The sequence below is a fragment of the Hermetia illucens genome, chromosome 4, assembly GCF_905115235.1.
Source record: "Hermetia illucens chromosome 4, iHerIll2.2.curated.20191125, whole genome shotgun sequence".
Lineage (NCBI taxonomy): Eukaryota > Metazoa > Arthropoda > Insecta > Diptera > Stratiomyidae > Hermetia > Hermetia illucens.
This window is the reverse complement of record NC_051852.1, coordinates 70795510-70867598: the sequence shown is the minus strand read 5'-3', so window position 1 is coordinate 70867598 and position 72089 is coordinate 70795510. Positions and strand designations below refer to the sequence as shown.

Here is a 72089-nt window from a genome sequence, read left to right as displayed (position 1 = left end):
CTCGTCTTTGGCATACAATTTAATGTCGTCAATGTACATCAAATCACTTAATGTACATTTCGGCAATATGCCATGCTTGACTTGGAACCCATATTTGCTTTCATGCATGGATTGAAAATCAAACAAAACCACAGTGGGCTTAGAGAGTCGCCTTGGAAAATGCCACGCCTGATTGGTATCTCTCCTGATGTTTGTGAGGATACCGATAGCTTCGTGCTCCAATTCTTCATTACTGTTCTCAGAAGCAGAACGACATTCGGGTTGATTTTATACAAGCGTGACACTTGTAGTAACCACGAATATGATATGGAGTCAAAGACTGATTTATAATCGATGTAGGCTGTCGAGATGTTTTATTTTTGGTGGACAGCCTGCCTTACAGCTACCGTATCGATTATAAGCTGTTCTTTGCAGCCTCGGGAGCCTTTTGCGCATCCTTTTTGCTCCTATCAATTTATGAACATCAAGATGTTTTGAGATGTGCGCGCACAGAATTGAAGTGAAGACCTTGTAGATGGTAGAAAGACAAGTAATTGGTCGACATTTTGAAGGGCAAGAGGCGCTTGTTCCTTGGGGATGAGGAAAGTTATCCCCTTGGTGAAAAATTGTGGAACTAAATCAGGATCGGCAATCATCTGATTAAATTGATTTGCCAATATCCTGTGAGTGCTCTTAAATCGCTTCAGCCAGAAGTTGTGAATCTTGTCCACTCCTGGCGCCTTCCAGTTACCTGGCTTGTCAAGGACTGCTTCAACGTCGACTTCAGTTACGTCAGGCATGGTCATTTCGGGGAGGACCTCGCATGAACGCATAAAGTGTGGGAGCCACGCTGCTTCTAAGTTGCAACGGCTGGATTCGCTCCAAAAACTTCTCCAGAAGTTTTCTGCCTGATCCAGATCGAGGTTGCTTTCCCTATCTGAGTTGGTGAAATTTTTATAGAATCCCCGTTGGTTCTGGAAGAACAAGGTGTTGTCTGTCCTTTGCTGAAAGCTTTTCTGATACCAAGGGATGCGATTGGAGCATATCGCAAGTTTCTGCTTCAGCACCTCAAGGATTTCTTCGATTAGCATATCATTGGACAGATGGTAGTTTCCAATGATGTTCGCACTCTTGGTGATGGATTTCCAAGGAGTGCTTGCGTGGCACGACCAACCTCCTTTCTCAACTTTTCGACTCTTTTGTTGAGTCGAAACACCCAGAACGGTAAAATCCTTCTGTTATTCGCTCTAAGATGTTGATTATGGAGACGAATAACCGTGGCAGCTGCAACGTTGATCAGACTGTGAACCTCTGTAGCAGTAATCTCGCTAGCCAAACGATCAGCCAAAATCCTGTCAACGGCAGTATTGATGTTAGTAGTTGCCAAAACATCCAAGGACGAAGAGCCGCTCTGATGTTGTTGAACGACCCTTAACCGTGTTGGGTACTGTCTTCGTGTTCCTGGGGTCCCATTAAAAGAATTTGAATTGTTTTCACCAATTTTGTTCCCACGAGTATTGGGGAGGCAGTCAACCCTGCAACAGAGCCCCAATGTTGCAATGTCCCATGGTTACCTCTAAAGGTAGGGAAGGTATTTGGAGGGGAACCGCTGAAATACAGTGTAACGTCACTGCAATTCATCCGATAGGCGCGTCGATTCCTTCACCCCGGATTACGGATTTGTTAAGGAGGTTTACTCCCCCTGAACGGGAAGAATCTGTAAGGAAGGACGAACACAAAGGGAAACGTTCTGCTTATCCGCGGCTACTTATTTACAAGATTGCGATATTCGTAGCTGACCCGGTGGGTCATGTCATTATCCGCAACCCATGACACGCGCCTGGTCGCATGCAGCTCTGCGTTTCCAACTCAGGTGAGGATAAACCTGGTACGCCAGGTATATATATATATATGGGGGTATATATATATATATATGGGTTGCGGATAATTACATGACCCACCGGGTCAGCTACGAATATCGCAAGTTAATCTTGTAAATAAGTAGCCGCGGACAAGCAGAACGTTTCCCTTTGTGTTCGTCTTCCCTTACCGATTCTTCCCGTTCAGGGGGAGTAAACCTCCTTAACAAATCCGTAATCCGGGGTGAAGGGATCGACGCGCCTATCGGATGAATTGCAGTGACGTTACACTGTATTTCAACGGCTCCCCTCCAAATACCTTCCCTACCTTTGGAGGTAACCATGGGGCATTGCAACATTGGGGCTCTGTTGCAGGGTTGACTGCTTCCCCAATACTCGTGGGAACAAAATTGGGGAAAATAATTTAAATTCTCTTAACGGGACCCCAGGGACACGAAGACAGTACCCAACACGGTTAAGGGTCGTTCAACAACATCAGAGCGGCTCTTCGCCCTTGGATGTTTTGGCGGTTATGCCGTCAACCACCAGGGACGGGAGACCTAGGCGTCGTATGGTTTGGACGAACCAACTCAACGAATTTATCGTCCGCGCCTATTACCGTGTCACGGATTTGGAACGGAATCCATCAGGGTACAGACATCGACTACATGACGCGTTCATAACCCGATTTCCGGAGCTAAGTCATGTTCCGGAACAGAACGTCGTCAACCAGTACCGAGTGATCGTGAATAACAACCGAGTTGCCTTACCAACTAGGCAACAAATCTTCCAAGAGGTTTCACTTGAGCTCGGGCTGGAGTCATCAAATTACCGGACTAGTCAAAGGAGTAACACAAGTACTCCACCTGTAAGGCACTCCATGAATCCAGTAGTCAGGAGAAGCTTAGTAACTGGGGATGTCGACCCAATTTATAATGAGGCTTTGACCGCATTCCAGGTCGCATTCACAGAGTATGCTGAGATTCTCCCAGACGCTAGGCCAAGGATCCCAAAACTGAAGTTTACTTCGGCAACTACTAACATCATTGCTGCCGTTGACAGAATTTTGGCTGATCGTTTGGCTAGCGAGATTACTGCTACAGAGGTTCACAGCCTGATCTACGTTGCAGCTGCCACGGTTATTCGTCTCCATAACCAACATCTTAGAGCGAATAACAGAGGTATGCGCAGAAGGACTTTACCGTTCTGGGTGTTTCGACTCAACAAAAGAGTCGAAAAGTTGAGAAAGGAGATTGGTCGTGTGACGCAAGCACTCCTTGGAAATCCATCACCAAGAGTGCACAGATGCGTTGCGAACATCATTGGAAACTACCATCTGTCCAATGATATGCCAATCGAAGAAATCCTCGAGGTGCTGAAGCAGAAACTTGCGGTATGCTCCAATCGCATCCGTAGGTATCAGAAAAGCTTTCAGCGAAGGACAGACAACACCTTGTTCTTCCAGAACCAACGAGGATTCTACAAAAATCTCATCAACTCAGGTAGGGAAAGTAACCTCAATCTGGATCAGGCAGAAGACTTCTGGAGAAGTGTTTGGAGCGAATCCAGTCGTTGCAATTTAGAAGCAGCGTGGCTCCCACACCTTATGCGTTCATGCGAGGCCCTCCCCGAAATGACCATGCCTGACGTAACTGAAGTCGACGTTAAAGCAGTCCTTGACAAGGCAGGTAACTGGAAGGCGCCAGGAGTTGACCAAATTCACAACTTCTGGCTGAAGCGGTTCAAGAGCACTCACAGGATATTGGCAAATCAATTTAATCAGATGATTGCCGATCCTGATTTAGTTCCACCATTTTTCACCAAGGGGATAACTTTCCTCATCCCCAAGGAACAAGGTGTCTCTTGCCCTTCAAAATGTCGACCAATTACTTGTCTTCCTACCATCTACAAGGTCTTCACATCAGTTCTGTGCGCGAACATCTCAAAACATCTTGATGTTCATAAATTGATAGCTGAGGAGCAAAAAGGATGCGCAAAAGGCTCCCGAGGCTGCAAAGAACAGCTTATAATCGATACGGTAGCTGTCAAGCAGACTGTCCACCAAAAACGAAACATCTCGACAGCCTACATCGATTATAAATCAGCCTTTGACTCCATATCACATTCGTGGTTACTACAAGTGTTACGCTTGTATAAAATCAACCCGAATGTTGTTCTTCTTCTGAGAACAGTAATGAAGAATTGGAGCACGAAGCTATCGGTATCTTCGCAAACATCAGGAGAGATACCAATCAGGTGTTGCATTTTCCAAGGCGACTCTCTAAGCCCACTGTGGTTTTGTTTGGCTTTGAATCCGCTATCCCATCTTTTGCATGAAAGCAAATACGGATTCCAAGTCAAGCATGGCATATTGTCGAAATGTACATTAAGCCATTTGATGTACATTGACGACATCAAATTGTATGCGAAAGACGAGAACCAACTTCGCTCCTTGCTGGACATCACCATCCAGTTCAGCAGGGATATCGGCATGCAGTTGGGTTTGGAGAAATGTCGCATAAAAACAATTGTTCGGGGAAAACACACCGACAACGAAGGATACAGCCAAAATAACATCCGAATTGAGGGCATGGATTCGGACGACGTCTACAAATACCTCGGCATATTGCAAGCAACAACACCTGCTGTGGCAATAATTAAATCTAAGTTGCTGGGGGAATTTGAGCGGCGTCTGGATCTTGTCCTTAAAACTGAGCTGTACGGGAAAAATAAAATCATGGCAATCAACACCTTTGCCATTCCCGTCCTTCTATACACTTTCGGTGTGATACAGTGGAATAATACTGATTTAGAATCTGTCAATAGACGGGTAAGGGTAGTTCTTGCAAACAACAACATGCACAATAGAGCTGCCGAAAAATTGAGGATCACTATCCCACGTCATCAGGGAGGAAGGGGGGTACTTGATTTAAAAACGATGCACTACAATCAAGTGCATTCTCTTCGTGAGTTTTTCTATAAGAAACAATCCTCTAGCCAAATACATCAGGCTACCGTCATGGCAGAGAATGGGATCCCATGTCGAATGTTACTTCAGTCCAACAGAAGATCGACATGTGGAAAGAAAAACCCATTCACGGAGGTCATATAAAAAATTTGTTGTTGTCAGGCATTGACATCGAAGCCTCCAACAAATGGTTGACAAATGGTGTACTTTTCTATGAGACCGAAGCATTCCTAACTTCAATTCAGGATGCTTCGCTCCCAACAAAAAATTATAAACGGTACATTCTTCACGACTCCTCAATCACCAACTCCAGTTGTAGGTTATGCAACTGTGAAGAGGAGACCATCCAGCACATAACATCTGCGTGCAGGATGTTGAGCGGTACCGAGTACACCAATCGTCATAACTCCGTCTGCAAGATTCTCCATCAAAACCTTGCGTTGAAGTATAACTTGGTGGCAACCTACCATCCTTACTATAAGTATACTCCGCAGAGAATCTTGGAAAATGATCGGGTCAAATTACTGTGGGACCACACTATTGCCACCGACCACAGTGTTAATCATAACAGACCCGATCTAGTTCTGCTTCTGAAGGAAGAACGAGCGTGCTTTATAATCGATGTAGCCGTACCGTTGGACCGGAACACTGTTGAAAAACAGCACGAAAAAATCCGGAACTACGGCCCCTTGGCAGATGATATGAAGCAGACTTGGAGACTACAAAAGATCCAAGTAGTCCCAGTAATAATTTCAGCGACGGGATTAGTCCCGCAGAACTTACATAAAGCGCTGAAAACGCTCGATCTTAGGGCTGGACTATACATGGAGATGCAAAAAGCAGTTATCCTTGCAACCTGTGCTATAGTCCGAAGAGTCCTGTCCGGTAACAATCTGACCTAATGGGTTTCAGTCTTGATCCGCACTGTCTTCAATATAAGATCCATGTCTCTGTAGTGTAGGACCTCCGCGTCATTGGCTGAAGTGTTTGCGACAATCGAGATGTAGTAATACATTTTCGCATGGTCGCACACACTTTGCGTTAAAACGCATCATCGCTGTGATGCGGGCCTTTGGATGTTGCCTTCAGCCCATCCTTAGGTTGGTCGCCTCTCGGTCCGGTTGGGCGGGAAGAGGGTCCGTGGGCTTTTTGAACTATATATATATATATATATACCTGCTGGGTATTACCTGGGTATTTCGACTCAACTAAAGAGTTGATATCCTACGACCGCAGCGCCGCAGTAGTGGGAACCTTGGCTACTCTGTCATCAAATGTTACAAGCGCGATGGATCGAGTTGAAGTTGCTATATTTACGGACCCGTTCAGAAGAAGTTTGCCCCCGCGAATGAAAATGGTACTCCCAAAGGGGAAAGTGTAGCGGGGTACGGAAAGGAGGAAACAATGCCGGATAACTACTTGAGCGCCAGAAGGTGCAGCGACAAATGAGGGTCACAGCCGAGGTACTACAGGGATCGGTACTTGGTCCCTTGTTGTGGAATATCATGTATAATGGGGTACTTCCTCTTTCCATCCTAAAGGGAACTACGATAATCGGCTTTGTTGAAAGTTACAGCAAAACATCCAGAAGAAGGTCTATGCAACGGAAACAGTGAGAGTGGTAACGTCCTGGCTAGAAAGAGTCGGGCTGACCTTAGCGGAAACGAAATCGGAGGTGGTCTTAACAACGAACCGGAGAATAAATAACGCTGTGAAAGTGGAGGTTGGTGGATATACGGTCGTATCAAAGTCGTCTATCAAATACCTTGGGGTGATAATTGACACCAAATTGAGTTTTAGGGAAAACCTAGAATATGCATGCCAAAAGGCCAAAAGTCTACGAAAGGTCGGTGGATGCACAGGCTCATTCCCAACATTAGGGTGTGGCTTGAGCGGAAACATGGGGAGATCAACTACACATTACCCAGTTCCTCAAACGATACCCCATGGAAAATTTATCTGTAACATTGATTCCCTTTAAACTGCACGTTCATTTATGTCACTTACCATAGGTGTGGGATTTCATAGTTCTCATATGTCCGCCAAATTTCGTTTGGATCGCTTTAACCGTTTTGAAGAAAAGTGCTTGTGGCAGACAGACAGACAGTGAAAAGTTTTGTTTTACACAAAACCTTAAAACTGAAACCCCATTTCCTTTGGTCACGTCATAACTTGAGACTTTGACTTTACCGACGTCATTCTTCTTTTTTTTTTGAAAGTTTCCTATTACTTTGTAGAAGGTTCTCATGGCAGAAAAATTAAGAAAATTGCGCGGAAAATTCCAGAAAACTTCCGCGTTTGACGTTTGACGCACATATAATTTTGGTTTGGCGTTGGAGGGCACAAGCACTCTATTCAAAACGAAAACGTATATGTGGCTTAGTTAGAGTATCCAACCTGCAAACCTGGCGGTTTCGTTGAATATGTGGCATGCCAATGGTTTCCATAAAATTTAGTTTTTGATTATCGGTGAATAAATATCATCAAGCATAAATACTGACTAATTTGGTTTCTTCTATAAACTAAATTAAAAACATAATTCATAACCTTGCCGGGTTTTGAATTTAATATGAATGGAGAAAACAAGATCCGTAGCCGGTTTCGGTCACGCCGCTTTGTATGGCAGAGGCGTGAGGCAGTGTTTAATAAGATCGATCTACGATCGAAATACGGATAGCCGAGTGGTTAGAGCACAAGACTATCATGCGGAAGGTCGCGGTTGAAATCTCACTGGTGGCAGTGGAATTTGAATCGTGATTTAAAGTCGGATACCAGTCGACGACTCAGCTGTGAATGAGTACCTTAGTCAAATCAGTGTACTGTGGTGTACCGTTACGGTCTTGAATGAAGTGCTCTAAAACATTTCAAGGCCCTGATCCAATTGGATTGTTGCGCCAACGATTATTATTATTATTATTACGATCGAAATCGATGAACCAATAACATTTGTGGTTGTCAAAGGGTAGTATAGGTCCCAGGGCGAAACGTGGATTGTTACCCACGATGGAGCATAAAACCTGGGAAATGCCTGCTGAACCGACACCAACAGCTCTACTACCAAACCCTATCTCCACCTCCACGTGGTGACCGCTGGGAGCTCTTTCTTAACGAAAAGCTGCAGACGGAGAAGGATGAAGGCGAGTCTCTCGCACCTAAAAACGGGACAAATTGTACCAACTGGTCCTCCAGGTTGGAGGTTGGCTAGCGCTGACAACCCTACACAGAAAACAACTTGTTACGAAACCACAACAGGAGCCTCGGACTGGACGGATTACATAACGACGAACCCGGCAACGACAACGGAATAACGATTTGCGCATTTTCTCATGGAACGTGCGCTCCCTGTATAGAGATGAAGCTGATGAACAGATAGCCGATACCCTGTCCCAATATAGGGCTAATGTAACAGCGTTACAGGAGATGCGTTGGACAGGGACCGGTTTCCTGGAGAAGAGCCACTACATCATATATTATAGTGGCCATCCAGTAAACCATGTGCTCGGAGTAGGTTTCTTAGTCAGCCAAAAAATGAAACCTGCAGTTATCGGCTTTGAAAACATAAGCGAACGGCTATGCACTCTGCGCTTGCGAGGCAAGTTTAGAAATATAAGTCTCATTAACGTTCACGCCCCTACAGAGCAGACTGCAGAGTCGGAGAAGGATAGCTTCTACGAGGCAGTAGAACGAACCCTCGAAGCCTGTCCCAGATATGATATTAAAATCATACTTGGGGATTTTAACAGCCAAGTAGGGAAGGATTATTCAGGCGATACGTTGACTCCCATAGCTTACACCAAAATACAAATGATAGCGGACTGCGGATTATTCAATTCGCAGCGTCAGACGAAATGGTACCTGGTTTGCGCGGAAAGCGGTCCACAAACATACGTGGGCCTCTCCAGACGGGACCACTTTCAACCAAATTGACCACGTGTCGATTGAACGCCACCACCTCTCAGCCTTCATGAGTGTCAGAACTTATAGGGGGGCCAATATAGACTCGGATCACTATCTTGTTGGCATGGTGTTCCGAGCTCGAATAACAACACTGAAGCCATTCACAACACAACCCTCCGCGACACCTATAAGAGGGAAATGGATGCCGCAATAACCACAGGCACACAAATGATCTTCACAACCACCTGAAGAACGTTATCATTGATACGGCCACAAACATACTTGGCCCCAGCCACAAAAGGAGTCGGAACGGCTGGTGTGACGGTGAATGTAAGCTAGCAGCGGAACAGAAGAATGCTGCATAGCGAGTAATGTTGCATTCTCAAAGAACGCGGGCACGCGCAGAGACTTATCCCGAACTCCGTCGAGCGGAGGAGCGACTTCACAGACGGAAAAAGGAAGCCTGGAAGAACCAACAAGTGTGTGAACTAGAAAAGTACCGGGAGCATCCGCACCAGACGCGGAAGTTTTACCAACAAGTCAGCAGGATGAAGCCTTATACATCTCGATGCTCATCCTGCCGATACAAAGAGGGAAATCTGATTTCCGATAGCGGAGCGATGGGTTGAGTACTTTGATGAGCTCCTGAACAACCAGAACATCGGCGAGTTGAAGGTCCCGCCAACTGAAGACGACGGACTCGGATTGCAGCCGAATTGGTTAAATATGGAGGCGACCAATTACACCAAGTGGTTCATCAACTCGTGCTCAAGGTATGGGACAGCGAATCAATGCCTGACGATTGGCAACGAAGCATTATCTGCCTCATACATAAAAAGGGAGATATCACACAGTGCAACAATTATAGATGTATCATGTTGCTGAGTACCGTCTATAAGATATTTTCCGCTATCTTGCTAGGCCGGATCAGAACATCATTGGCCCATACCAAAGAAGCTTCACTCCAGCAAATCAGTAACAGATCAGATTTTCTCTGTGCGGCAAGCGATCGAAAAACTGTTGGAACATGGACAACAGTTGCACCATCTATTCATCGACTTTAAAGCCGCCTATGATATCATAGCCAGGGTAAAACTGTACACGGCCATGAGAGAATTCGGTATCCCCACGAAATTAATAAGACTGATTAGGCTGACCCTGACCAATACTACCACTACTGGCCTATGCTGACGATATCGACGTCATGGGAAGAACCACCCAAGACGTACAAACTGCCTTCATCCAGATCGAGCAGGCGGCCATTGAGGCGAGATCTTGGGCTGCACATCAATGAAGGCAAGACAAAATATATGGTGGCAACGTCATCCCGAAGACGAACCAACCAACAAGATCAAACCGCGCTGGTCAAACAGGAAGAATAAGGATACGAGAATACAACTTTGAGACCGTTGATAATTTCTTCTATCTAGGGTGGAAAATCACAACCGATAACATCTACGATGATGAAATCCGCGCACGGTTGTTGTCAGCCAACAGAGCCTATTTCAGCTTACAAAAACTGTTCCGCTCGAAACGTCTCACCATAGCTCTTACTGTACAAGACTATGATTTTGCCAGTCCTCATGTGTTCCTCGGAGATTTGGGTTCTTAACAAAAAGAATTGCGAACTCTTGGGCACGTTCGAGAGAAGAATCCTCCGAAGAATTTTTGGCCGCCTACATGAGGATGGACGATTCCGTAGCCTACACAATGACGAAATCTATGAGCGATACCCCGTCCGGTTGTGGATAAAATCCGGCTCAATAGGTTACGGTGGGCGGGTCACTTAATCCGTATGGATGAGGATGATCCCAGCCGGAAAGTCGATAAAGGCAATATCTACGGTAGAAAAAGAAGACGAGGCAGACCCTGCCTAAGATTGAGCGATGGCGTAGGTCACGACGCCAGACAGCTTTTAGGGATATCGAATTGGACCTCGGCGCAAAACCGGGATGTGTGGAGTTCCTTATTAAGGCAGGCCTAGACCGGATACCGGTTGTTGCGCCGTTGATGATGATGAAAAACATTTTTAAAAGTATAGGGCGCATGGCTAAGAAAAAGGGTGATTCGTGCACTATGCCCAAGGAATAAGTTGCTCCTTAAACCAGAAAATACATGGTGAGCTCAGGACCAATCTGTCGTAAACAAAAGTATGTTAAGACATTAAGCTAAGGCTGAAACGAGTGCGGCCACCATTAAATAGATGGTGGGGCCAGTCAGTCCGAAAAAAGGTGTGTGTGGCTTAGCTGAAATCAGGCAAGGATCCTGGTTACCAACCACGTTGGAAGTTGCAGCGAATTTGAATGGCTGTTGGCAAATTGCCGCTTTCACTTGCTTTGTAGCAACGATTGGAAGATTATTAAAAACTTTTGATGTGTGGGTGGAGCTTCAGGTTGCACTGTCCGTACGCAATGGGCATTCTCATCTGCATCTGTTGCTTATGTAGCGGTTTTTTTCCACTCAGAAAAAGCAATTCTTTTTTCAGGAGTGAGTTATGTTAATTCGCGCTACTGCTGATAATTCGTTGGCGCTGCATTCGCTCTGTGGTTACCCGATTCGTAGCGGAGTACTAAATATCCACTAGAGCCATCTATTGCCAGCTCTCTGTACACGGATTATTCCGCTGCCTCCAATATGGTGGACTGAAGCATCAAAGGCAATTAGCCCTACGCCACTGTTTATAACTTTCCAATTTGATTCTTCTCTCCGTCACATTCTACCTGGTAACTATAGCCGAATTGTGATGATTCATTTCCAGAGTCGCATTACAATGTTCACTAGCAACAGGAAAAGCAAAAAGAATTTAAATAAATCCAATTCAACTATAAATTATATATTGAGCCAGAGGCAAAAGTTGCCATTTTAAAAGGGAACGTGTGGTTTGTGGAATGCAGTGGCATTGTGGTTTGTGGACACCAGTTTAAATTATATTTCATGATTTTATTAAAGTAAAACCGTTTCTATCGTTTTGAATCCAATTTCGCTTTGAAAAGTTTTCAAAACAACGAGCGGGTAGATCTGTGAAAAATTGAAAATTATCAATTTATTGGAAAATATGTTTCCACTTGTTGGAGGAAATACCCAAAGCAGGTTGCTTGGATTGTTTTTTCGGATTGATAATGGTTATCATGTTTTATAAGATTCTCCAGTGCCATCTGTTGTCGTCTGGGTTTGCGAGGTGGGCACTGGGGTTTGTGTCTTGGACTGGAAACGTGTTCCACAGAAATTGTCATTCCATTACGGAGGAAGGAAGGACACTTTTGGAGAATTCCGTGCCAAGGAAGAAACCGTAAAGTTGGTTCGCGGGGAGAGTGATGTCAGTTCACATGCAAATGATAAGGAAGTTTTCGGTCGAAATTTATGTGAAAAGTTCGACTAGCGAATGCTTTAAAGTGTCATTGGCAGGGCGGGCATGCAATGAAAACCGTAAAAATTATTGGGTTGGTTGTGTGAGGAATTCAATTTAATTTTTTTGGCCAGTGGTTGCAACTGGTTGACCTTTAGTCTTTAAGTAATTCGATTTTTATGGAAAATAACATAATCAATAGAAATTGCGGTTGAGATCTTTAGAGCTTTTAACTTTCAGTTATATAGAATTCAACATATGTCTATAGTAAAAAATGTTCCCGCCAACCGGATCAAGTCCAAATCGTCCGAATGCTTCCATCCAGTGGCCCGCAACATTGGGGTTAAACGTCTTATAACTGAATACGACCATGCGAAAATATGTACATATATATCAATTGACATATATCAAATCAGTACTTCTCACGAACACTCATTACCAATTTTTATTTATATATTTTTTTTGAGAGAGGAAACATGTGGTATTATGGTACCATCAAACTCGATATGAATTCTACTCTTATTAGCAAAGTCAAATTGGTCTTCTTCGTGTGAATTTACTGCATTCTTAATATTTCCATCAGCACCATATTGAATCCAATAGTCTGAGATATACTACACCACAGAGTCCTATACATATATATACTCGTAAGACGAAAGTGTTTATATAAGACGAAATTTTCCAAAAGTTTACAGGTACCAAACTTTTGGAAAATTTCTTTAAAGTCCTTTCATCTTAAAACCGTTTTCTAAATGTGTTATTTACTAATTACGAGCTAACCTTGTTTCTGAACCAGACAAGGGTAAAAGGAGAAGAAAAAGATAATTACCAATTTCATACACACACCGGATAAGATTATCAAATGCTCAAACCATTAGCTTGTTGGATAAAGTGGGCTTCGGGAGATCAAAGGACAATATTTTTGCGAATAGACTTAGATCGGGGAAGTTGTGATTTTAAAGATAAAGGACATTTGTCCCTTTTTTGCTTTTTAAGGTTTTGGATGAAACAAAACCCAAGCCAACAATTGAATATGTATATATTAAGAAAATTCGTAGATAGTGTCCCATCCAGAGGGAAATATGTATGTATGATATATGTACGTTAGTACCAGGGGTATTCAATTTACGTATATATATATACATATGTTTCTTTCGGCGCATGGACTAAAGTGTAAATATTCAGATGCATGCGATCAATTTAGTAGGTATGTGCGTATATAGATATGTAAGCATCAGTCAGCGATAGTAGGCAATGCTTGTTTAGGATGAGCATAATACTTATGTCTTCAATATGAGCGTTTCGATCCCTCACGTGTCATTATATAAAAAACACGTGTCTATACCGTTGCGTGGGTGCGCACCGCATCCTGAAAATGAGCACACAAATATGGGGATTAGTGTGAGCCTTACGTAGTAAACAACACGCGAGCTAAAACCTGAAAATAAAAATAAAACAAGTCGGGAAACCGGAAGCTGGGCGCTTCAGGTATGAAAGGTTTTGCTTGCTTCTTCTGTGAGTATATGTAAGATTAGAACTATTCCATTTGTACGTAGCCCGTTATGTATTTGCATATAGCATGTCTGACTACCCACTTCAATGTGATATTGATATTCAGTTACAGGCGACAGTCAATTTTGAGCTGCTGTAACTTTATTAGTAATAGTATGATTTTGATCAAACTTGGGGATAATATGCTTCATATTATATTTTATGCCACTACCAACTTTTATAACTCTGGGATAAACTTAAGGGGGGTTTTACTCAATTTCCCCAAAAAAATCGTAATATACTTTTATTAACTTTATTTGAATAGATATCGATATGGAGAGTATTTTGAGGCCTGGGCACCATATAGAGGCAGCTTCGTGAATTTTTTCAGATTTTTCGGTTGGGTAGTTTCTGAGAATGGGTCCATTAAAGAAATCATCACTTTCCACCCCTCCTACTCCCCGCCTTTTCAACAAATCTCAAAACTAAGACCGGCTTCAAAAAGTACTAATCGTATGGGGACACCCCCCTAAACTCAACCTAGAAGGATATTACTCATTGCATGTCTGGGGGTCCGCAGTTCCCCCCCTCGCACCAAAATTTCGTGTCAATCGGTATAGCCGTTTCTGAGGAAAGTGCTTGTGACAGATAGACAGACAGGCGGACAAACGGACAGACGGACGGAATTCCTACAGTTGAATTGAAAGCATTGTCAGGCAGCTCAGGAGCTTCTTTCTCAAAGCGTGCTGGAACATGAAATTGATGTTGCCATTATATGCGAATATTACAAAGACTTCCACAGTGGTGTCTTTGTATCAGACAGAAGCGGCAAAGCGGCAATCTGGACGTGCGGAAACCGAGCGATCGAAAATACGAGCAATAGGATAGAAGACGGATTCAAACGAGCTAAGGTAAGCGGCACTCACGTATTCAGTTGCTACGCTGCATCGAGCCTGACGTTAGATGAATTTGCATTGATGTTGGAAAAATTAGCTTCCGAAGCAAGCTGCCACAACCCAATAATAATAGCTGGCGATTTTAACGCTTGGGCCGAAGATTGGGGAAGTCGCGAAACAAATGCTAGAGGCCGCATATTGCTCGAAGTATTTTCACGTTTGAACGTTGTTCTGGCAAATGCTGGCGGCGTCAATACTTTTCGGAGACGAGATATGGGATTGGTAATAGACCTCACCTTTGTTAGCGATTCATTATCTAAGGATCTCCAATGGCATGTGAGCGAGGAATATACGCACAGTGACCATCAGGCTATCATCTTCCAGATGGAGCGTACGACAGGAGCAAAACTTGATGACGAAATGTTATTCTCGATGTGAAGAATGCCTTTAATACGGCAAAATGGAACAAAATAATTGCGGCTTTAACCAAATTGGGCGCTCCTAAATATCTGGTGCACATAGTCATGGAATTTTTTCGGGAGAGGATATTGTGTTACGATTGGGACGATGGACCTAAAACGTATACAACAACCTGCGGGGTTCCACAAGGATCAGTCCGCGGTCCTCTCCTGTGGATAATAATGTATGACGGAATTTTAAAGTTGTAACTACCCAAAGGAGTGACAATCATTGGCTTCGCAGACGATATCGGAGTAACTATCGTCGCACAAGACATTGTTGACATTGAGGTACTGACAAACGAGGCAATTTTTGAAATCAGGTCGTGGCTAGAGGAAGCTGGTCTGACACTCGCGGAGCATAAAACCGAGGTAGTTTTGATTACAAAGCGAAGGAAGCAGACGTTGGTAAAGGTCAGGATTAGAGAACACATAATACAGTCGCAGCCAACGCTTAAATACCTAGGAGTTATGGTTGACCAAGTCTCATTTTGAAAATTTAGCAACCAAGGCTTCCGGAGTGGCTACATTCTTGGCAAGAATGTTGCCAAATATAGGCAAAGCCGTCGGCTCCTGACCTCGAGAGTTGTTAGCTCCATCTTGCTTTATGCAGCTCCAGTCTGAGCATCGTCTTTGAAGGTGGAAGCAAACATAAGAAAAATCGCAGCCCCATACCGATTGAGCGCATTACGTACGTCATGCGCTTACCGTACAACTTCAGATGAAGCAGCTTGTGTGATAGCCGGCATGATCCCCATCGACATCTTGGCGAATGAGGGTCGATGCCTCTATGACCCATTATATGCAATCGGTGAGCCTTATACCAATCGTTGGCAATTGGCACGAAGTGATTCTATTTTGGAATGGCAGAAAAGGTGGGATGATTCACCTAAAGGACGCTGGACACACAGGATTATTCCAGATGTCTCTAAATGGATTAAGCGAAGACACGGTGAGGTTAGTTACCACCTAACTCAATTCCTAAGCGGACACGGAGGGTACCGTGCATACCTTTATCGCTTCGGGCGTGACGACTCCCCGTATTGCCCAACATGCGTGATGATTCCGGAAGATGCGGAGCGTGTTGTTTTTAACTGCCCGAGGTTCGCTGCACACAGAGCGGAGGCGGAAATTAACCCCGAGGCACGGTTGACACCCGAGAATATCGTGGACCACATGTTAGCCTCTGAAACATTTTGGAGGGCGGTTGAAAAATTAATGAAGGCGATCCACAATCTGCTGAGGAGGGAGGAGCTTCGGAGGAAAGTGACAAATAACGACAGAAGCCGCAGTTGACAATTGATCCTGCCCCGCGGTGTAATACCGAAATGGCAGTCCCGCGGGGTAAGCGAAGGAGAAGGAGGTGGTTTTAATGAGTAAAAGTCTCACATAACCGTATGGCAGGAGCCAGCGGTAGGTTTTGAACCTTTCCACCTTCCAATGTATAAAAAAAAAAAAGACGGACAGACAGACAGACGGACAGACGGACAGACAGAGAGACAGGGGGTGATGATAGACGGAAAACTCAATTTTAAGCAGCACATAGAGCATACTTGTAAAAAAGCATCCATCACGAGTATGGCTCTCGGATGATACCGAACGTAGGAGGACCGCGGCATACTTGCAGGCTGTTCATAACCAGGGTGGTGAGTTCTATCATGCTGTATGCAGTCCCAGTTTGGGGAAAAGCGCTGCAGGTTTTAGGCAATGCATATTAACTGAGTACGGTTTACAGAAGAACAGCCTTAAGGGTGTGTTCTGCCTTCAGGACCGACTCAGACGATGCAGCGTTCGTCATCTCGGGAATGATGCCAATTGACATCCTAGCAACCGAAATGATGAACATTTATAACACCAGGTCCATCTCTCCTTTATCGCAGGTGAAAAAAGCCGAAAGAGAGAGATCCATAAGCAGATGGCAACAGCGATGGGACCAGTCACAAAAGGGTCGTCGGACTTACAGGTTGATCCCTTCCATCAGGGAGTGGTTGGAGAGAAAGCATGGGGAGATCAATTATAATCTCACCCAGTTTCTCACCGGCCATGGAGGCTACCGTCAATACCTGTACAGGTTTAAATTGGACACCTCACCTAATTGTCCAAACTGCGACGGGGTCCCAAAGGACCCAGCGCACGTATTCTTCCAATGTCCTAGGTTCGTGGAAGAAAGAGGGAACCTAGAGGAAATTCTAGGTGAGGTGCTATCACCGGAAAATTTGGACCGGAGAATGGTAGCTTGCCAGGGAGACTGGGATGCGATCAATTCCATGATCGCTGTAATCCAGGAGAAACTGCGAAAAGCAGAAAAAGTGAGGAAGGAGCGGATGCGACCCGCGGGAAGACGGAAGGAGATCTAGCTAAAGTAAGCTAACTCTGCCCCGTGACTCTTTTCTTCTCTCCTCCTCCTTCGCCTCGCAATTAGTGCCATCCTCCAGAATAATGGCCTGAGGATGTCAAGGAAGGGAGGGAACCTCAGAGGCCGCGCCTCAATAAACATCTGAGGACAAACAAGGATCGAGATTGTGATCCGTCGTGGAGCCTCCCTCTCGATTGCGGCACCCGGGTCCGGAGATTTATGGCTGCACGGGCGCGGTCGAGTCATCGTTTTTTTTAATTTCATTTTCAGCATTTAGCTCACATATCGGCTCACTTCGTTAGGTTTGCGCGAATTTCCTTTATATGATTACTTTTAATATCCGGTTCGGATCCACCTTCTATCCAGAAGCGCTCAAAGAACCCTCCACATTCTCGAGCCTGGCTAGCACAGAGGCGTACAAGCACGTGTCGCCCGAGCGCTTTGATGGGGTTTCAATATTTGCGGGTAGACTTTCACGGTCAACTTAGCTAATTTCCTTTAGGTTTTCGGAAAGCTCTTCCCTCTAGGTCGTCTCAGGTCACTCAGAATGGTCGTTTGACCATTCCTTTTAGCCCAAATTTTTCCTGTTAAAACCGAACAAACAAAGTTTCTCCTGTCGGAAAGAGGAAGACTTGCAGAAGAATTGTGGGCATTTTGACAGACGATAATTCGCTAGCCTGGCATATATTCAGAATAAGAAACCGGGATCTACGGAGCATTTTCTATGTGAGTGCCCCGACTTTATACGCATCAGACGGTAGATTTTTGGTGCTGATGTGCTCCAACTGCAACGGGTAACATCACATCCACTAGCGGAAATCTTGCGGCACATAAACGAATCCGGGATATTCCGTTAGATGGGGGAATCGAGTACGATCGACAATTAGGGTCTGAGTGCTCAGAGGCTTTGCCTCTTCTACACACACACCTATTTACATAGAAGTTACAATACAGCACTTTCTTTTTGTGATAAAAGACGAACACAGAGGCGGTCAAAATCATTTTTTTTTTTTTTTAAATCATTTATTTAAAAACCAGTGACTAACATTAAATACATAGCGTTTGTTTCTTATTACTAGCCTAAATGTAGCTTATGTGTCATAATTAAATATTTAAAAAAAAAACGGGTGGCTATTACATTGTTTGGCCTGCCCGACCTTCTCTGACATTACTTTTTACTGTGTATTTACTTTACACATAGATCTTGACAATTCATGATTAAAAAAAAACTGGACATATATTTGAAAAAAAAAACTGCGCCTGCACCTAGAGCGCGAGAAGGCTTATTTACTTGCTTATTCTAACTTAATCTAATCTAATAAATAATACTTAAATCTAATTCTTATAACTAATGTTTTTATAGCGCTCACAATTTCGCGCTTAACCTCTGTGCACCCCTACCAGGCAAGGAGTGTCGAAGAGAGAGACAATGGCGGGTTTTAATGCAGAGCTCACAATTTGGCAAGGCCTTAAGAATGTGGCCAATGGGGTGGAGTTACCCTCCAGATAAAGTTGCCTCATGAGTGGATTCGGGTGATTCTCCGTTCTTTCGAAGAATCTTTCTAACAGGTTGAGAGCGAACTCTCGAAGAGGTTTAACTTTTGCTCGCCTGTACACTTCGGCATTGCGGCCGCACTTCTTGGTTTTCCAATTGTACGACAAGCCGACGCAGTGTCTCAAAATTTTGCGCTCGAAGGACTCGCACTTCTTCATAGCTTTGGTCGAGCAAGAGATCCATGTAGGGGCTCCGTAGCAAAGAATCGGTCTAATGAGGACTTTGTATAGGGTCAGTTTAGATTTAGTGCAAAGTCCTACTCTTTTACGAAGAATAGAGTAGATTTTACTTAGTGCACCGCGTGCTTTGCTGAGAACAAGATTAAGGTGGGGGTCGAATCGTAGATGTTCATGAAATAGCATTTCATTTCATTTGTTGTGAACTGTTTACTACGGTATTCCCGATGCGTAGCTTTAAGCGTTTAGCTTTTCTGTGGATAGATATAGATCCCAACTATCTGGATTTTCTCCGAAGAGTAATAACCTGTGTTTTAGCCTCGTTGATTTTTATCCCCCAGGTCTGGTAGTACTTGCAGAGATCTGTTAAGTATTTCTCAATAGCATTAGCTGCCTTACCGGGTCGGAGGCTCGACGAGAAGATAAGCGTGTCGTCAGCGAACTGTAATAGTTCTGTGCCGCTCTCTGGGATTGGAGCGTCGGCCGTGAAAATGTTGTAGAGTGTAGGTCCTGAAATGGATCCCTGCGGTACTCCAGAAGTGACCGGTAGGAGATCGGAATAATCATTTCTCACGCTGACGTAAAAATGCCTATCTTCGAAGAAACTTATTATAAGTCTGATCACCGGGATAGGGAAATCAAGGCTGATTAATTTGAAGATAAGTCCGTTGACCCACACGGAATCAAATGCCTTTTCGAGGTCTAATGCACACACTACTGTGGGCTTGTTATTGACGATAAGTCTGCTACTCACTGAATCGTGAAGGTAGCTTAGTGCGTGTTGGGTCCCGTGCTTAGTCCGGAACCCGAATTGATGGTTCGGAATAATGTTTTTCCGATCGCAATGTTGGACTAATCCCACTGTCCATACTTTTTCGAAGAGCTTGCCCAAGTTGGAGAGGAGAGAGACGGGCCTGAAGTTTTGTGGTTCGTGGGAGCCGCCTTTTTTTTTAATGGCGATTATCTTTGTTACTTTCCAAGTAGTGGGAAAGTAACCATTATTGATGCAGTTGTTGAAGACTGCAAGAAGGAACTTCATTGATGCCCTAGGGAGGTTTTTGATGACAATATTTGCTATGTCATCTGGTCCAGTTGATTTTTTGCCGTTAAGGCTTTTAGTGATGGCTGCGAGCTGTGATAAGCTCAAAAAGGTTTTTGGGTCATTTGGTTTAAAGGATGGGTTAAAGGTGGAGAAGGTAGTTAATTTGAGTGAATGCTCATGAAGAAAGTCTTTGATTGTCGTGTCTACAATCGAACTGACGGCTCGGTTGTTACTAGGTGAAGGAGAGTTTAGTTGATTTAGGAAAGACTCCGCGAGTATTTGAGCTTTCCTAGTGTCACTGCCGATGTTTTCATTGTTCTTGGTAAGAACGAAGTTTTTGGATCTGTTGCGGCCTGTCAGCCTATTTATATGTACAAACATATTAGATCCGGGTTTCACATCTGCTAGCTTGCGAGTGAGTTTCTTGCTACGGAATTGTTCCACCATTTGACGGATTAATGTACTAAGGCAGTTAATCCGCGAAATTAACACTTTATATTCCGTGTTAGCTCTGTTGCCATTTTTGTGGAAGATTCGCTTGAGATTTCTGCGCCAGATTTTTCTGACTTTCAGGTGTTTCATTATCTCGTGCGGCAGTTTATTGAACTGAATCTCATCGATTTTGAGGAGCTTTGTGTTTCTGCGTGTAGCAGAGTTGATGGCATCAGTAGCCAAGATGATGGCCTCATCGATTTCTTTGTCCGTTAGATTTTGCGAGACAGTGATCTTTTTCAGGTTTAGCTGTGGTGCCAATTCTGCCCTGAATTTATCCCAGTTAGTATGGGCGAATGATCTTATTGCGCTGGGTACTCGCTTTTGCAGTTGAGAGTTTAGGGAAAGTATAAGTTCAACTGCGAAGTGATCAGACATCCCTGGTAAAGTTTTGTACGTTAACACCTGCAGTGTGAGAGTGGCGTCTGCGGACATTAGAAAATAGTCAAGTATTGACTGACTTGCAGGCCTTGTGGGTGTGTCTGGCAAGATCATCTCAAGCTGGTTTAATGGACTTTGATTATGGATCCATTTTTCGAGGCATTCGAGGCAACCCCATTTCGGTTTTTTGCCAAATCGCCCCAGGAAGTGTGCCGTGAGTTAAAGTCCCCACCAAAAATTAGGTATTTAGATTTAGACTGGAGATCGCTCAAGATTTGTAAGTCTTGGCCCAGTTGTTCAGAGGGAGAGTTACATTTTATGTAGACTGCAGCTATTAAGATGCGTCTATTGTCGTTAGTTTTAACTAAGGCCGCTGCCGCGGAACAGGTCTGCAGGTTTTTGATGGAGACTTCCTCAAATGCATAGTCTTTTCTGACTAAAAGGGCGGAACCGCTGTTGGTGTCGTCCCGGATAATGTTATATCCGGTAAAATTAACGTTGTGCCTGCTTTTTAAATGTGTCTCTGAAACACAGAAGAAGTCTGCTTTCAGGGAATCGACCAACTCTTGTGCGGTGGCACGTTGGGCGTGTGAGACCAAGGACGCGGAGTTAAATGTGACGACTTTTAACTCCATAAACTCATCAAAAGTTGGATAGCGGCTAATTGTCACTGTTCATTTGTTTGGGCCGACGCGATAGTTTCGACCAAGTTTTGGAAGGCCAATTTATTGCCTTGAGGGACTTGAGGGGCTGTAGTTCTAGGAATAGTGTTCCTAGTTGTTTGGGTAAGAGGAGTTTGGGGGGCTGCAGCTCTAGGGAGAGTATTCCTAGCTGCTTGAGCGCAAGAAACGCCCGGTTTGGCCAAGCTTTGTGACATCTGAGTCACCGCCTGTTTGGCATTTATGGTCTCGGCATTTTTTTTCGCCCTGCCAGCTTCCCTTCTGGCAACCATGTCCTTGTATGCCGGGCATCCGCGATAGTTGGCGGGGTGTCCGGCCTGGCCGCAATTGCAGCAAGTTGGTTTGTCTGCGGTGGGATTTGAGCATTCCCCTCGCACATGGGTTTTCGTGCACCTCACGCACCGGTGTACGATGGAGCAATTGATGGCGATATGCCCGAAGTTTTGGCAGTTGTAACTGCACTTCTTGAAACGGCTTGACTTTCTCAAGCGAAATTTTCTGGTGAAGGATATATTTCACCTTAAATGCTTCGTTTAGATCTTGTTCTGGCTCGAAAGTAGCCATGAACAGCCCCGATTGCGACTTCAATGGAAGTGCCGGGTTCAGGCTGTGGGCCAGTTTGTCGGCTCGTGTGACTAGATTTGAGACACTTTCCAATTTTAGGTGCGGATACTCTTCGTTGAGTTCGCGCATTATGTCAGCCGGCTCAGTCTCTCTATGAAGACCACGGATGACCAAGGACTGAGTCCTTAAAGCCGGAGGGGTACTGGTCGTGGCATGCAGTCCCTTTTCCTTAATAAGGTTGAAGATCGCTGCATGATCCTCAAGACTTTGAGCAAAAATGAGGGTCCTATCGGCCCTCGTATTTTTTAGGATTGCTTTTAACCCTTTCTCTTTTAATATCCTCAAGAATTGAGGAACATTAATTTTATACCCAGTGATGGGCGGTATTTTTGCCTTTTTTGGGCGGGTAACCTGGGGGGAGGGTGCCTGAGGGTTTGCCGGAGGGGCATTAACTCTACTTACACTCACCTTTTCTCTGTTTCTCTTTTTCCTCCGCTGGACGAAGTTGAACTCGTCGCCTTCCTCTTCTTGGATGACGACGCACATCTCTCCATCTTGATGATGTTGTTGATCCTTCTGTTGTTGCTCCTTCAGTTGTTGCTCGTGTTGTTGTTGTTCATGTTGATGTTGTTCACGATGATGTTGTCGTTGCTGCTGCTCCGACGTTGCGATTGGCATCCTCCCTTCGAGGGATGCCAAGCGATCCTCTAGCCGCTTTATAATTTTTAGCTGACAGTCCAGCTGCTGGACCATCGCAGCCTTTTCTTGCTTTAGCCCCTCGATTTTTTCGAGGAGGGTCGCGTTTATTGCTTGCAGCTCTGGGGAGCTGCCTTCGTCTTCCGATGACATCTCCTCGGGGTGTATCATCTTACACCTCTTGGCAGACATCCTGTCCCCAAGCCCGTATTTGCTGTTGTGCGCAGCAGCTCTGGAATGTAACAGTATTTTTTTAATTTAATGTTCTTATAATAGTTACCCTTTCTCGGACGTGAATGACACCACTGTCCAGAACGTATACTTCCTTCTGGATTCTTGTTCAGCTCTGCTTTTAATGACCGTTCGCTTCGAGAGCTCGGAGCGAACTGAGTGTGTCAAAATCATGCAACATTCTAGCCACTTCAGAAATATTATGCATTGATGCTGAGAACAGTGGTTGATGTAAAATACATAAAATACATAACACAAATATAATATTTATGGTAATATATTTCAGAGGCTACAGAGCTGCCGATCAAGCCGAAAGCACTTTTGAAGAAGACATATATATGTAGTACAAGCGTACGTAATTTGTTGTCTGGACTTAGTAACCTTTGAACTGATTTAATTGTTTGGTGATTCTAATCATGGGAGGGGAACCATACTACGGAAGTATATTCAAGGACATTGCATAAGATGAACACAAAACCTTTATACCCGAAGCGCAAGCTTCCGATATTCCGACTTGTTTTATTATTAGATCGTTAACTTAGCTACCACACATTCCTTTAGACTTTGTGAGTGTGGAACCGAGCGCTTATCGGGTACAGTTTCAGGCTCGAGCGTCCAACATGTACTAGCTTGATATCCTTACGTAATCTTGTGGGCAATGTAAATTGGCATCAGTCCTTTCTACGAATGTATTTGGATTGTTGTGACTGTATTTTGTTAGTAATTAAGGTTGATAAATTTCTTGATATCCTAAGGGCAACTTTTCAAACAATTTGTTTGTCATATTTACTGGGATTCTACCTCGAAAAGTAATAAACCGATCATTATGAAATTTGAGGGTATGATTCTTTATAAAAATGCCAAAATTGTCTTTATAAAATTGCCAAGAATATACAAACATTATTTCCTTAAGAGTTTTTTTGTGTTATTTGTAAAAAACAAATTGAAAATTGAAATTTTTTTTTTCGTCTACTGCAAAATTTTCGATTTGGCTTATTTGAGATTCATATTCTTGGAAAATAATTTCATAACGTAAAATTTCAGAATATTAGGCGAAGACGGCTTTACGGTTTCTTACCAGGGTAGAGGCAAAGCGTCAGACGCCCTGGGAGCAGCATGACCGAAGCGGCTCGCAGATGTTAAATGCTCTTTTATATATGATAATTCATACAACAGGACATGACTGCGAATTATATTAAGCGGAAATCCGCCCATAGGTTGAGCCAAAGCTTTGTCAGAGCTGAACATATTTTTTTAAGAATTGCGGGGTCCTAATTCCGCATCCACTTGATGTCGGACCGGACCACATGGTGGGGGGGAGCTATGAAATCCCACGCATACAGCGAGTGGCATAGATTTAGGTGGAGTTTAGAGGGGGGCTCCCCATACATGCAAAGGGGGGATTCAAAAATTTTTTTGACCTGATATAGTTGTGTAGGGTATCAAATGAAAGGTCTCGATTTGTACTTTCCGAAACTGACCTTAGTTTTGGCATAAATTGCAAAGTGCGTGAGTAAGGAGTCAAAATGTGCGCACTTGAAATGAGGCAGGACTCATTTTCAGAAACTACCCAACCTAAAAATCCGAAAAAAATCAGAGTGGTGCGCTTAGATGAAATCTAGGCCTCAAAATATGTCCCATTCCGATATCTGCTCAAATAAACTTACTAATAGTATATTACCACTTTTTAGAAATTTACTGAAAGGGGGGTTTTCAAACTTAGCAATTTCGCGCGAATTTACCGATTCCAAAGCCATGCAAATCAGATCCTGACGTCATAATTACCCGGAATAATTGACATTCGCGTGGAATATTAAAGTCGCATTTATGAAGAATCTATTTATCTGCAGTCCTTTTTAAGGTTTTGTGTAAAACACTTATGTGAAATCTAATTTTCGAGAGATGTCCCATTCCGGTATCTGATCAACTAAATTTACTAATAGTACATTATCAACTTTTAGAAATTGACCAAAAAACTCCCCTTAAGTTCATCCTAGGTGTACCAAATTTTGCACCGACATAGAGGACAGTCTCGTGTATACACATGCCATGAAAATCCAACTATTAGTGTCGAAGTTATAGAAGTTAAAATTCATCAATTTCGTGCTAATTAACAGCCATACAAATAAGATGTTGACGTCATAATTAACGAGAATAATTGAAATTCGAGTGAAATATTGAAATTCCATTCAAGAAGAATCTAATTCTCCCTAGCCCTTTTTATGGTTTTGTTTGTAAAACAAACCCTTATTAAAATCGGTTCAATGTCTGTCTGTCTGTCCGTCTGTCTTTTTTTTTTTTGAGGAGGTGGAAATCTTCAAAAGACGCTGGTCTGGATACGCCAGCGTATGGGATTCTTACCCACTGAAACCACCCCCGACTCCCCCAAGCCCCGTGGAACCACCGTACGGTATTACATCACGGGGTGGAGTCAGCTGTTTTTAGCTTGTTCCCCTTTCGTCTTTACGCGGCGTACGTAACCGCGCTTTTCTGGTCTCCTCTGCCTTTCGCAGTTCGCTATGGATAAATACGAACATGGAGTTGATCGCATCCCAGTCTTCCTGACATGCTAGCATTCTTTGCACCAGATTCTCTGGTACGAGCACCTCTCCTAGAGTCTCCTCTAGGTTCTTCCTTTGCTCCAAAAACCTTGGGCAGTGGAAGAATACATGCTCTGGGTCCTCTGGGACTCCATCGCAGTTTGGACAATCGGGTGAGGTATCTAGTTTAAACCTGAACAGGTACTGGCGATATCCTACATGCCCCGTGAGAAACTGAGTAAGGTTTTAGTTAATCTCACCGTGCCGTCTCTTCAACCACTCCTTGATGGCAGGGATGAGCCTGTGTGTCCACCGACCCTTTCCCGAGCGTTCCCAACGCTCTTGCCATCTGTTTAGAGATCTCTCCCTTTCGGCGTTCTTCGTCTGCGATGAAGGAGAGATAGACTTCGCACTATATATATTCGTCATCCCATCTGCCAGAATGAGACGACGAATGCTGCATCATCTGAGACAGTCCTGAATGCCGAGCATACCCTTAGGGCTGTTCTTCTGTAGACTGAACTCAGTTTGTTAGCGTTAGATGTAACCTGGAATGCATTTCCCCAAACTGGAGCTGCATAAAGCAGGATCGAACTCACTACCCTAGCTATAAGCAACCTGGAAGCATGCTGTGGCCCTCCCACGTTCGGCATCATTCTGGCCAGGGGCACACTTGCAGTGGATGCTTTGTCTGTCCATCTGTCTGTCTGTCTTTTTTTTTTTTTTGAGGAGGTGGAAATCTTCAGAAGACACTGGTGTGGACACACCAGCGTGTGGGATTTTCACCCACTAAAACCACCCCCGACTCCCTCCCTGCCCCGCGGAACCACCATAAGGTATTACATCACGGGGCGGAGTCAGCTCACTCTATCTCACTCTATCCCAGAGTGTCTGTCACAGGCACTTTTTTCAGAAACTGCTATACCGATTGACACGAAATTTGGTGACAAGGTGGGACCTTTGTACCCCCAGACATGCAGTGAGTGATATCCTCTTAAGTTGAGATTTAGGGGGGGTCCCCATACATGTAAAAGGGTGGTGCAAACATTTTTTTCACCAAATATAGGCACCCCACATGCCGTGATTTTTTTCAGAATTTTTCATTGGACAGGCTCTAAGAACCAGACCTGTTTCACTTTTTGGGGCACCCATTGTGTGCCCTGCCTCCCCTATGTTTCACCCAATATCAGAAAAAGGTTCAGTTTCGAAAAGTACTAATTACTTGCATGGCTTTAGAAGAAGTAAATTCGCGCCAAATTGCTGAGTTTGAACTGCTATAACTTTTGTGAATGGCCAGCTTTCCATTAAATTTGGCACGTGTATACGAAATATTGTCCTCTATAATTTCTAAAAGTTGGTAATATACCATTAGTAAGTTTATTTGCGCAGTTAACAAAATGGGACACATTTTGAGGCCTAGATTTCATCTAAGCGCACTTTTCTATTTTTTTTGGAATTTTGGGTTGGGTAGTTTTTGAAAATGAGCCCTCTCTCACTTTAAGTGTGTAGATTTGGACTCCTTACTGGCGCACTTTGCAATTCAAAATAATATCACATTCGGAAAGTACTAATTAAGACCTTTCATTTGGTACCCCACATGACTATATTCGATGAAAAAAAAAATTTACGTCCCCCCTTTAATTGATTGGGAGCCCCCTTTGAACTGCACGCGAATTTATGTTATCTTCACCAAATTTCGTTCGGATCGGTTTAGCCGTTTTCGAGAAAAGTGTGTGTGACAGACAATGAATCGATTTTAATAAGGTTTTAAAAACATTTCAAGTATCGAGAACAATCTTATTTATTTCGATGTTAATTACAACTGAACCTCTACCCTGCATGGACGCAACTTCAGCAATTTAGAGTTAACCTGGCTACCGAATTTAATATGCATAATATTGGTGAGTGCACGAGAAAACCTTTAGGATAATTTGCAGGAATGTGTGGAGGTCAAGTAGCTATTGTTTATATCGGAAAGTGTAGGATCTAAAGGATGCCCCACAGGTTAAAAAGGCAAAGTTACAGGATTAGGGTAAGTATAGGAGATATTGACGTGTGGTGTAGGCGCGACATTTTTGTGTCGAGCTATGAGGGTGGAGATGGTTACAGCAATTGCCCTCAGGATAATGATTGTTATATCACGGATGGGCGTGATATTGTCGAGGGAGTTTTTTTACGTTACTTAAGTGGAGCTCATGTAAGTATTTTAAATCTAATTCTATAGTGTTCTTTCCTGTTACATTGCCTTGAAGGATGGCAAGTAGTGGATGGATTGTTTCAATTTCTCCACTGGTATGTGTCATTTTGAAAGTTAATCAGGCAGTTTCCAATAAAAATCCCAGTCATGTTTCCATGATCAAGTTTCCCGTTAAAACTTGCAAGGTATAATGCATTTTCGCCATCAAGTTCCACTATTGGTCACAAAATTGATAATCGCTAATTCCATCCCGCAAGTTTTCATAATTGGTCCTTTCGACGAATGACTATACTTTGGATATTGAGACATTGGTTGGCTACGCCATAACGTTCTGTCTGTGTTAGGAATAGACTCGGTTGGTTGAAATGAATCATTTTGCCATGGTTTAGGGTGGGTCGGATAAGTATGTGGTTAAAATTTGAATCCTCGGTTTTTGGTAGGCAGATTACATTCAAGAGGGTAGTACCGTTTGTCAGCATCATTGGCTCTACGTATTCGATAGCCTGTATCTCGTTTTCATATGGGAGTGTTGCGACCTGGTAAATAATTTGGCTGATCGTAGTTTTGCCTAAAATGCTCGTATTTACTATTCCTTTTTGGTCAGTTGAAAAGCTAGAATAATTTCCTGAATTTCCTCTTTAATGATTCCTATTTGATTAAATAGCATTTGCTCGTATTTGACGTTATTACGCATTCCAAGATCTAGAGTAGTTTTATTATAGTTGTCAATGAGCTCGGTGGATACTTTGGTCAGGTACTGGTTAATTTTAAACTCTTCGTTGTTTTTGCTGATGATGTGGTTTTGGCTCTTCATGATGTTGTTCGATCCACTTCCAAGCAGATCCTATCAAGTTAATTGATCGTTTATGTTACCGGACTTGTAACTCGGAGCTGATCCAGTAGTTCTTCGATTTGTGCAAGCTGATGTTGTAGTTGTGGTTTTGGGATGCTGGATCTATTCACATACTGCTTGATTTTGGACCCCATGACCGTGACAATATCATCGAAGTCTTGTATGTTGATTGTACTAATGATTTTTAAGTTCCCGTCCAATATTTTTCTGATTCCATGATGCATGGTCACGAAAGAACTCGTGTGTTGACACACGTCCACGTGGATTATTTCTGAAGGGTAGTTAGGAAACGGTGTTTCCTGTAACTCGGGCTTATGCGGGTGTTGACCGTATTTGCTAGTGTTGCAAATATCGCAAGTCGCTATATTTTTTTTTTACCAGTTTGGTCAGTGGGAAGTAGCACTTTTCTAAAATTTGATTTTTATTCTCCCGGTGTGCTCTCTTATGTTCCTCTTGAATTATTCTGAATTTTGAATATCCTCAACAATTCTCTGCGTAATTCGGATTTTAAATTTAGAAAAAATTTCTTTATAGGCTTGCTGCAATAGGGTTAGTCAGTTAGGGCGGAAGTCAGTTAGGTTGGGGTTCGGGGTTCGGGTTAGTATATTAATATTTATGTCGGGAAATTTTACGTAATTTCTATAATATTCTTTATGAGTTCTTCGTACACTGCCAATTCTTTGCTTTCCAAGATTACCAGCTAATTTTTAGAAATATAATATTTAATGGTGCTTCAGAGTGTGGTATCGGATATGAAGAGTCTGAGAGACAATCTGGATTGCGTATCTGCAACTAAATGTGTTTGGCTTGGTTCGTAGATTAGTTCGTAGTTGTATTCTTCGATTCTGGCTTTCCATCTTATACAAGTAGGTTTTAAGTTTGTCCCTCTTTTTTTGCACATGTGGCATAATGTTCCTCTGTTTGGTTAAGGGATCTCGAAATATAGGTGTTTGGTCGATCTTTTGCGAATTTCAGCTTGAAACAAAACCGCTCCGATCGCGTGGTTAGATGCGTCCGTTGTCAAATTGAAGGGTTTTCGAAGTCTAGTTAGTTATTATATCAAGGTATTAAACGTCTTGAGTTCAATCCCTCCTAGTTCTACCAATCTCTTTTTGGACTGGCTTGCCTTAATTTATGCGATTCACACCTTGTGATTACCGTAAGAGGTTTTACGACCTTCGCAATATCTTTCACAAATTTACGATAGTACGATGCTAACCCAAGGAGTGATCTGAGATCTTTCAAATTTTCTGGTGACCTTATTTTGTTTACGGCCGCGATTTTTTTGTAGATCTGTCGTTATTCCACTTTTGCTAGCTATGTATCCAAGGAATTCTACTTCTGTTCTAAAAAATTTGGATTTTCTCAAATTTACTTTGAGGTTTGCATTCTGCAGGCGCTTGAAGATGGTGTGAAGATTTCACAAGTGATCGTTTTCCGAACCGTCGAGAATAATAGTATCGTCTATGTAGATTTGCCAGATTTCACCAATGTATGACTTAAGAACATCATCAATCATTCACTGAAATATGGCTGGTGCCTTGTTCAGACCACATGGGAATCTCGTGAACTCATATTTACCGTTGGCACTACAGAATGCAGTTTTTGGAATGCCACTTTCCTTCATTTTTTTTTTGGTGAAAACTTCGAGTCGTGAAGAGTTTCGATTTTCCAAAGCTCGCTAATGTATTTGTTATATTAGAAATTGGGTACACGTCTGCGATTGTGACAGCGTTTAGCCGCCTGTAGTCGACAACCAGCTGGTATTGCTCCTCACTTGTGCAGTTGGGTTTCTTAGCCACAATCCAGATAGGCGAATTCTAACTTTTGGATGCGTGTATTATGTCAGCATTGAGCGTTTTTCCTGTTTGCCTTTCCACCTCTGCATGCATATTAATTGGTTAAGGATATGTTTTTGTGCAAATGGTGTCTACCGTTGAGGTTCTGATCTCTGCTCTGTTTGTTTCTATAGCTTCATTGCCATTGAGAGGACCGCAAATTACAGAATATTTAAAATAATAAAAGCTTGTTTTACCTATTCGCTAGTGTTGATTTATATTTTGCAAATACCGATATTTCGGGAACCACTTATTCCCTTCATCAGTGCTAACAAGGACTTGTTCTTCTTGTCTATACCGCTGATTCAACGGCCCCTATGCGACGAGTTACGGTCCACCGAGACTTTGATCCTGTCTCGCTCCATCCCGCTTTCAACGGGACAATATCCTCAGCCTACTCAGCAGGTTACGAATCGGAACACAGCCGCTCCACTTTTTGACATTGTTCTCGTCGCCAGCGAAGCGCCGCTTCCCGCGTTGCCATATATCCTGGTACTTTGTCCACCCATACCAGCATCTCCGGGCTAAAGGTGGCGTCTCCACCCAAACAGCTCTTTATCTCCAGGCTAGCGAGCGAGTACATAAGGAGCAAAGTTGGTTAACTTTCTCCTCTGTCCTGCGTCAAATTGACAAAAGGCAACAACACCGACCGGGTGATTGCGTCTTTCAAGGTGACTTATCCTCACGAATTTGACGTCCTCGGCAACCCTTCTTTCTGGCCTGAAGGTGTATTGATAAAGCCATAAAAGCGCCCCAATTCGCGGGTAAATTTCAGGACTACCGAGGAATATAACTGGATCCATGTTTATTGTCCGTATATTTTATCACAATATTTGGGGTTTTAAGAACCAAGGTGGGGCCTTCAATTTATCCGCGCAGGCTCAGCAATGCCATGCCATCTGTTTCTCCGAAAGCTGGCTGGACGATGCCATATTAAACTCCGAAACTCCGAACTCCCCGAAAGGTAGTCCACTTTCCGTTGTGAGAGGGTCCGGGATGCATCTCGTAAGTCCACCGGTGGTGGGGTCCTAATTGCAATAGAAGGTATACTCCCTGCCGAACTCGTCTTCCGCTCCTCTGGCTTCCCTTTTGACTGTGTTGCTCTTCGTGCCTCCCCACCCAACTTCCTCCTGTTCATTGTATCTTGTTTATACGTCCCATGTGCTTGCCCTTCTCACCTGTAGGAACAATTGTTTGGCAGTTTGTCTGAACACCTTACTGTTAGATTCCCTTCTCTCCCTTTCTTCCTTTGCGGAGATTTTAGCCTCCCAATGCCCCACTAATCTAATCATTCTAGTCTTCTAATTCCTTCCAACAACCTCTCCCATTCTTCCCTTCTACTTTTTTCCTTTATGAACACTTGCTCTGCCCTGAATTTTAATACCACCAAAAACTTCTTGGGCCGCATTCTCCATCTCTTTCTTTCCAACCTCGGCCACCCATCTTTATTTCCTTGCACATCCCCGTTTGTCCAAACTGACGCTCACCATCACCCGCTTGAATTTGGAGCGGAGCTCCCTCGTTTAAACTCCAGAACCGAGCGTAAACCTACTAATTTCAACTTCTGCAAATCCAATTTTAACGGTCTGAACTCAGCTTTAGCGTCTTTCAACTGGGTACATATATTAACCAACTGAACATGTGATCAAGTTCTAAACACCTTTTACGATATCCTGTTCAATCTCCTCTATTTTATGTCCCTTCTTCCAGTAGGCAAGCAGACATTCGTTCCCAACTTGGTTCCCAACGGAGGTTCTTAACAACATTCGCCTGAAACATGCACTGCGGAAAAATTTTCGGGCTTCTAAGAATGACGCCGACCTTAGCATTGCACTCGCCCGAGATTATTACCCTGATTTGACTCAGGTACTCATTTCACAGCTGAGTCGACTGGTATTCGATGTCAAACCATGATACAAATTCCACTGCCACCAGTGAGATTTGAACCGCGACCTTCCGTACGATAGCCTTGTGCTCTAATTGCTAGCTGAGTGTATCCGGACACGCCTTTCTTAGATATTTTAATCAAACGTCAAAACGGGTAATTCTTTTTTTCTATTTACAGGAAACTCACCAGCACACAGCGGACAATCCCGGTCACTTCGTTCCATAGTTACCAGCATGATCCACTGCCTTCAAACAATCCCACTCACAGAGGAAGACTACCAGAGCGAAAAACTCTATATTATGGACACTGCAAGGAATAACGGGCATAACAGCACTACCATAGACATGACGATCAGGAGACAATCACGAAGGATAGAATGTAGTAATCTCACTACATTGTACACCCAAGAATCGACTTCTACCGCATTACAAAGATGAAGTGTCACCTTTTCAAATTTGTCCAACCATATAAAACGGACTTTGAAAAGGTTCGATGTGTAACTGATAGAGTCAAGTTGTATCTACCAGCTAAAATCCCAGCTGGCTAGATAAAAGGACCGCAAAACGGTAGAGGAGATGAGCGATATATATAAAGTCGCCTACTCAGATTGTCCGAAGGTGTATATCGGACAAACGAAAAGGCTGGTAACTACTAGATTTAGGAAGCATACGAAGGAGGCAAAGTTGGCTATCAAGTACTCTCGAAAACCTACAAAATCTATGGTGGCTAAACATATGGTGGAATGGGGCCATAAAATAAGCACCGACGATTTGAAAGTGTTAAAACAGGTAAGGAAAATTAACTAGCTGGACGCCTATGAAAGCTTATTCGTTAGCAAACAGCCGGTAGACACTAGACTGAATTCAGATCTAAGCAATTGCTATTCACCATTATTTAAAAAAAACTTCCAAAAAAAAACTAATTAAAAACCTCTTCTTCTTTCAGGATAGACAAATAAGTCTTTAAAATGTAATTAAATATTTTTTTTCTCAGGATTTATATATAAGTCTTTAAAAACTAATTTAGCCATAATTAGAATAGTATTATAGATTTAGATTAGTATAAATATAGCTAATAAACCCACTGATGAGCAGACTTGTTAGCACTGATGAAGGGTTGGCATTGATGGTGGTGGTTCCCGAAATATCGGTATTTGGAAAATAATTTCTTCTGCTCGGGCGCCAGTTACGGTGGACTTGCTGGATCTAATCAAAGTCGGGATACCGGAATCCCGCGCTTCGGGTACATCTTAAATGCAAATGTTCAATACACAATTTTCTATCCGTATATAGCTTCCTAATCCAATACAAAATCCTGTACTGTACTGTACATATTGTTATATGCGTTCTGGGTTCGTTTGGATTAAAAACACTATTTTCCGTTTTATTTACACACACACTTTATTTTACTGTTTCAATTTAATCGCGGTTATACTAATTTCGCACTCTCGGCGACACGTTCGCACATACGACATTCTCGCTCACCATTTTGCTTTTTCTTGCGCTTCCAAAATCACTCTATTTCTATTCGTTTCCGCAATTTTCTCTAGTCGGTATTTTTCTGCTTCAGCTGGTCGTCGCACAGTTGCTTCCAATTCCTTTTCCCGACACTGCATTTCTTGCTCCTGAACAGCAATCTCCTGTGTGCGTTCGACCACCTTCACCTGCATTTGTTCTGCCTGTTCGTGTGGAACTTGTCAAACCTGTCAGTGTCAACCCGATCCGTCAGCCCAGCGCCTGCTTTTGTGTTTAGCGTGTTTACGACACTACCCCCCCCCCCTTTAGTCCTTTCGCCCCGAAAGGGTGCCGCTTCTAATGTGTTGGGTCGTTAGCCGTATATGGTGCCAGACGGTCGATATGTACCACTTTCATCTTCGCTCTCGGTTTTCCGTGCCGTTGAATACGATAAACGACGTCATTGATGTGGGTAATCACCAGGTACGGCCCTTCCCAGTCCGCTTGTAGTTTCGGTGATAAACCTTTTTGTCGTTTCAGGTTGTAGAGCCACACCAGATCGTCAGCCTGGAAACCTGCGGTATTAGCCCGCCTGTCGTACCGTGTCTTCATGCGGTCGCTGGTAATTCGTAACCGTTTCCTTACCAAGTGGTGTACATAATTCAATTTGTTTTTCAGTTCGCTAACGTACTCCGACATGATGCCTGAATATCCCGGCGGTGTTCCGAATTTCAGATCGGCTGGCATCCGGATATTGTTTCCAAAAATTACTGTGTCGGGCGACTCCCCGGTTGTCGAGTGTTCTGCTGATCGGTAAGCCATCAAGAATATGGGAATATGGCGGTCCCAATCGCGTTGATTCTCGCTAACGACCTTGGCAAGATGGTCCTTGAGGGTCTTGTTGAATCTTTCGACCATGCCGTCCGATTGAGGGTGTAACGGTGTCGTGCGAGTTTTTCGAATTCCTAACAAGTTGCACATTTCGCTGAATATCTGCGACTCGAAATTCCTTCCTTGGTCCGAATGGATTTCGTTCGGGACCCCGTAACGGCTTATCCAATTGAACACCAGCTGTTCGGCAATCGTGGTTGCTTCTTGGTTCGGGATTGCGTATACTTTAGGCCATTTGCTGAAATAGTCCGAGATCACTAAAGTGTAACGGTTACCACCATTTGTTTCCGGGAATGGTCCTGCGACATCGATGGCGATACGCTCGAAGGGTACCCCCACATTGTAGAGCTGCATTTTTCCACGAGGTTTGTGTTTTGGGCTTTTGACAGACGCGCATGCATGGCATTTACGGCACCAGTCTTCAACGTCTTCTCGCGCGTGCATCCAGTAGAAACGCTCACGAACCTTCGCCGAAGTTTTGTTGACACCTAAATGTCCTCCGGTTGCGCCTTCGTGCAGTTCTGCCAGTACTTCCTTTACCCTGGAACGTGGAAGTAGTAGCTGCATCCGATGTTGCTGACCGTCCGGTGATTCCCATTTCCGTTTCAGGACACCATTTTCAATATGCAGGGAGTCCCATTGTGCCCAGTAGCTCTTCAACGTGGCGCTTTTGTCCGATATATCCGCCCAGGCAGGACGCTGGCTCTTTTCCTTCGCTGTAATGATTAAACCGATGTCCTCGTCGTCCAATTGAGCCTTGCGTATTTCTTCCGCAGACCATCCAATTTCTGGTTCCACCGCTAACGCGTTGACTTCGATTTCGGTCGCCTTGTGTTCCGTCTTCCAACAATGTTTGCAATCCTGTGGACAAGGCCGTCGAGATAATGCGTCAGCATTGCTGTCTACGATCACTCGCAGCCTTTTAGCTTCCATATGTGTGATTTCTATCGGAACTTCGACGTTCTGCCACTTAAGGAGTCGCTCTTTGAAGTCGAGTGAGAAGTCGTGCACTTTGAGGAAATCCATTCCGATGATGCATTCGTCAGTAATATTCGCCACTAGGAAATCGTGCCTGAATTCCAGGTCGCCAAGCTGAACCTTTCGGTTGACCTCTCCTAGTACTGGTATTGCTTCCCCTGTCGCTGTTCTAAGCACGTAGTTACTGGATCCAAATAACCTCACATTCGCTATGTCTGGCCTCAGAATCGACTTCATTGCGCCAGTGTCGATAGTTATAACTCGCCATTCGCCGTTGATCCGTCCGCTTAAGCTCAAGTCATGATCGTTTTTGTGAAGACGGGCGATTATGATGGTGTTGTCGTCGGGGCCACCGATTCTATTAGCCAACTTCTGCCCCACGAAATTGGCTTTTACTCGTTTCCCGCTTCCTCGACGGGAGAGGCAGAATTGCGCGCCGTTCGTCTGCGCATAGCTGCACAATGTTGGCAGAAGTATGCCCGTTGTGGCTTTTTACAGTCACGTTTTAGGTGACCCTTTTCTCCACAATTCCAGCATCTTGGTGCTCCTGCTGCCGATGACTCCTTTAAAATTTCGGCTCGTCGACACTCGCAGTCGTGAACCCGTTCTTCAGCTACCTCTCGAACTTTTGCAGCGGTTTTGCACTCCTCTCTGCTGGCTAGGTAGCGTAGGCTGTACGAGAGCGCCTGTTGGACAGAATTTCTCTGTTCGGCCATCGTCACGGCATGTTTCAGCTCGGGGTCTCGTAAAGCATTGATGAAAGCTTCGACTCCTTGCACGGTGCGGCTTTCCGGACTCTCTGGCTAGCCAAGAAGTGCCAGCCTCTCGATATCCTGGGCAAGTTCCTGAAGTGTTTCACCAGGCTTCTGCACTCGTCCTCGTAGCTGAGATCGATAGACGGAGATTAGGTTGCTGTCACCGTATCGAGTCTCCAAGGTTGTGATAAGAGCACCATAATGCTTCTGTTTCTCTGCAGGAAGTGTTTGGAGGATAGCGGCAGCTGGTCCTTTTAATGCCAATACCAACGCGGTCGCCCGCTCCTCGTCGGTCCAGCGGTTATGAATGGCGGCTGCTTCGAATTGCGTTTTGTATACGCCCCATGGAATTTGTTCGTCGAATATTGGGGTTTTCAGGCTCTTTACCGCTGCTCGTTCAATTGTCACGCTACCATTCTGCTGCATTCCCTCGAGCCGCTGGGTTAGTTCCTTGATTCTGTCATCAACTTCCTCCTTGAGCTGCAACGTTCGTTTGTCGACTTTCTCGATTTTGTCATTTAGGCCTTCTTCCGTTTTCCGGATTTCCTAGCGGACTTCGCAGAACCTCGAATCGATTTTCGCCAGTTGATCTGTAATAACCGTCGTCTTTGTTGCCTGCTCCTCGAATCGTTGATTCATCGACACAGTTTGTTCTTCGAGGCGTTGATTTATCGATGCTGTTATTGATGTTGATTGCTCCTCGAATCGTTGATTCATCGCTGATGTCATTGAATTTATCGATACAGTTTGTTGCTCGAGTCGTTGATTCATCGTCGATGTCATAGCTGACAGCATTTCCATTATTTTGTCGGTTTTGGTTGGCGCCTGCTCGGGGGATTGTTCAGTTTCCGAGTCATCCGATAATTCTTTCGCTTCCGGGAATTCGTAGGTATCCGGGTCGAATCCTTCGTTCGTGAGGGCTTCTATTAATTCCGCTAAAAGGCTGGCTTTATTACCTCGCGTCGGCAATCCTCGTTTCGCGAGCTCAGCCTTTAGCTCACTCACCTTAAGCGAATAAATATCTCGCGGCATTTCCGACTATTTACACTGCTCTGTTTTTTTTTTCACACAGTTCAGAGTCACTCACAGTCACTTTTTGTTTTTAATCCCACTTCTGACACCAATGTTATATGCGTTCTGGGTTCGTTTGGATTAAAAACACTATTTTCCGTTTTATTTACACACACACTTTATTTTACTGTTTCAATTTAATCGCGGTTATACTAATTTCGCACATACGACATTCTCGCTCACCATTTTGCTTTTTCTTGCGCTTCCAAAATCACTCTATTTCTATTCGCTTCCGCAATTTTCTCTAGTCGGTATTTTTCTGCTTCAGCTGGTCGTCGCACAGTTGCTTCCAATTCCTTTTCCCGACGCTGCATCTCTTGCTCCTGAACAGTCAGTGTCAGTGTCAACCCGATCCGTCAGCCCAGCGCCTGCTTTTGTGTTTAGCGTGTTTACGACAATATATATACGCGTATGTATATAAATTGATCGTACCCACATTTCCGAGTTACTTCGTGCACAAAAGCATACATTTGCACATATATAGCACGTATATTAAATACGGTTACACATCTATCTATGAATTAAACACTACTCGTAAACTTCATTAGCACGCATACACTATATACCTACATACCCACATGTCTGTTTTGAGTAATTGATATGACTAATAAACTAAAACAAGATAATTCTTTGCGATCCCATTCATATGAACCCACTTCATTGTGGTATTGACGAATTGATATGGGATGATGAACATACACGTTGTAGAGTGCACGAAATTCACAAAAAATTGCAAAGTTTCATCCGCTATAACTTTGTTAATAATAGTTGGATTTTCGTCAAACTACTGAATTTTGTACTTCTGGGATGGACACAAGGGGGATTGCTGGGTAAATTTCTAAAATGTGGAAATATACTATTGTGACGAAAATCATTTTGGAAAATTATGTGGCAAAATTGTATAATAGTGGGGCGAATATTTAGTTTCGATAATTGTTAACAATTGACTCTAATGTCGGCAAGAAAATCTTGTCAAAGACGCAAAGTAGTTTTTTAGTAAAGTATTTACATGCCTTTCTGGAAAGTTCCGCGTAGTATATAAGGGCCGGAAATCCGCTCAGAAAGTTACGCTGGTTCTAAATTTATAACAGATCGCGTCGGGTATGAATATGCTTACTTAAGTTCATCCTAACACCGCGAAATTTTGCAGCAACGTAGGCCATAGCATAGAGCATGATGCTACCAAGTTTGGTGGAAATCGCACTATTAGCAACAAAGTCATTATAAATCAAAGTTGTCGCTTCTTTGCAAATTCAAGAGTGAATGTGGATATTCTCACATAATATATGCATATGCACAAATGATATACTACTATAAAAGAAATACACAGAACCTTTTATACATGAAGCTTCCGGCTTCCAGACTTGTTTTTTAAGGTTTTGTGTGAAACACAACCTTATTAGAATCGAGTCGATGTCTATCTGTCCGTCTGTCTGTCTGTCTGTCTGCCAGATTCGATTTATTCGGAAACGGCTAGACCGATTGTCACAAAAATTGGTGAGAGCATGTGATCTGTTGTTCCCTTTACATACAGCACCATTTTGTGTTAAGTTTAAGGGGGCTCGCCATACATGTGAATGGAGGGTACAACATTTTCTTTCATAAAATATGGCCAGTGGGGTATTAAATGAAAGGCCTCAATTAGTATTTTTTTTTGTTTCCATATTTGATATCGAGTGAAACTAAGGGGAGTGGGGTTCTAAATAAAACCCCCAAATATCACTGGATTGCGCAGCACTAAACAAAAACCAGTTCTATAACTTTAATATAAGCATTCATTAAACACTAAATTATACAACCGTACTGTATAATTAATTATAGAACAATTCCTTAATTAGTACAATTACCCTATATAACGACGAAACCTATGAGCGATAACATGATCGTCAGGTTGGGCATAAAATCCGGCTCAATAGGTTACGGTGGGCGGATCTCTTAATTCGCATGGATGAGGACGATCAAGCCCGGAAAGCCTATAAGGGCAATATCTATGGTAGAAAAAGAAGACGAGGCAGACTTTGCCTGACATGGAGCGATGGCGTAGGTCAGGACGCCAGACAGCTTTTAGGAATATTGAGTTGGTGGACCTCGGCGCAAAACCGGGTTGTCTGGAGGTCCTTATTAAGGCAAGCCTAGATTGGATACCGGTTGTTGTAACGTTGATGGTGATGATGATCTGTATATCACCGTATGCTTTCTTAAGTCGTAGACCTTAACCTCGCTCACTGATTGTAGCCACGACTGAGATTGCCAAGCTTCACAGATCTCGTATTTCGTGGCGACTGCATCCAAGTCCTTGCATTCTATCACCACCGAATCTCTGCTCATTTTGATGGCCGGAGTCTCACCTAGTGACATTTCGATTTTTTTCCGTAGCAATCACCCTTCTGCGTACATTTGATACGCGTGACATTACCACTCAGTTCAGTCAGGTAGGTATCTTCACACGCATATTTGATATCGGGTGAATCGTACGAGAGTGATGACCCAAAATATGACCACCAGAAAGCGTAACAGGTCTCGTTCTCAAAACCTATCTGACCGAAACATCTAAAGAAAAAGCGCAGTGGTTTATTTAACCAAAATCTAGGCCTCAAAATTTACCCCTTTTCGATATCTGCACAAATAAAGTCAATAATAAAAATATTAGCATATTTTACATATTTAGCTGGAAGCTCCCCTTAAGTTCATGCTAGAACTATGGCACTTGCATAAAGGATAACATAAGGCATAACTTTGCAAGTTTCAAGAAAATCCAACTATTATTAACAAAGTTATAGAAGGTGAAACTTTTAGATTTTGTGTGAATTTCGTGTATTCTAAAACGTGTGTGACGTCATCATAACATATCAATTCGTCAAAACTTTAAATTTTCATTGTACTTTGAAGCTGCGTGCCGGCCGCAGTTTCTCTAATCCGCGTTCCGGACGCAAAGGAATTTTGTTTCGGCATTTATTCCCGATAACGTGTGGCGTACCACAGGGGTCTCTCTTTGGCCCCTTGCTGTGGTTAATTATTATGTACGATGGAGTGTTGACCCTGCGCCTTCCTAACGGCGTGACAACCATTGGCTTTGCGGACAATATCGGGCTAACAGTAGCTGCGAAACGCTTAGACGAGATCAAAATCTACGCAAATGAAGCGATATGGGAGATCAATTTCTCCGCATTTGTCCCGTTAGTACCTAGCACGTAATATATGCATACGTTATGTGAGAATATTCACTTTCGCGTGATATTGACATTCAGTTTTCAATTTTCACAGGAGCCACAATTTGACCTATTATAATTTTGTTAGTAATAGTCCGATATATAACTTTATTTGAATAGATATCGGTATGGAGGGTAGGCCTAGGCGCCATGTAGTGGCAGCCTCTTGTTTTCTTTTCAGATTGGCTCTTGGGTTGGTTTGGTGAACGTCCCCATCAAGCTCAAAGTTCCCTTTTATGTAAATTCACCAAACCAAAAAAACACTGAATGCCATCACTTTAAAGTGGGTAGTCTGATATGCTCAATGCATATATTGTACAAACTACGTACAAATGTAACTGTTCTATACTCAAATGTTCTTTTAATAGAAATATGCAAAACCGTTCGTACTTGGAGCGCCGAACTCCCGTTTTCAACTTGCTTTACATATACTCGTATACTTTTAGTGAACCGCCTGTTTCCTTATTACATGAAGATTTACTAATAAAAGGTGGTTATTTAAAGAATACTATCACTTTATATTTTTTTAAATATGGGGGATAACTTTTTTTTACTTATCCACATTGTGAACTTGGATTTTATATACCGTTTTCTTGTGTTTTGAAAACTATAGTGAATTTATTTGTGATAAAATATTTCATAGAGTATGTAAATTAAATTCTGATCATTTTTACGTTTTTACGTTTGGTTATATGTGTATTGGCAAACAAAAAGAACACCGATTTTAGGATAGTTTCAAGCAACATGCTAGATATTGGTACCCACACTGGAAAGACCAAGGAACTCGCAAGAGCCCTCCGGAAGGCGAAATGATATATGCGCTTAGTGAATTCTTCAATAGGGTTATTGGGGAAGCCAAACCACCATCTGAATGGCAAGAAAGCACGACCGTTGCAATATGGAAACAGAAAGGTAGTCCAGCATAGTGTTCAAATTACCATCCGATCCGGTTGTTGTTCCATATCATGAAGATTTTGGAACGCAATCTTGATAACCATATTCGCGACATTGTTCAAATAACCGTGAATCAAATCGAGTTTGTCAAGAACTCCAGCGCCCTTTTTAAATTCTTTTTGGATCTAGAGATTTGACCGTGTACCACACAAACTCATCTGGTACGTTCCGCGGCAAAACTTAGTACCAGAAGAACTCGTGCGCTGGATAAAATTACTCTACCACGATCCGAAAAGCAAAGTTCGTAGTGTGGCGGATGTATCAAAACCGTTTCGTGTCTCTGCCTGTTCATCTAATAAGCGTCCTCCAACCACTCCTCTTTGTTTTTGTTGTGGATACTGTTACACGGTACATCCAACGCCCAGCGTCCTATACACTGCTTTATGTATATAGTTAAAAAAACCCACGGGCCCTCTTCCCGCCAAATCAGACCGAGGGCGACCAACCTAATAATGGGCTGAAGGCAACATCTAAAGGCCCGTATCACAGCGATTATGCATTTCAACACAGTGTTTGCGACCATGCGAAAATGTATTGCTACATCCCGCTTGTCGCAAACACTTCAAGCAGTGACGCGGTGGACATAAACTTCAGAGGCATATTGATGTAAATCGAAAACGGTACGAATCAACCCTAGAGCCCACTAAGCCAGACTGTTACCGGACAAGACTCTTCGGACTATAGCACAGGTTGTAAGGATAACCGGTTTTTGCATCTCTACATAGTCCAGCCCTAACAACGAGTGTTTCCAGCGATTTATGTAAATTTTCCCATACTAATTCCGTCGCTGAAATCACGACTGGGACTATTTCGGTTTTTTGTAGTCCCCAAGTCTTCTTCATATCGTCCGCCTAAGGGTCGTAGTTCTGAATTTTTCCATGCTGTTTTTCAACAGTGTTCCTGGCCAAGGGTACGACTACATCGATTATGAAGCACGTTCGTTCTTCCTTGAGAAGCAGAACTAAATTGGGTCTATTGTCGTCGGTGGGAATAGTGTGATCCCACAGTAGTTTGGCCCGATCATTTTTCAAGATTCTCTGCGGAGTATACTTATTGTTACGAATTTGCTTTTACGTAATCCCGTCACTATCACCAATTGTTACGATTTCCTTTACGTAATCACACCGCTGTCACCAATTGTTACGTTCTTCGCTATTCGTACTCGTCACTAATTACGTTACTTGCTTTACGTAGGCTCGTATCACTGGATTGCGTAGTACTAAACTATAAATGGACCGGAAATCTGCCCTCAAAGTCAGTCTAGTTCTAGAGGCATGAAAACACTTTACTAGAAAACTACTTTGCCATCATCTGTTAAAAATTATCATAACTAGATATTCGCCCTACTGAAATAACCGTGAATCAAACCGGATTTGTCAAAAACTGCGGAACTACTGACGCAATACACGCTGCACGGTTACTCATGGAGAAACACCGTGAGAAGCATCGCCTTCTTTACATTGTATTGCTGGATCTAGAGAAAGCGTTTGACCGTGTGCCACACGAACTCATCTGGTACGCTTTACGACAACAGAAGAATTCATGCGCTGGGTTCAATTGCTCTACCCCGATCCAAAAAGTGAAGTTCGAAGTATGGCGGGTGTATCAAAACCGCTTCGTGTCGTTGTTGTAGTTTATCAAAGAAGCGCCCTCCCACCACTCATCTTTGTTCTTGTTATGGACACCGTCACACGGGATATCCAACCTCCAGCACCCTACACACTGCTTAATGCAGATGATGTTTCGTAGCATCTGATAGCATAAATGATCTTGAGCAACTTGCCCAAAAATGGAATGATCGCCTCATGCAACACGGTCTCAGATTGAATCTAAACAGAACTGAATTTTTGACGACTGATCCCAATGAAACAGGCACAACCACTGTCAACGGCAGTGACCTGCCCAAAACTGAGCGATTTAAATACATCGGGTCAATGCTATCAGCCAATGGAGAACTGGGTTATGAAATTGCTTAACACATTAATGCAACCTGGATAAAGTGGCCTTTCACAACTGGTGTTCTTTGTGATGTTTGATTGGAACCCATATTTGCTTTCATGCAAAACAAAACCACAGTGGGCTTAGAGAGTCGCCTTGGAAAATGCCACGCCTGATTGGTATCTCTCCTGATGTTTGTGAGGGCATTATCCCAGGCGACTCTCTAAGCCCTCTTTAGTTTTGTTTGGCTTTGAATCCACTATCCCATCTTTTGCATGAAAGCAAATATGTGTTCCAATCTGAGTGAAATTATGCGGTGTTTCCAGCGATTAATTAATTGAAGTAATAAAAACTTGTTGTTTCTTTTTCGTTGGTGTGGATATTTATTCTTGCAAATACCGATATTTCGGGAACCACTTGTTCCCTTCATCAGTGCTAACAAGAAATATCGGTATTTGCAAGAATAAATATCCACACCAACGAAAAAGAAACAACAAGTTTTTATTACTTCAATGTGTTCCAAGTCAAGCATGGCATATTGTCGAAATGTACATTAAGCCATTTGATGTACATTGCTGACATCAAATTTTATGCCAACGACGAGAACCAACTTCGTTCCTTGCTGGACATTACCATCCAGTTGAGCAGGGATATCGGCATGCAGTTGGGTTTGGATCATAAAACAATTGTTCGGGGAAAACACACCGACAACGAAGGATACAGCCAAAATAACATCCGAATTGAGGGTATGGATTCGGACGACGTCTACAAATACTTCGGCGTATTGCAAGCAACAACACCCGCTGTGGCAATTATGAAATCTAAGTTGCTGGGGGAATTTGAACGGCGTCTGGATCTTGTCCTTAAAACTTAGCTGTATGGGAAAAATAAAATCATGGCAATCAACACCTTCGCCATTCCCGTCCTTCTGTACACTTTCGGTGTGATACAGTGGAGTAGTACTGATTTAGAATTTGTCAATAGACGGGTAAGGGTAGTTCTTGCAAACAACAACATGCACAATAGAGCTGCCGAAAAATTGAGGATCACTATCCCACGTCATCAGGGAGGAAAGGGGGGGGGGTTTACTTGATTTAAAAACGTTGCACTACAATCAAGTGCATTCTCACATCGATTGTTTCGCTTTCTCTTAAGTTTCTGACAGTTTTTTAATAATGTAATGTGTAAAGTAACGGTTCTCAAGAAGAACTCCATCAACAGTTTCTCGCTACTTGCTCTCCATAAAACGCTAAACCTATTCTGATCCTCCTCCTCTGTACATTTTGATTATGTCACTAGAAAATACAAACTGAATGTAAGTATTCTTGTTACGATATTAAATATATGGTTCTGCAATTTCGGACCAGGCTTACTTAATTGAGATTGACCCCATTTGAGGACGGGCTCGAAGCGTGAAATAAATTCTGCAACCTCGTGGACGTGGACGTTTGGAGCAATATACCCGCCCATCTATTTTCTTTTCCCAGGAACTGTCATACCGCCTTATGATGCTAGTTGCCTAGTTTCAAGTTATCACTTCGCCAGGGGGTTGGAACTGCGTACCTTCCTTCCAACTTTTGATAATGATTTCTTTTGGTACAGCTCCTCAAATGCCTGATCATCAACGAGATCAGCTTACTCAGAGGCATATTCTAAACGCTCTTAACCCTGTATCCAATTCCTCGAACGATATGTGGATGAGGTAAATTGCGAGACGGAAGACTTTGCTGATTCTGACACTATCCACGACAGTCTTGTGTTTTGGAGTAGGAAACTCCCTATGGTTTCTACTCCCCTTACTATCAACTGCGGCAAAGTATTTAAACCCAACAAAATAGGGATGTGCAACGCATATTTCGTTACGCTCTAGCTTCCTTGATCGACGAGAGATCGCACCGCAAGTTTGATAATGACTGTTAGAAGAATTGTACTGAATCTCGACAACTCTGAGGAGTTCTTTGCATGATGATTGACGCTGCCTGTGAATGAATGACTCTCCCTACGAGGTTTTACCGGATGCAGAACAGTAAGATGCTGTTTCTTACAAATACCGCACTTGAGATACTTGCGCATTCTGCAAAGTTCTCCTTTCTTGAACTCATGGGAGGCACAGTAAATACACAAAGAATGGTGCCGAAGCAACTTTCCCTTTTCAAGGCTATCTGCCAATTTTGGACATCCGGAGGCAACATAACTTCTCACACAGAAAAAATCTTTAGATATGACGATTTCTCCCCACTTGAGCTGACGTGAAGTGTGACGATCCCATAAGCAAGAAAAAGATGCATAAAATCTTTTTCTTGCTTCTGTGGTCGTCATATTGTTACAATCCACTCATCCCTCCCTAACCGGAAGACATTACCACATATCTGTTCTCAAGAGACTGGTCACCTCATCAATTGTGACGGGAATTTTGGGATTTCGCAATGCCGTATCAAACTCCCTACGGAATCAAGCATCCATCTTTCGTGTCAGGATAACAGAAATAACATTTTATCCTGCCTTGGAAGGTTCTGGACCACTGATTGCATTATGTCCAGGGCGTCCTTAAGGTTATTTCTGTGGGATTTGAGGGAGGTCAACAAGTGCCTGGATTTCTTTCTCTATCAGGGCCATTCAATTTCTGTACCATCGATCAAACAGATCTCATGGTTTAGCATAATTTTGCACATAGATTCCTAGGTGATCTATCACCCGCTTTGGAGCATTACCAATATCGGAGCGGTTATAAACCGAGCCGAAAAGACTTCTGAACGACTCATGGTGACTAATTTCTCCCTGAAACCCAGGGATCTCTAGCACTGGACGACAAGGTCTTGGCCGATAACCCCGATTCCAGGAAGGCGAATTCTCTATAGGAGGGTATACGTTTATACTTTCAGCAATCAGTGGCCTCTGTACACCGAACCTTAGTTGGGGATGTGGTACTGCGCGCCCCCAATCGTCATCGCCTTTGATCCTGTTTCCGTTAAAATTAGCACTCGAGCCTCTGGCATCCAAATGATTTCGAACCTCATTGCGGTCTAATTTTGTCGACTGCTCAACATTATACCTCATTTCTTCGAGTCCCCTGAAGGTTCCCTTTTCATCTAATTTTGGGTTATTACTGATAAAACTAGTTGGTCATTCTATCACTGCAGATATTCCTTCCCCGTCGATCGAACCAACCTATCACCAGTCCTGTCGAGAAATGGGCAAGGGTTCTTGACGCATGGATGGTGTAAGGACATAAGCGGATTAGTCCGAACAAAATAAATACGTGTCCTCACGCTAAATGTTGGCAACCTAACTGGGAAGACCGAGGAACTCGCAAGAGCCTTTCGAAAAATGCGCATTGATATCTGCGCTCTGTAAGAAACCCTATGGTCTGGTGCCAAAAGCTGCGACATTGAACGCGAACGCAGTAAAAATGGCTATAAACTTCTCTATTTTGTTAGCCCACACTCTCAATATGGTGTTGGCATTGCCATCTCATAGGGTTTCCGTGATGCCATTAAAGATGTCGAACGATTTGATGATCGGCTGATGAAGCTCACCATTATATCAGCTGATCGCACTATTCACTTCTTCACCGCGTACGCACCACAGACAAGTCGACCTGATGCCGAGAAAGACGCCTTCTGGCAACTTCTCGATGAAAAGACTTGTCACGTGCTTGCCGACGATTATATAATCATTGCCGGCGACCTTAATGGTCATGTGGGTGAAAAGGCAGATGGTAACAGGTGCCATGGGGGAAAGGGGTTCGGAGCGCGCAATGAGGATGGCGAGCGTATAATCGATTTTGCGGACACCCATGACCTTATACTTATGAATACATGGTTCATCAAACGATTGTCTCACCTTCCTACATTTTGTAGTGGGAACAATAAAACGCAAATCGACTATATTCTCATAAGACGCCAACATTTTACCACTGTCACTGCTGCAAAGTAGAGAGAGACCATCGCACCTGAACATCGGCAGTTGATTGCTGTCCTGCGAATTCGAATTAAGCCACCACATCACGAAACCTAACCAGGGGTATACTGGTACCATGGGAACCGGGATAGATCCTGGACTCTCATACTTCGGGTGAACTCCCGCTGCATGTGAGTACAGCTCGGTTGTTTACGGTAGACCCCCTAGCGGGAGTTTCATGGGGGGTTATGCTCAAGCGAGAAGAGACCTTCGGGCTTTGGCGTGGTGTTGCGTTTCAACACGGGTAGTTCGGTAGAGATTTAGGTATGTCTTACATCCACCAGTATGAGTGCTAAGCCACGCACTTGGTATAGACTGGTACCGTTGTTGCTTGTATCAGCGGGGCTTTGATTGTGGTCATAAAATCAATCCGTGCCCTAAGAAGACCGTGGAATTAAGTCTTCCAGACAGGTGCTCACGGAAAACCCTCAAGGACTTAACTGTCAGCGCGACAACAAACTCGAGGAGGCAATAAAACGAATGAAATCGGGGAAGCCACAAGATCTGACGACATCGCATCTGAGCTCTGGAAAGCGAAGAGCTGGGACTCAACACTGGGAGGGAAAATGCAATGGCCTATATGCAGCACTAAGGTCACACAATCAAAGGAGAATGCAGCGCTGCTGCTACAAAACTTCGATATGCAGCAGTAATGTTGTAGAATCAAAGGAGGTTGCACCGCTGTTGCTGCAAAACTTCGAAAAATACAACGGCTGATATGAAAGACTAATGCAAAACAAGTCAAATGAGCCTACACTGTTGTTGCTACTATACTTGCGGAAAAGTGCAACGGCCGTAATGCAATCAAAGAAGGCGATATGCAGCATTAACGTAAGACAATCCAAGGGGGTTGCACCGCTGTAGCTACAAAACTTCGAAAAAGTGCAACGGCTAATATGCAACACTAACGTAACGCAATCAAAAGAGGCTGCAGCGCTGTTACTACTAAACTTTCGAAAAAGTGCAACGCCCGATATGTAACATTAATGCAACACAAATCAAATTTTAATATCCACAAACACCAAGTTATAAACACTTTTATTTTCACTGCACTGCATCATCATCATCATCAATGGCGTTTTACTCGAACGCGGCCAAGGGTTCGCAATGCGCTGTATATAGCAATCGAAAATAAAGTTATACCAATCGCACAGTAGTATTAACGGAATAAAAATTGAAAGAATAAAAAGTAATGAAGGGGAAATTTGACTTGCCCAACTGCACTTATTTAGAAATCCGGACGGTATCCGGCTCGAAGGACCAAAAAATGTTCGTGTGGCGCAGCAGGGTTAGCAGTGTTAATTCGACTGACAGATGCCACCACCGGTATTCTTCGTGGCGTAGTAGTCCTTGGCAACTATAATAATTTAGGTTGTAAACACGTCGGGAAACCGGAAGCTCGGCGCCTCAGGTATGAACGGTTTTGTTTGTTTCTTCTGTGTGTATATTTAAGTGCAGAACTATCCCATTTGTCCGTAGCCCTTTATGTATATGCATTTAGCATGTCTGACTACCCACTTTAGTGTGATATTGATATTTAGTTGCAGTAAATTTACACGGTGAAGTTAACTTTAAGCTACTGTAACCTTGTTAGTAATAGTATGATTTTGATCAAACTTGGGGATAATATGACTCATATTACATTCTATGCTACTGCCAATTTTATAACTCTGGGATAAACTTAAAGGGGGTTTTACTCAATTTCCCCGAAAATATAGTAATATACTATTATTAACTTAATTTGAATGGATATCGATATGGATTGTATTTTGAGACCTGGGGAGAGAGAGGCAGCTTCATAATTTTTTTTCAGATTTTTCGGTTGGGTAGTTTCTGAGAATGAGTCCGTTAAAAAAAATCATCACTTTCCACCCCTCCCACTCTCCGCCTTTCCTACGAATCTCAAAACTTAGACTGGCTTCGAAAAGTACTAATCGAGACCTTTCATTTAATACCCAACATGATTATATTAGGTAAAAAAAATGTACACGCTCCTTTTGCATGTATGGGGACCCCTGTCTAAATCTTAACGTAGGAGGATATCAGTCACTGCATGTCTGGGGGTCCACAGTTCCCACCTTCTCACCAAATTTCGTGCCAATCGGTATAGCCGTTTCTGAGAAAAGTGCTTGTCGCAGACAGGCATACATTGAACCGATTATAATAAGGTTTGCAAAACAAAAATGATTCAATATGATTATTTAAGTTGCGAACCACCGACCGGGCAGGTCGTTTTAATTTAATAAAGAATGTTCATTTTAATTCTATTGTAAAATAATCAAAAGATTTTATTTTGTATTGTATCTAAAACTAAAACAATAATCATAAATACAAATCGTTCAACTTATCGGGTTTTTGATGGACGTTTTCATTCAAGTTGATCAAATTGGAGGATCTAAATAAAAGGAGGACGTATTGAGCAAAACGTCATCAAGCAAACAGGTGTGAATAGTTCTGAAATAATTCCTGCGAGCTGAGAGAAACAATTATGAGAAGAACGAATTTTAAGAGAGTGACAAGAAATTCTTAAATTGGTGACCCCGTAAGTGCAGTCAGTGTTTGTCTTCCCGTGCGAAAAGTGGAATTGGATCAAGCAAAATGCTTCAAGGAGTTAGCAAATAGTGCAAAAGTATTACGACAAGTGTTTCATCACAGTCAAGTGCAGCGTACTCCGCATATGTTGATTCGTCCTTCGTACCATTACGATCAATTGAATCGACGAAGAGTCAACTTTCTGCTCCATTTCTTCAACAAGGGCAACGCTGTTTTGACCCCAACCATCAGTGCAATTGATTCAGCAGATTTTCATTTCGCCTATTCAGGATCAATATTCAGTGCAAATGTTTTTACAAATGCAGCATCAGTATTCGAAACAAAACCATTGTTTGGGACAACAACTTTAAGTTCATCGCCTTCGGTGCCGTTGAACTTTTCAACGGCCGCAGCAACTGGCTCTTCTACCTTGGACTTCTGTTACACCATGGCAAAGGCTCTTGCTTACTCCAGACCCCAATCCAATCGGATCACCTCATCGTCTCAGGACGTCTGTAGATCCAAGAATCGTCGACGGAGCCGGTACTTCAAGAACTTCGAGAAAAAGTTTCTAAGTTGTAAAAATTTGTATTGGTTGATATTGATGATATATTCCTTCCGTGTCCTGAATTACTAGTTAACGTGAAAGCATAAATAAATATAGAACCGCCGCTGGAGACGGCGACGATTTTTTTTCAAATTCGCCGTTGGAGTTCCGCTCTGGTGGTGAGTTTTCTATTTTTGATCTGTGCGTCAAGCGTCCGCTCTGGGGTGCATCGGTGGATTTTGCTGAAGTGTGTTTTTCTTTCGTCTTTCGTACGGGAATTTAGGGGTATGGTCTGCCGTCGTTGAATTAGGGTCTGTTCAAATTCGGAACAGTCGCGTCGTTTAATTTGGCTATTGTCATGTCTTTGGACAACAAAGACGCGGAAAGCCCATCGGACCCTCAAGTGACCGCCCTCGCTGTGTAGGCACCCGGAACTGTGGTTCGTACATCTGGAGGCATAATTCCAGATGTTCGGAATCACAGCGGACTAGACCAAATTCAACTATGCCTGGATGAGGAGACCATCCTCCCGGTGGCAGACATCGTCAAAAGGGCATCCTACAATGTACTAAAAACGGAGCTAAATAAGCGCCTGTCGGTAAGTGAGTCAGCTAAGCTGGATCATTTGCTGGCAGGTTTGACGTTGGGCGATCGAACTGCCAGCCAATTGCTTCGCGAAATGAGGCAATTGGGTGGGAGCAAAATCGACGACGACTTGTAGAAGTCGCTCTGGCTGCGATGACTTCCGGTTCTTTGGGGGCGCTGGCGGCTGCGGATGATACGTTGCATGAGGTGCACGCGGGTCCCACGATAGCGGCCGTTCAGTAGCCTTCAGAAGAAATAGGCGAACTGAAGCGCGAGATGGCTGCTCTTGTGGCCAACATGGCGGAAATGAGGGCAACGCTGGACGCTCAGCGTTCGGGCAGTAGGTCGCGAGCACTTCCGCCATCTACCGCCCGAAAAGGGCGATCGGGTAGCAAGTCGTGAGGAAAGCCTACTGACCCAAGCATTTGTTGGTTCCATTGTAGATTCGGCGAAAAAGCTACCAGATTTACGCTCCCATATAAATTCGCGCCTACCTCAAAAAACTAGCTCCGCGGGGGTACTGGCTACGGCCACCCAGAATGTAGCGCCATGTCGTCTAACAATTTATGACCCCCTCAGCAGGCGGAGCTGTCTTGTTGATAATAGTGCGGAGATTTCGGTTCTTCTCGTACCCCGGCACCATCGGCAATTCCCACAATCTTTAAAACTTACGGAGGCAAATTCCTCGCGTATTAATACCTACGGTTACAGGTTAGTGGACGTGAGTCTTGGCTTGCGTACGACATTCCTGAGGCGATTCATCCTGGCGGATGTTAGTTTTCCCATACTAGGCGCAGACTTCTTGTGTCACTATAGGTTGCTAGTGTACTTGCAGAACAGGTCCCATATTGACTCCACAACCAATCTTAACTCGTCAAGTAGGATCTCATCACACGATAGACATTACTGACTCTCGTCTTCGGGCACTCCTCCAAAAGTTCAGCCAGATTACTACCGAATGTAGTCTCTCTAAACCAGTGAAGCACAATGTGCAGCACCACATTAACACCACTTGTTCCCCGATCTTATCGAAGGTGCGTCCTCTACCACCCCAGAAACTGGGTATTGCACGGAAAGAATTTGAGCAACTTATTCAACAGGGTATCTGCAGACCTTCAAACAGCTGTTGGTCTTCCCCACCGCATATGGTCCCTAAGCCAAATGGCGAATGTGGGGATTATAGAAGGCTAAAAGCACAGACTGTTCCTGACCGATATCCCATTCCACTGATCCATGACTTTGCACATCATCTCGCAAACTGCCGCATCTTTTCGACCTTGGATTTAACCAAGGCGTATCACCAAATCCCTGTAGCTCCAGAAGACATTCCAAAGACGGCAATATGCACACCCGTTGGACTTTTCGAGGTCATGCGGATGACTTTCGGGTTTTGCAATGTGGCGCAAACCTTTCAAAGTTCATTCACTCGGTCCTGCAAAACCTTGACTTCTGTTTCGTGTATTTGGATGATGTTTTCGCTTCTTCCTCAAAGTCTGAGCATTTAGCCCATCTAGGGTGCATTTTTCAACGTCTCCTTGAGGCCGGTTTAGTCCTAAACATTGATAAATACAAGTTTCTCCAGACACAGGTGAGATTCCTCGGCCTTTTCATTCCCCCTGACGGAATACAGCCCAACCCAGATAAGGTGCAAGCGATCATAAGCTTCCCGCGTCCGAAAACTGTGAAGGGGTTGTGGAGGTTCTTGAGCATGCTAAACTTTTATCGTCGTTTCCTGCCCAAGGTTGTCTAACAACAGTCCGTTTTGAGCGTGTACTTGTCTGGCCCCAAAACAGAAGATACACGAGAGGTTGTTTGGCCTGAAGAGGCTGTCCGCGCGTTTGACAAATCCTGACAACAACTGGCTGATTCTACACTCTTGGCACTTCCTCAAGAAAACTTCTCGGCTATCGCCAAGGCGAAGGAGGATGACGCAGTACTTCCGAGCCTCAAATCCAACCCCAAATACAAATTTTGAGAGTTGCCCATCTTCGGCTCGAACCTCTCTCTCTGCTGCGAATACTCGGAAAAGGGGCCCTGGCCATACATTTCGACCACCTTTCGCAAGGAAGTGTTCCACGCGGTTCACGACTTAGTGCATCCAGGCATCAGGACAACAAATCGGTTAGCCACCGAGAAATACTTCTGGCCCCCATGAATAAGGACGTCAACTCCTGGGCCAGAGAGTGCATCGCATGCCAGGCATGTAAGAAAAAAAGTCGGCTCATTCGCATACATTACCAAACGGTTCCACACCTTACACCTCGACATCGTAGGCCCTTTGTGAGACTCGCACGGTTTCAGGTATTGCCTCACGATCATCGACAGGTTTACACGGTGGCCTGAAGTACTACCTCTGAAGGACATTACGGTGCAATCTGGTGCCGAAGCCCTCTGTCGAGAGTGGATACCTCGCTTTGGGGTCCCTGCAGTGATTATCACTGACCAGTTAATGCAATTTGAGTCCACCCTTTTCTCGGAGTTACGCAAACTCCTGGGTTTTAAATGCCTGCGGACTACGGCATACCACCCGCAATCCAATGGGATGCTGGAATGTTGGCATCGGACGCTGAAATCCGCCATTATGGCCCGCGATGATCTGTCCTGGACTCAAGTCTTGCTTCTCGTCCTACTCGGCCTAGGTACAACTCGCCGACAGGAATTTGCTGCCAGCCCCGCAGAGCTGATATACGGGGAGAGCCCAAGGCTTCCAAGTCTCACAGACTCTGGATTGCTGCATCTGCTGAGAGACAACCTCTACCGCCTTAAACCCACACCTCCCACCCGACACACATCCGCACCGGCCTGCGCTCCCAAGGAACTGGACACGTGCATGCACGTCCTGGTCAAGTTGGATGCTGTCCGGAAGCCGCTGCAGCCTCCATACGAAGGTCCGTACCGTGTTCTCGAGCGGGGAGAACATTTCTTCCAGCTGGAGATCGGGGAACACAAAAAGGCGGTTGCGCCCCAAATCAACGTCGCATTCGCTTCGCCGAATGATGGGAAACGCGGTTCCGGGTTCAATCGCTGAAAACTCTAGGTTTCATCTGGGGGCGGAGTGATGTGGCGCAGCAGGGTTAGCAAGTAATGTTGCATTCTGAAAGAACGCGGACACGCGAACAGACTATCACGACCTCCGTCGAGCGGAGGGCCTACTAACTAAAAACGACGAGAAAATGCTGCCACCACCAAGCATAGACAAGCCGTTTGCATGCATCCAACCTCTTAAATCTGACATAGAACTATCTAACTCACTGTATGCGTGAGCGTTCACGGTTCCCAACTTTCCTCCAAATTTGGTGTGAATCGCCCAACTTTTCACCAAATTTGGTGTGGTCTCCGAGAAAAATGCGTGTGACAGACAGATAGACAGACAGACGGACAGACAGATAGTAACCCGATTTTAATAAGGATTTGTTTTACACAAAACCTTTAAAAAACAACCCGTGCAATTCATCGGCTTAAACATCATAAGTTGCTAAATATGAAGTCCCCCCCCCACCAACTCTAAGCGGTTCATCAACTTATGCTCAAGGTGTGGGGCAGCGAATCAATGCCTGACGACTGGGAAATAGACATTATCTCTCCGATACACAAAAAGGGGGATATCATCTGCTGCAGTAATTATAGATGTATCACGTTGCTGAGTACGATCTATAAGATATTCTCCGCTATATTGCTAGGCCGGATAGCCCCATAGACCCAGAACATCATCAACATTCTGACCGACGCCGTATTGATGAAATAAAGATCATGTAAGGTAGACCTAAAGCGGCGTCCACCTATTTGCCAAGCCTTGACGAAAAGTCTCAAGCACAAGCATGTGGACAGGGTGTTTCGCTTGTTGGCAAAGCCTCAACAAACTTGTGGACAGGATGTTTGGCTTAGGATGTGTACTTTCGGTAACACTTAGCGCCGCTCCGATGGAGTGTTGGTTTTTTAGCAAAAATCAAAGGGTGTGACGATATGAAGCAGCGATGTAAAATGCAGTGTGTGAACGAACCTTGCCGACTTGGAACGAACTTTGCCGACGTGGAATATTCATTGTACATTGCAGTTGCAAATGAGTTGCAGCAGAACACTGAATCAAAAATACTTTTACTGCGCGATCTTTTTCCACTTACCCAATGAAGTATATATTTATAGCAACGCACTGCTGTGCTTGAGACTTTTATTCGTTTCACTGACCTTGAGTAAGTGGCTTAGATCAATCACAAATTTTCTAAAAGGCTCATGCGCGAAAATAACGACCAAGCTTCCTATAGAGGAATTTTGAAGTACATTCGCTCACAGGTTCCATTAAGATCAATTGCTATTAATCCGAATTGAGTGATACTGTTCCATATGCACTGCACACCCTCAGCGCGATTGGCCGGTATGCCGAATTTACCCTCCTTTGGTTTATTATGCAGGATGAATTTCACCACCCCTGCGATAAGTAGCCGGCGACTAGATTTTGACCCTCCAATATTTGGCATCATCCATGCTCGAGATGAGCTAGCCGGTACTACCATTTCGCGCGCATAGTCCAGGCACTCCTTAAAATGCAACTTGGCATCAATGATTACCCTCAAGTATCTAATGATCGATTTTGAAACGACCTCGTGGTTACCAGCTCGGATTTTGATAGTATTGTTTTCCCTGCAATTGGTAATAAAGACTGCCTCCGCTTTATCGCCCGCGATGTCCACCATCACCATTTGTAGTCATGCTTTCGTAGCATGAATGGTTTCACTTCCATACACTTCCACGTCCTGGCGGTGTTTCGCAACTACTACCATCGCCGGGTTATCTACAAAACCAACCAATGTTGCCTCCTTTGGAACGCAAATTTGAGTACTCCGTTATACATTATGTTCCACTTCCGCTGTCACGACATATTCCTTCGGCCCGTCGTACCTAAGAAATGTCTCCGAGAGGTAATTTTCGGTTATCCCGGTTAAGTAACCAAGGATACCTAGTTTAGCCAGAGAGTCTTTAATTCAATCCCAGTTGGCCGAGTTAACGGCATTCCTGACATCTAGCGTCACGACCGAATAGCACTTACCGGTGGCCGATGCCTCCCGAGACAGTTTCACGACCGTTATTGTTACATCGACTGGGGACCGCGCTCTGCGAAACCATGCCGCTCCGATAGATCACCCGCTAGGTCAAGGAACAGAACTAGTTTGTTGTGTATCACCCTCTCTAATATCTTCCCTATAGTGTCTAAAAGTCAGATAGGGCGATATGAAGAGGGTACGCCAGGTGGTTTTTAGGACTTCCGTAGCGAAACCAACCTCTGCATTTTCCACGGCGCGGGAAACATTTCTTTACATTATGCACGATTCAAATATACTTATAAACCATGTGGACCTGATTTTCGTGGCCACTTTCAGGGCTTTTTTGGTAATCCTGTGCGTCTCATTGAACAAGAGTGGGGCGCGTCATTTTGGGGTGATTTTTGTCCACAAATCTTGCTCATTACAACTTTGCCCGCAACGTCTCGCGGGTTCGTATTTGCCTCAAGGCACAAGTGCTTGTAACAATTCCGCTTACTTTCCGTAAAGCCTTCTTAAGGTTACTTCGAAGGTCGCCGTATTCTTTCGCAACGGCTTTTGGTCTGACTTCCCTCTTGTTCTTTGGCAAAGCCTCTTCTCTCGCAGACACGATGCTCTTAACTATGAAATTTGTTGGTTCCGCCAGTAGTTTGGGTTCCTACTGTGGTGGAACTTCCGTTGTGCATTGTAGAGTTGCGTGTCTCAGATACCTACTAACATAACTGGCTCACTTCACCCACAATACCATTCCTCTCGCCAACGGGGGTACTAAGGAAGTCGGATCAACGATCGAGTCTAACCCTCTACCGCGAAGGGGGGCCGCATCCGGCTAGTACGGATTTGGCCCTTGGTATTCGTCACTCGATTTCCCAGTCAAAATCACTCGCGTTTAAATTGGAGGCAATAATTTTTGGGCTGCGATTTCTAGCGTCCAACACCAAGCCATCTAGCATCTCCTCATATCGCGCTAATATTACACTTGGAGGAGCGTAACAGCTGTAGCTATGCCTATTGACTTTTGTCCTTACAAAGCCCTTTTCCCGAGAATGCCATTGTTTCGTGAATGGCTTGCCATCCGCATACTCATATCGATGCGTTTCCAGATGAGTCTTTCACCCTCCCAAAACTTAATTTCTGTAAGGTTCGCAGATTACTCGATGACCACATTCGACTCTCAAATGGTTTCCGAGAGCAAGCTTTTAAGTGCCTCGCAATGGTTGAAGTTGATTTGTGTGAACCCCGTTTAGGTCTACGATTCAACTCCCACTACATGTTCTATGCACCTTCTCGACCTATCGTGGTCACTAGTTCGTGTGGCTTGCAAATATATGGAGCAGAATCCTCTCCGGTAACAGTCTCTCTTAGTGGACTCTACTCTTGATTCGCACTGTCATTTTAGGGTTTTGTGTGAAACAAAACCATATTGAAATCGCCATTGCCTCCCACAGTGTATTGTGGTGTACCGTTACGGTCATTGAATGAAGTGCTCTAACACATTTCAAGGCCTTGATCCAATATGGATTGTTGTGCCAACGATTATTATTATGATAATTTATGATTTCCATTTCATGCTTTTCCGATTGCTGCTTTATACTCCATTATTAGGATTTTGTGTAAAGCAAAGCGTTGTTAAAATCGGCCTACTGTCTATTATATGTTGGTCAATTTATGTCTTGCATCCACTTTTTTCGGAAACCGCTGCACTTGAGGTGAAATTTGGTGAAAGTATAATATATATCTACAATGAAATCATATACAGTCAGTGCACGGGATTATTTTGTGTGGAATTTAAGCAGGGGACCAAGAAAGAGAGGGTGTAAAATTTATTTTCTCTGGTTACGAGACAGGTCTCAGATTTAATATTGGTTGCAAAGTAGGGGACAATCAAATAAACCCTTTAGAAGAGACTAATAGCGACTATACAGTATCTGCCTATTGAATTATTAACGCTAAGAAAATATCCACCCAACTTCAGCGGCAATAACAACCAAAGTTAAACGCAATGTCTTAACATGTTGTAACTCCACCCCCCTTTTGTGTAAAATAAAACCTTATTAAAATCGGTTTACTTTCTGTCTAGCTGTCTGCCACACGCATTTTTCTCGGAAACGGATATATATATTGACACCAAATTTGATGTAAAGGTGGGAACTGTGAGTGCTCACGCATATAGTGAGTTATATTATTCTATATTTAAGTGGACATGCAAAAGAGAGGTGTACATTTTTTTCACCAAATATAGTCGTCGTCGGTTAGTACGTTCCGAAGCCGGTCTTAGTTTTGACGTTTGTTAGAGAGGTGAAGAGTGCGGCAGGTTGAAAAGTGATTATTTCTTTCACGGACCCATTCTCAGAACTCAGAAACCCAACTGCTTGCCTAGGCTATATTTTTGATGCCGATATCTATTCAAATAAAGTTAGTAATAGTATTATATATTACTATAATTTTTAGAAATTGACTGCGAAACCTCCTTCAGATTCGTCGTAGAATCATGAAATTCTGCAATAGAACAGTTACATAGAGCATGATCCTACAAAGTTTGGTGAAAACCGCACTATTGCTAACAAAGTTTTCTTGCTAAAAAATCCAAGTCTCCGAGGAATACACAAGGACTGGCAAAATCATTATCTTGTACAGATCTTTGACCCTATGGTGAGACGTTTCGAATGGAACAGTGTTTGTAAGCTGAAAGAGGTTCTGTTGACTGCTTACAACCGAGCGCGAATTTCGTCGTTGCAGCTTTTATCGGTTGTGATCTTCGAACTTTGTCCCACTTCTCTTAGACCGTAGTTGATGTCGAATGGTCTCGAGAATGATCATGTTGCTTTCATCTGGCCTCGCACGTTGATCAGGGTCAGCTTAGTCAGTGTTATTACTTTGTTGGGATACCGAATTTTCTCATGGCCGTGTATAGTTTTACCCTGGCTAAGCTATCATAGGTGGCCTTAAAGTCGATGAAAAGGTGGTGCAACTGATGTCCATATTTTAACAGTTTTTCCATCGCATGCCGTTCATCAAAGTGATGAACGTATCGCTTCAATATGCCCGTTCTGTCGGAAATCAGATTTCCCATTTTGTCTCGGCAGGATAAGCATCGAGGTGTATAAGACTTGGTCCTGTTGACTTGTTGGTAAAAACTTCTGTATGTGGTGCGGTTGCTCACTGTACTTATTGAGTTCACAGATCTGTTGGTTCTTCCAAGTTCCCTTTTTCCATCTGTGATAAGTTTCCGCGCGAGGTACGTTATCCGAAACCCCACAATCCGCACAAAATATAAACGACGTCCGTTCCAGCAACGTGACTAGGGAGTCCAGTTTCACTAGAACGGACTGGTCTTTGCTTAACTTGCAAATTTAGACCATGGGAATAGAATTCAAATTCTTAATTCTGGAATCTCGAAAAGCAATTTATGCAACCTTGCATTTTTGCACAACGGTGCAATCAATTTTGCAATTATGTTTAAGTTAGTCTTAAGACCGCCGCTGGTTGATTCGGTTGGAACAACCATTATTAAAATAAAGTAATTAAAACACAAACTATAGTTTTTTTTAAGATAAGCCAAAGCTCATCATATAACTCGCGTGCTTTGAGAATGCAACATTACTCGGTATGCAGCATTTTCCCGTACCGTTGCTAATTTACATTCATCGTCGAATCAGCCGATTCGACTCTTTTTGCAGCTGGGGCCAAGTATGTTTGTGGTCGTATTTATACGACTAAGGTTGTTGATGCTTCATCTCCAGAATCTCTGTTGACTGAGGTTGTTGCGGCATCCATTTCCCCCTTATAGTGTTGTGGATGGCTTCAGTGTTAACTCTCACCTGATGGGTGAGGTGGGTGGGTGGTGTTGTTATTCGATCTTGGAGATATATTTGCCCCCACTATAAGTTCTGACATTCATCAAGGCTGAGAGACGGCGGCGTTCGATCAACACGTTGTCAATTTGGTTGAAAGTGGAAAGGCCCACGTTTGTTTGTGGAAACCAGGTACCATTAACAACCATTCCGTGTGACACTGCTAATTGGATAACCCGCAGTCTGTTATCATTTGTATTTTCATGTAAGGTGTGAGAGCCGACATATTGCCTGAATACGGGGTCCGTCTTTACTTGGCTATTAAGATCCTGAAGTATGATTTTGATATCATACCTGGAACAGGCTTCGAGGCGTCGTTCTATTGCCTCGTAGGAGATCCGACTCAGTAGTCTCCTCTATAGGGGCGTGAACGTTAATGAGGTTTGTGTTTCTAAATTTACTTGTATAGGCGCGTGAACGGTAATGAGGCTTGTATTTCTAAATTTGCCTCGTGTGCCTAGAGTGCATAGCCGTGTTCGCTTATGTTTTCAAAGCCGGTAACAGCGGGTTTCATTTTTTTGCTGACTAAGAAATCTACTCCGAGCACATGGTTTGTTAGATGGCCACTATAATATATGAGGTAGTGACTCTTCCCCAGGAAACCGGTCCCTGTCCAACGCATTTCCTGCTACACTGTTACATCAGCGTTTTATTGGGACAGGGTATCGGCTAGCTGCTTGGAAGCTCCGTCTCTGTACAGGGAGCGCACATTCCATGAGAAAATGCGCAAATCGGTATTCCTTTGTCGTTGCCGGGTTCGTCGTTAGTTCGTCCAGTCCGAGAGTCCCGTTGTGGTTTCGTAACAAGTTGTTTTCCGAGCAGGGTTGTCAGCCCTACCTAATCCCCAACCTGGAGGACCAGTTGGTACAATTTGTCTAATTTTTAGGCGCGGGAGACTCGCCTTCAACCTTCTTCGTATGCAGCTTTTCGTTAAGAAAGAGAAGGTGGAAATAGGGTTTGGTACTAAAGCTGTTGGTGTTGGTTCAACAGGCGTTTCCCAGGGGCCTGGGGCCTATACTACCCTTGCGAATACTATCTCGAATCATTGGTTTTAAATCATTATACCAAATGTCCTTAATGTGTTCTTTAAAATTTGTAGTGTAGTGCAATGTCATCAGTCACCAATTCTAGGCGACATTCGCCATTAAAAATGAGCTACAAAAAAATAAAAGGGGCCAACATTTAAATTCAGAAAAAAAAAGAGAAAAAATTATTTTCAATCAATTTAACTTGCTCCAACTGCTCGAATTATAATCCTCGTGTAAGCGGGCCCATAACAATTGCTGTCGCCGCGTCGCTTCTGTTATTATTATTCTGTTAAGGGAAAGTCGAACCGCGTCCTTAAAAAACTATTGTGCCCCTTTTACTGGTTATAGGGTACCTATTAATTATAGGTAACAAGCAAGCCTATAACCGTCAGGAACTTTGGTATATTCTCTACTTCCACATCTTTCAACTTTGCGTCTGGCATTAAGTAATCTTCCAGATGCATCGATCTACTTTGCACCTGCACTTGTGCACTGTACCAGGACGTGGTTTCATCATCCTCCAGACAAATCCTGCAGGCAGTGTTCGTAGATATCCCTAGCGTCCCTAGGTGATAGTCTAGCCGACAGTGACCAGTGAAAATTTCCACTATGATTTAGAGGTTATTTTTGATGAGATTTAAGCAATCCTTTGTGCGCATGGGTTCGTATCCACCAATAAGCACTCTGGACTGCTCCATCCCTGGTAGGCCCGCCCAGTATAGTTCCCTCAACCGTTCCTCTTCATTCCATAGTGGCGTAGCCATGAAACCATTTTCGATTCCACAAAAGGGTTCTGGCTATTGTCAAGACATCCCCGCTCCCTTCTTGGTTAGTTCGTCCGCTGCCTCGTTGCCTCCCAATCCAGCATGGCCGGTAACCCAGAGTATCCAGACCTTGTTGGACGAGCCGAGTGTATTCAGTCTCTCAAAACATTCCCATACCACTATAGAGTTCACCTGGTTGGACCTAAGTGCCTTCATCGCTGCTTGGCTATCGGTGAGAATAGCAATGTTCTGCCCCCTCTAGTTCCTTTGGAGATTAAAGGAGGCACATCTGTTTATGGCGTATATTTCCGCCTGGAGTATGCCCGTTGGCTCGAAGTAAATTTTCCTTGGACCATTGACACCGGCACCCGCTCCCTCTGTTGTGAGGGATCAGCCAGTGCACCAAGTAATCAGTTGCTGGTTTAAGCCGTGTGTCGTAGCCACACTCTCCAAGTTTGCTTTGTTACTCCAACGTGTTTCAAACTTCTTATCGAAGTGGAACCTCGTTGCCATGTTATTCCTTGGTATCAGTAATTCAGGACACCGCTTAGAAAGAATATCAATCTTCCTTCGGTTGAGCCAGCCCCCTGCCTTATTGATACTCCCCGCCATCCTTAATATTGGCCTCCTTGCCTTCATCTGTGTGGATGGATGGTGATGGAGAGGGGTTAATCCCAGAAGGACCTCCAGGGATGCCGTTGGGCATGTCCTCATTTCCCCACTGATACACATGCAAGCCAGTCTTTGGAGTTTGTGTAATTCCCCGGCTTGTGGGCTGAGTTCGGTTCTTTCTGCCCAGATTACCCAGATCTATAGGTAATCATTGGCCTTCCTATTGCAGTATATATCCAAAGTAGTATCTTCGGGCTGCAACTCCATTTTTTCTGCTATGGACCTACAGTCGCTTCAGTTAACTTCGGCTTTTAACCAGGCCCCCGGTATTTCAACCCATTTTCATACAAACGCCTACATACTGTATGATGGGATATCTTAACGCCAACATCTCTCATGTCATCTTAAATACTCTGAGAGGTTGTAGTTTAAGCCTCTTGAGACTTTTGCAAAATTAGTCGGTCTTCCCTTTGAGTAACCTTCCGTTTTCCCTTGCAGCCTTTTCAATTTCCCTGAAAAGCCTTTGGTTTATCAGGAACAATACGGAATTTTCCTGCTATTTCAGTCACTGATGTTTTAGAACGCCCGGCATTTAAGGCAATCGCTACATAGCTAGACCTTCCCTCTTCCAACTTGCATTTTGTTGTTTCTTTTTCGTTGGTGTAGATATATATTCTTTAGTTGTAATTTTTTATTATTTCAGATAATTAATCGTTGGAAACACCGCATAATTACACTCAGATTGCATTTTCTGTTTTACCTTTTTGAATGAAGAAAAAGAGAATCATATACATTGCAGAATACCATTTCGATAGCTTAGAAGAAATCCTCAAAAGATACGTGAAAAAGGGAATTATTGGCATCTGTACTGAACTAGTTGACCGCAAGTATAATATTGTAGAACAGAAAATAAGCTACTTGTATTCCAATGACAATAATTTTAAATTCTTGAGATGTGTATTGAGGGCACAATATATAAAGACAGAAGTGGAAGCAGTGAAGCTCTCTACCACGTGAGAGAAAGAAACATTCAACTCAATGAAGTATATAATCTATCATCCAAAACTTATGGAGATCATGCAACTAGTAATTAACTAGTCCGATATTTTCAGATGGTCAAATATGCAGAAATCCATTTCAACCTAAATCCGAAAAGTCAGAAAGTCGGGATGACGTTTATACTATAGTGAAATTTGACTTACTCACGCTTCACTATCGTTGATCGATTTTCAAAATTTGGACAGCATATTATTTACCAAGCGAAACACACCTAATTATACTAGTAACTTTGGTGAAACATTATGCTAAATTGGTGGGAACGAAATTTGGAGAAATGTAGGACATTACACTTGGACAATTCTCACCTATCACCGAAATAAGTTATTCACAAAGCAGTAGGAAACAATAATAGATATTATTGAACAATTAAATGCACCCCATATGAAGCGTAGAATCATAAAGTAGATTTTAGTAAAATTGAAGAAAATATTACAAAAATAAAAGAAAAGTATTTCCAGAAATTAAATCCGAAACGAGAAGAGTTTCATCATACTCTTTTCATCTCGGATAGTACAACCACTTATAAAAAATTAGAAAATCAAAAGTAGAAAATATTCACCCCGCAAATATCAAAAGAATCTCTAAATTAGCATATGAGGAAGATATAGTGTAGTTGCGGAAGCTCTATTTCAGATAAAGAGATAACAATCGCGGTGAAAACAGCGAAAATAGGACTAACAAGTCGGGAAACTGGAAACTGGACGCTTCAGGTATGAAAGGTTTTGTGTATTTCTTTTATAAAAACATTTCAGTGGACATTTGTCCCATTAGTAATATATGCATATATTATGTGAGAATATCCACTTTCGCGTGATACTGACATTCAAAGTTTGAATTTGCACGGAAGCGGTAACTTTGTCGTATTATAACGTTTTTAATAACGGTGCAAGTTCCAAGAAAGTTTTTTGCGGCAAAATTTCATAATTCTAGGATGAACTTAAGGGGGGTTTGCAGTCAATTACTAAAAAATTATAGTAATATACTATTATTAATTCTTTTGAACAGATGTCACTATGGAGGGCATCTCGGAGACTGGGCACCATATCTCCTTGTATTTTTTAAGGATTTTTCGGTTGGGTAGTTTCTGAGAATGGGTCCGTGAAAGAAACGATCACTTTCGACCCCCCCTTCGCCCCCCCCCCCGCACTTCACACCTTTCCAACAAACGTCAAAAGTAGGCCGGCTTCGGAAATTACTATCCGAGACCTTTCATTTGGTACCCCACATGATTGTATTTCGTGAAAATCGCTATAACAGCCTCCGAGAAAAAAGCGTGTGACAGACAGGTACACAGTAAACCGATTTTAATAAGGTTTTATTTTACACAAAACCACCAGTGTTTAGCAATAATAAATATCAAAAATAAAATAATAAGATATGATGACCTAATTCAGAAATATTAAATTTATTAGAGTCAATGGATAAATTAAGTAAAATCTTACCATATCTTAACATGGATAAAAGAGAATATAGTAAATGGTCCACAATAGAAAGATGGATACAACTGTGGCATGTTGGATACATTAGTCGTAACTAGGAAACCAAGAAGATACCCCTAAAATCAAAAGGAAAAAGCGTGTAGAAATTTCTGAAGGGAGGTTAATTCATAGGTAAGGTCACTTAGCATTATTAACTCAGTCATTTAGTTTCTATAATCTCTTGGGTTGTTAGGCATACATACAAGCATGGGCACCGAAATAATACGAGGCACAAAAACAATATTAAATATAATCAATCCGGATGGAGCAAGTGGTTAAAGCACTGGGCTGTCGTAGCAGAAAGCGGCGGTTCAAATCTCACTGGTGGCAGTGGGATTTGCATCGTGATTTGACGTCGGATACCAGTTGACTCAGCTGTGAATGAGTACTTGAATCAAATCAGAGTAATAATCTCGGGTTAGTGCAATGCTGACCACCTTGCCTCCTAAAGAGTACTGTAATCCTGTAATGTACCGTTATAGTGTTCGACGAAATGCTCTAACACGCTTTAAGGCGCTGATCCAATATGGTTTGTTGTGCCAACGATTATTATTATTTTCTAGATGTCACAATTTCGGCAGATGCCGGATTTCACCTAATACTAGCACGAAGTGCCAAACATTTAGGTGCGGACGATCCTAACTACATAAAACCTAAAGGGGCGCTGGTGGTGCTGGCCGGTGGTAGGTCAATGGGAGAATCCGTCGAGAACTCCCTGTCACATCCAGCACGTATGCAGAATAGTGTACTTCTGCATGGTTTGAACCAGACTGTGTGAAAGTCCCAGAACATCAAGGGAAGCCGTGAGGAATTTAGGTACAATACATGTAGCTGACAATATTGCGTGAATTACCACCACCCGCTCGAGACGCCAAATTTCTTTGATTAGTTCACCTTCTTCTTCACGTATTTCCATTCAATGTTGCTATTATGGGGGATAGCAACATCAATAATATACGGGGAGCGACTCGTCTTGCCAACAAATAGCACGTCAGGCTTGTTGTGAACAATGTGCCGACCAGTTTGAAATTGCCGATCCCAATACATGCTGTAAGCTGAACTATCAAGTAATGCTTGCGGCTCATATCGGTAAACCGGACATGTTCCCATGATCAGCCCATGATGTATGCAGGGTTTTGATGAATCACCTTACATACAGCATTATGTCTGGTGATATATTGTATCGGTGCCATAACAATGCAGCCAGAAATGACATGTTTCAACGTCTCTAATGCCGAACCACACATTTTGCACTGGTTGTTCTCCATCCGTTCTTTCATGATGAGTTTTTTATGAGCTCAGGCGGCGACCATGCCGTCCTGAATGGCAAACATGAATCCCTCCGTCCCAGCAGACACCTCCTCAGTACACAGCCATCTGTTCGACAAATGGCTGCCAAAGACAATTCACGTGTTTACCGTGCATTGCCTTCGACTTCCATTCATCGATCCCCTCTTGATCCGACCTCACCGCACTCAGAGGATTGAAAGATCGATTCTTCAACTTGAGTGGAGTCAGTCCACAGTTTGCCTTACAGAGAGCCGCATGCAAGCGACTCGCCTGCTCTTTGCTGTAAAAATAAGCGCGCAACGGGTCGATTTGGCGATGATGTTTATAAGCTAATACTTAAAACTACACTTTAAACTATAACTTAGTAATTTTTATTTGAATGTAAAGAAGGAAATTAAAAATCTATGTACATAATAATAATAATAATCGTTGGCGCAACAATCCATATTGGATCAGGGCCTTGAAGTGTGTTAGAGCACCGTAACAGGACACTAAGTACTACTTTTTTCACACTTACACATAAGAACTATTTCCATATTCTACAACTTTTCCAATACATTCGCAAGTCCGGTCCATTTAGTGTGGATACAACTTATTCGATGTACTGTGATCGGTGTCTCGCAACTGCCAGTACCGAGACTTTTCTTCTTCACTACATCTAACGTCAACTGTCATCGCTCTGGAGTATCTCCCGTCGTATCTCGGAACCCCGACGTCGGCAGCACAGTATATCTTACAGGCACACACAATTGACTGCGAGCGCCATAGGCGGGAAGCCATTGAATAGGAAATTTACGATGATAGTACAATGGGTCTAATAGTGGCCTGAGTGCTCGGAGCTGCAGCTCCCTTAGTAAACTAAACTAATTAAAACTGCTGCCTATGACTGGTAAACCAACGTCTTACAGACCTATATGTCTTTTGGATATTGTGGGGAAAATACTAGAGCGAGTAATCTGCAATAGATTATTCCCGGTTATTGAAAGCCAAGGAAATTCTCAGATCGACAGTATGGGTCCCGAGTAGCCAGATCAATCATTGATGTCGTCAAATTGGTTACTGGGTTGGTCGAATATGCAATTAATGGAAAGGGTAGTACCCGCGAATGTTGCGTGGTGGTGACCTTGGGCGTAAAAAATGCATTTGGTCAATTGGAACCCAATCTGGGAATCGTTGGTGAAGAATGGTATTCCCTCCTTTCTTGTACCTATTGTTAACAGCTATTCACAAGAACGCAGGCTCTGATATTACATCGTTGACGGATCGAAGGAGTACATTGTCTTCGCAGGTGCCCCACAGGACTCTGCACTGGGACGACTGGTGTGGAACGTCATCTATAAAGATGTTCTTGATTTTCCGATTCCGAGGAAAGCCACCGTAGTCGTGTGTTATATACATACGAATCGACCAGTGCGGTTAAGGTTTGGCTAGAGAGCCTGTCATCAAATACTTGGGAGTGATGATAGACGATATACTATGATAGACAACTCAGTAATAAGCAGCACGAGCAGTATGCTGCCAATAAACCATCCACCGCAAGTATGGCTCTGGCAAGACCGATGCCGAACATGAGAGGACCACGTTATGCTTCGAGGTTTCTTATAGCTACGGTAGTGAGCTCCATCTTGATCCCTTCACCTTCATTTTGGGGAAAGGTATTGCATGTCACAATTATGCTGCGCTTGTCATCGCATAAATGATACCGATTGATATCCTGGCAAACGAGATGACAACATCAGGTCCATCTCTTTTTCATCGCAGACGAAGAACGCCGAAAGGGAGAGATTTAAATAGATAGCAAGCGAAAGGCAGAAGAGATCAGAAAAGCGAAGTTATGTACGCTGCCTAGAGACGAAAAGTAACCAAGCTAGAGTAAGTTGGTTCCACCTCGTGATGTAATACCGTATGGTGGTTCCACGAGCAGGGGGAGTTGGGGGTGGTTTTAGTTTTTAGACACGCTGGCGTGTCGCTGTACCTGCTCGCAGGTGACACACCGTCTTTCAACTTACTCCCGGGCTTAGAGTACAGTAAATCCACATCAAATAGATGACTTTGACCCACTATAACTTTGTTGTTTAGCATAGTATTATTATTATTCTGTTAAGGGAAAGTCGCACCGCGTCCTTGAAGAACTATTGTGCCCCTTTTACTGGTTATAGTGTACCTGTTGATCATAGTATCTCAAGCAGGCCTGTAACCGTTAGGAACTTTAGTATGTTCCCCACTTCCAGAAGTTTCAGCTTTGCATCTGGTATTAAGTGTTCTCCCAGATGTATCGACCTACTTTGCGCAAGTGCCGGACACTGTCCCAGGGCGTGCATAGAAGTTTCGTCCTCCTCCTCACAGAACCTGCAGGCAGTGTCCGTAGATATCCCTAGCTTCCCTAGGTGGTAGTTCAGCCGACAATGACCAGTGAGAATTCCCACTATGATTCGGAGGTTCTTTTTGGTGAGATTTAAGCAATCCTTTGTGCGCATGGGTTCGTATCCCCCAATAAGCACCCTGGACTGCTCCATCCCTGGTAGGCCCGCCCAATATAGTTCCCTCAACCGTTTCTCTTCGTTTCTTAGATTCATAGCCATGAAACCGTTTCCGATTCCACAGAAGGGTTCTGGCCCGCGTAAAGGCATCCCTGCTCCCTTCTTGGCTAGTTCATCCGCTGCCTCATTGCCTTCCAGCCCAGCATGGCCTGGAACCCAAAGTATCCAGACCTTGTTGGACGAGCCGAATGTATTCAGTCTCTCAAGGCATTCCCATACCAGTTTAGACTTCACCTGGTTGGACCTAAGTGCCTTGATCGCTGCTTGGCTATCGGTGAGAATAGCTATGTTCTGCCCCCTGTAGTTCCTTTGCAGATTAAAGGAGGTACATTTGTCTATGGCGTAAATTTCCGCCTGGAATATGCTAGTGTACCTGCCCATTGGCTCAAAGTACATTTTCCTTGGACCAATGACACCGGCACCCGCTCCCTCTGCTGTGAGGGATTCGTCAGTGTACCAAGTAATCAGTTGCTGGTTTAAGCCGTATGTCGCAGCCACGCTCTCCCAGTTTGCCTTGTTACTCCAACGTGTTTCAAACTTCTTATCGAAGTGAAACCTCGTTGTCATGTTGTCCCTCGGTATCAGTAATTCGGGATACCGCCTAGAAAGGATATCAATCTTCCTTCGATTTAGGCAGCTCCCCGCCTCACTCATGCTACCGGCCATCCTGAATATTGATCTCCTTGCCTGCATCTGTATGTGCAGATGGAGAGGGGTTAATCCCAGAAGGACCTCCAGGGATGCCGTTGGGCATGTCCTCATTGCCCCACTGATACACACGCAAGCCAGCGTTTGGAGCTTATGTAATTCCCTGGCTTGTGTGCTGAGTTGGGTTCTTTCTGCCCAGATTACCGCTCCATAGGTAATCATTGGTCTTACTATTGCAGTATATATCCAAAGTAGTATCTTCGGGCTGCAACCCCATTTTTTTCCTGCTATGGATCTGCAAGTCATCAGAGCCCTCGTGGCTTTTCGACAAGTGTTTCCGACATGTGTCTTCCAGAGTAATTTTTGGTCTAGCGTGATTCCCAAATATTTGACCTCTGTTTCTCGTTTCACCTCCATATCATGTAATGTTATGGCTTTCAGGTGATCCAGCTTACGCCTCCTAGTGAATGGTACTATGGTGGTTTTGGTTGGGTTGATCTGCAGTCCCACCTTCGTGCACCACGCACTAGTAACCCTTAATCCAGTTTAGATTCTATCACATAGGGTATCTTCATATTTGCCCCTACAGATTAGAACAATGTCGTCCGCGTAGCCCTGGACTTGTATTCCAGTATTAGTTAACACGTCCAGGAGTTCATCCACTACCATACTCCACATCAGCGGCGATAATACTCCGCCCTGTGGACAGCCTTGAGTGGTGTTCATGATAATAGAATTTGTACCTGTTTGTACCTCTATTTGTCTGCTTTCTAGCATTTTGCCCATCCAGAGTGCCAGGGTGTTTCCCACTCCTTTGCGGCTCAGGGCATCCTGTATCTCTGTGTGCGATGTGTTGTCGAATGCTCCTTCGATATCCAAAAACGCGCACAGTGCAATTTCTTTTGTTTCTATAGCGTCCCGTAGTACCTCTGTCAGCTGATACAGAGCAGTTTCAGTTGACCATCCTGCCCGGTAAGTGTGTTGATAGTGATGTAAGGGATTACGCTTTAGAACGTTAGTTCTAATATAGTTGTCTATGACCTTCTCCACCGTTTTGAGTACGAACGATGTTAGGCAGATTGGTCTGAAAGGTTTAGGGTGAAAAGGATCCTTTTTACCCGCCTTCGGAATAAAGACCACTTTTGCCCGCCTCCATGCCCTTGGTATGTAACCCAGTGCTATGCTCCCCCTTACCACCCTCAGAAGAGACTCTAAGATCTAAACCGCTTCGTGTCTCTGTTGGTCATCATCAAGAAAGCGTCCTCCCGCCACTCCTCTTTATCTTTATTATATAAACTGTCACAAGGGACATCCAATGTCCAGCGATCTACATCTCAACTATGCAGATCATGTTTTCCTAGTGTCTCATAGCAAAGCTAATCTCAAGCAGCTTGCCCAAAGGTCGAATGATTGCCCATGCAACATAATCTCAGACTGAATCTGTATAAGACAGATTCCAATGAAATAGAAACGCATGAAACAAGCACTACCATTGTTAGTGGCAGCGACCTGCCGAGAGCTAAACTCTTTAAATATTTGGGATCGATGTCAATTGCCAATTGTGAACTGTGTTCTGAAATTGCTTCACGCATCAGCGCAACTTGGATGAAGTGGCGTCCCAAAAATCTGGTCCGCTCGTCGTGATCGGTAGCGCATTTTGGTCGAGTAAAGGGTGGAGTTGCATGACTTTCAAATTACCATTCAGCCTAACAAACCACCGTTGTTTCGGTCGGCCTTTGGTCGTCTCCCATCGACCTCGACATTCAGAACAATCTTGGCAGGTGAATTCTCGTTAGTGCGAAACATGACCATACCATCGAGGGCGCCTCTTTCTCAATTTTTCCATTATCGGTGGAACCCCATATGGATTGCGGATATCCTCATTTCGCCGTTCATTATCTTTTATAGTCAGTCCTCACTCATCACAATACTATTAACATAGTATGCTGGTCCCAAGCCCAGGTAAAGGAGGAGGGTTTGAGGCAACGTACTCTGTACTATCCTCAGTAAAACAAAAATAAAATGCTGAGATCAGGGAAAGAGATAAATAGAGTATAGTTGGAGTTATTCTACTATGCTAAATCCTACCTGATCTCTCTTGGTGACAGGCCCCGCGACAGGTCGACCAAGAAAATGCATAGAATGTCGTTACAAACATGATGATCGGATTAAGTCACAGGCCTCGGAGAAATGCTAGGGCGTCCACCTCAGTCGACGCGGCAGGACGGGCCCCGGTCCTGTCGAGAAATGGGCAAGGGTTCTTGACGCATGGACGGCGTCAGGACGTAAGCAAGTTAGTCCGCACACAACGAACAAAACAAATACGTGTCTGCACGCTAAATGTTGGTACCCTAACTGGAAAGACCGAGGAACTCGCAAGAGCCCTTCGGAAAAGGTGCATTGACATCTGCGCTCTGCAAGAAACCCGATGGTCTGGTTTCAAAAGCTGCGACATTGAACGCGAACGCGGTAAAAATGGCTACAAACTTCTCTATTTTGGTAACCCACACACTCAATATGGTG

General features: G+C 43.6%; 1 protein-coding gene across 1 annotated transcript; it reads right to left on the bottom strand.

Annotated features, from left to right (window-relative positions):
- Positions 1 to 37007: 37007 nt before the first annotated feature.
- Positions 37008 to 37536, bottom strand: LOC119653975. The gene has a single exon (XM_038059136.1). The coding sequence runs from the start codon at positions 37491 to 37493 to the stop codon at positions 37008 to 37010; it is 486 nt and encodes a 161-aa protein (XP_037915064.1). The 5' UTR covers positions 37494 to 37536.
- Positions 37537 to 72089: the final 34553 nt, after the last annotated feature.

Excerpts from the sequence above, each read along its gene's own strand:
- LOC119653975 (XM_038059136.1), bottom strand. The coding sequence starts at position 37,493 with ATGCCGCGAGATATTTATTCGCTTAAGGTGAGTGAGCTAAAGGCTGAG.